We start from the raw sequence: 71,701 nt of genomic DNA, 5'->3' as shown, positions 1-71,701 counted from the left end.
GTGGCTAAGGATGGTCTGGGCCAACTCTGAACCACCTCTATCTTCTTCAGATCAACATGAATACCCTCATTGGACACCACGTGCCCTAGAAAGCCACTGAACTAAGCCAAAACTCACACTTAGAGAACTTTGCATAAAGCTTCTCCTCCCTCAATATCTGCAACACAACTCTCAAATGCTCCGCATGTTCCTCCTGACTATACGAGTACACCAGAATATCATCAATGAACACAATGACAAACAAGTCGAGATAAGGTCGAAACACGTTGTTCATTAAATGCATAAATGTTGTTAGGGCATTGGTCAGCCCAAAAAACATCACAAGGAACTCATAATGACCATACCGGATCCTGAAGGCTGTCTTAAGAATGTCTGAGTTCCTAATCTTCAACTAGTGATACCCTGAATGTAGATCAATCTTGGAGAACACCTTAGCTCCCTGAAGCTGGTCAAATAGATCATCATACGAGGCAAAGGATACTTGTTCTTGATTGTGACCTTGTTCAACTGCCTGTAATCAATGCACATCCTCATAGTGACATCCTTCTTCTTCACAAATAGAATAGATGCACCCCACGGCGACACTCTAGGCCAAATAAAGACCTTATCAAGGAGTTCCTGAAGTTGCTCCTTCAACTACGCCAGTTCCATACGATATGGTGGAATAGAAATGGGCTGAGTGCTCGACACCATATCAATACCTAAATCAATATCCCTGTTCAATGGCATGCCAGGCAAGTCTGTAGAAAACACATCCTGAAAGTACCTCACTACCGGGGCTAAATCAATGGTAGGAGTCTCTGTACTAACATCCTTCACGAAGGCCAGACAAGAAAGACAACCCTTTCCAACCATCCGTTGGGCCTTCAAAAATTAAATCACTCTACTGGGTACATAATCCGTCGAACCTCGCCACTCAATCCGTGGCAACCCCAACATAGCCAATGTCACTATCTTAGCATGACAGTCTAAAATAGCACGACACGGTGATAACCAATCCATGCACAATATCACGTCAAAATAAACCATACTAAGCAACAAGAGATCCACTCGGGTATTCAAACCCCCAATAATAACTACACACGACCGATATACTTGGTCCACAATAATAGTATCGCCCACCAGAGTAGATACATGAATAGATAAAATAAGAGACTCGCGGGGTGTATCCAAATAATGGACAAACTATGATGACACATATGAAAAAGTGGAACCTGGATCAAATAATACAGAGGCATCTCTATAGTAGCCTGAGATAATACCTGTAATCACGGCATCTGAAGCAATAGCATCTGGTCTGGCTGGGAGCGTATAGAAACTAGCCTGACCACCACCTGATCGACCTCCCCCTCTAGGGCAACCCCTAGCTGACTGACCTCCACCCCGAGCTGACTGAGCGGGTGGATAAGTAACTGGTGTTGAAGCCAAAGGCTAACTCTTCTGCTGGGATGAACCTCTCGTAATACGGGAATAGAAAAACTTTTAATATGACCCAAATATCCACACTCAAAGCAACCTCTCCCGGTAAATGGCGGTGGGGACTGAAGGGAGCCCCGCACACTGGGATGCCCGCTAGAAGAACCAGGCATAGATGAGCCCTGAACTGATGGTGCCTGAGTCAAACTCTGAGCTGGAAGGACACTGAGAGACGAGTGACCCTGATGTGAATTGGGAGAACCATGTCTAGATGACCCACCACGGTGACCTGAACGGGCTAGCTGAGCATGTCTTAATGGACGGTGTCTGTCGTGCTGAGACTGACCTCTCTAAGGAACACCACTAAAGCTACCAGATCCCCAAAACCTCTTGGCATCCCTCTCATCCCGCTCCTGGCGACAAACTGACTTTATCTCTCTAGCAATGTCAACCACCTCCTCAAAAGGAGCTCCAGATTCTTTCTCTCTGGTCAGAAAAATCCATAGCTGATAGTTGAGGCCATCAACGAACCACCTGATCCTCTCCCTATCCGTGGGAACTAGCTAGATAACATAACAAGCTAACTCGAAGAATCTCATCTCATACTCCGACACGGTCATATCCTCTTGACGCAGCTGCTCGAATTGCTTGCACAACTCATCTCTACGGAAATGCGGTACATACTTCTCAAGGAAGAGAATAGTGATCTGATGCCAGGTAAGGGGCGTTGCACCAATAGGCGTACGCCTCTTTTAATCCTCCCACCAAGTGAATACAGCTCCAGAAAACTGAAAAAAGTAGTAAATGAGACCCTACTAGTCTCCAGAATACCCGTTGTATGCAACATCCTCTAACATTTATCCAAGAAACCCTGGGCATCCTCGCCCTCTGCGCCATTGAAAGTCGGAGCTTGAAGTCTACCAAACCTCTCCAATCAATGCTGCTCGTCATCAGGCATAACTGGAACCACAAAATCCTGAGCAGGTGCATCCGGCTGGGCTGGTAGTACCTCCGGTATCTGCAGTCCCTGAACAACCTGCTCGGGTACACGGGCGGCGGGAGTCTGAGTGCCTCCCTTGGCCTGAAAAATAGCTGCTATGGTAGAAATTGCGACCGCCTAAGCAAGGCTAGTGCACACGGTCAAGATCTGAGCCAAGGTCTCCTGAAGACCCGAAATAACAATAGGCACAGTCGATGCCTGAGCTGGTACTGCTGGAGCATCCCACGCTAGAGCCTGATCATGAACTAGGGCGGCTGGTGGATCTACAAGTGCTGCCCTAGTTGTTGTATGGGCTACACCCCTGCCCCTACCACAGCCTCGACCGCGTCCTCGACCTCTGTGAGAGAATAGAATACAGAATTTTTATTACCAGAGTCAACAGACTCGCACGACAAGAATTTGAGAATGTAAAGTTTTTCCAAAAGGTTTTGCAGCCTCTTGAGGATAAGTACAAAAGTTTCTGTACCGATCCGTGAGACTCTACTAAACCCGCTCATGACTCATGAGAACTATGTAACCTAGGCTCTGATACCAACTTGTCACGACCCAAAAACTAACCCGGTCGTGATGGCACCTATCGTGAAACTAGGCCAGCCAACTTATTTCCAGATACTCTATATTTCATTTAAAACTTTAAGGAAAACAATATTTTAGCAAAAATCTGATAAAAGTAAAAGTAGAAAATCAAAACAAGCGGAAAGAAAGTACAAGACCAACCTGAGGTGTCACTAAGTCATGAGCAAAATACTACAACTGTTCGAAATAAACAAGACTACATAGTCTGAGAATATCCAACAAAAGTACTACGAGGAAGATAAGGAAGGAGAAGGCAGAACTGCAATCGCCCGACAGCAACCTCCCAATCTCCAAGGAAAAGTCTCCATCCAATATGATCAGCAACCGCTATCGTGACCCGAAATACCTGGATCTATACACAAGGTGCAAGGGGTAACGTGAGTACACCAACTCAGTAAGTAACAAGTCCAAACTATGGACTGACAAGTAGTGACGAACTAAACCTCAACAGATATACAAATAGCTGTACGGACAAGTAGAAATGCTTGCAGTTCAAGTAAAATCTCAGCAGTAAGTAGATACAATATGACTAGTACGGAGTATAAAGCTTAGAAAATCTCTAAGTACCAATGCACAAATAGCATGATCAATGTTCCGGGTGCCTCCACTCACAAGTGCTCAACCACTCGGTACTGTATATGGCAATCCGGCCAAGGGAAGATCCATCCCGGAATATACATACATCACTGACTATAGTCATCCAGTACCGAGGAAGGCCATTTCAGCCATATGGAGAAGATCCATCTCCAGGTATCAATACTTCGGTCAAGATCTATGTCCAGAGAAGATCCATCCCTCAATATCATCAACTGCGCTCATTGGGGTGTAAAGACTCCGGAGGGGCTTCTCTAAGCCCAAGCGCTATATCAAGCTAACGAAGTCATGTTCAATATCTCTTTGTGGCGTACATCCTGATCCCATACTGTCACTCAATATCAGGATCTCGGCCTCACTCAGTCATTACTCTTCGTCTCACATACACGGGCTCAAAAATATCATGATACTTGCCCGAACAATGATATGGTATGTCAAATAGCAATAATGTAGACTGAGGCATGATATAATATGCATGAACAGGATTGAGTACAGAATATGAATGAAGCTAATGACATGACAACAAGAAACGACCTCTCGGGTCTCAACAGTGTTGGCGTGAAGTCTTAATATGATAATTAGTATGATTTGCAGCTCATTAACTTAATCACATAATTACAACATAGATATTAGCAAGAAAGAGTCACTAAGCGGTGCCATAGAATGATCCAGGCCGCAATTCTCATGGTGCACTCCCACACGTCCGTCACTTAGCATTTGCGTCACCTCAATAGTAATCATAGAACACATAGTTCGGGGTTTCGAACCCTCAAAACCAAGTTTGGAAGCGTTACTTACCTCAAGCCAAGCCAAACTCTAACCCGCGACGCCCTTGCCTCTCGATTCGGCCTCCAAATGCCCTGAATCTAACCAAAATCAGTATATAACCATCAAAATACGCTAAAGGAGTGAAACCCATAAGTAAATTATCAATTTAACTCAAAAATCCTGAAATTGGCCAAACCCGACCCCCAAACCCACGTCTCGGATTCTGATAAAATTCACAACACTAAAATTCACAAAAATCAATTTCTTCTTGATTTCATGTTGTTCCTGTTTTTCATATTATTTCATATTATTTCTGTGGTGTTACTGATATTGTCTCCTTTTGTCTTCTTGAGCCAAGGGTCTTTCGGAAATAGCCTCTCTACTCCTTCAGGGTAGGGGTAAGGTCTACGTACACACTACCCTCCCCAGACCCCACTAGTAGGATTTTACTGGGTCGTTATTGTTGTAGAATCCTTACACTCTCACGAGTTCATACATATCAGATACACCAAAATCCGACCACAAACGACCCCTCAAATCCCTAAATCAAAGTCTCCAATTCCAAACCCTAACCCCCAATTTTTAACCACTAGATTCCATAAATTCCATGCCTAATCAGTAAAATATCACCATAAAAACAAGTTTTAGTTCCAAGGGATCTTACCTCCACGAAATTCCCTTGAATCCCCTCTTCAAATTGCTCTCACAAGCTCCAACCCGAATGAGAAATTGATGAAATAAGCCAAAAATTCACGAAGGCATCTATTTATATGTTCTGCCCAGTGATACCACACCTGCGACCTTTTTACTTGCACCTGCGGACCCGCACTTGCGGTCCCAGGTGCGCACCTGCGACATCGCAGGTGCGCTCAGCTCTCCGCATCTACGACTCCTGCCCCTATTAACCTTGGCCGCATCTACAGCCTTTTCTACGCTTCTACGGGCCCTCACCTACGATCCCAAATCCGCAGGTGAGGTTATGACAGGAACTCAGCTGCTTCAGCTGCAAACTCTAACTTTCAACTTCCCGATAACTATCTGAAATCATCCCGAGGCCCCCGGGACCTCAATCAAAAGTACAAACAAGTCATATACCACTATTCAAACTTATACCAATCTTCGAAACACTTAAAACAACATCGAATCATCAAAACATCCTCGGACGTCAAGATATGTTGCATATCCTTTGGCACTTATCACAACTTTTCCCTCAAGCATAGGCATCCTTGAACAGAGTTGTCCAATACAAACCCGATTCGAACACCTTAGCTGTTGTCTGAATCCCTCCAAAGTGTCCACCATATGGTGAAGCATGGCAAGCCTGCAAAACAGAAGGTAGATCTTTCTGGGGATACACCTCCAGATCATGTTATCTACACATATTTTAAAAAGTAGAGGTTCATCCCAATGATAAAACCAACAATCGAGAAAGAACTTTTTCTTTTGAATTAAAGAGAGTTCATAAGGTACAATACCGATTGCTAAATAATTAGCAATATCAGCATACCATGGTGTCTCCTCCATTGTCACTGCTAGTAACTGTTCATTCGGGAATATCTCTATTATATCTTCAACCTCTACCTTCTTTTCAGCTCCTTCCAACCTTGAGAGGTGGTCTGCTACTTGGTTCTCTGTCCCTTTTCTGTCACGGATCTCTAGATCGAATTCTTGTAGCAAAAGAACTCAGCGGATCAAGCGTGGCTTTGACTCCTTCTTTGCTATCAAGTACCTAATTGCTGCATGGTCAGTATAAACAATAACTTTTTAACCAATCAAGTATAACCTGATTTTGTTGAAGGCAAAAACTACAGTCAATATCTCCTTTTCCGTCATGGTGTAATTGAGTTGTGCACCGCTTAGCATTCTGCTTGCATAATAAATTGGGTGCATAAGCTTATCCTTTCGCTGCCCCAAGATTGCTCCTATAGCATAGTCACTTGCATCACACATGAGCTCGAACAGTTGCTTCCAGTTGGGTGCAACAATGATGGGTGTAGTCACCAATCTCTTCTTCAGCTCCTCAAATACCAACCTACAATCATTAGAAAACACAAAGCGCTGATCCTTTTCAAGGAGTTTACATAAAGGGTTAACAATCTTAGAGAAATCTTTATTAATTGCCTGTAGAACTTGGCGTGCCCAAGGAAACTTCTCACTACCTTGACCGAAGTGGGCAGTGGCAACTTCTCAATCACATCAACCTTAGCATGGTCAACCTCAATTCCTTTACTAGATACTCGATGCCTTAAGACTATCCCTTCTTGTACTATAAAATGGAACTTCTCCCAATTCAGCACTAAATTTGTCTCCACACATCTTCTGAGCACTCTTCTTAAATTGTGAAGACATTCCTTGAATGAATCCCCCACCACGGAGAAATCATCCATAAATACCTCCATAATATCTTCAACCATGTCCTTGAAAATGGCTAACATACACCACTAGAATGTAGTCGGTGCATTGCAAAGTCCAAAAGGCATTCTCCGAAAGGCAAAGTGCCATACGGACAGGTGAATGATGTTTTTTCTCTGTCTTCGGGGGCTATTGAGATCTGATTGTACCGCGAATAACCATCCAAGAAACAGAAGTGAGATCCAGCCATCCTATCCAACATTTGGTCAATAAATGGCAGGGGAAATGGTCCTTCCGGGTGGCTATGTTCAATTTATGATAATCCATGCAAATCCTTCATCCCGTGACAATACAAATTGATATCAACTCGTTATTCTCATTTTGTACGACCGTCATTCCTCCCTTCTTCGGCACACACTGAATAGGGCTGACCCGATTGTTGTCAGAGATGGGGAAGATGATACTCGCATCTAACCATTTGATCACTTCCTTCTTCACCACCTCTTTTATATTCGGGTTCAGCCTTTGTTGACGTTCTCTGGAAGGTTTATGTCCTTCTTCCAAAAGAATCTTGTACATACAAAAAGTTGGGCTGATACCATTTATGTTTGCCATGGTCCAACCAATAGCAGTCTTACATTCTTGTAACACCTGTATGAGTTGCTCTACCTGCACAGCTAGCAAACCAGATGATATAATAGCGGGTAAAGTAGAATTAGGCCTTAAGAAAGCATACCTGAGATGCGCTGGAAGCGGTTTCATATCCAACAATGGTGGCTCCTTTATCGATGTTTTCACAAGTGAGGTGTTGTTCTTTCTTCTAAGTGTAGTGGCTCGAACTCGGGTTCCCTTTTTCAGAACCCTTGACCTTCAAGAGCCATGACCCACTCTGCCAACTCCTCACCATCCACATTTTTCAGATTCATCAAGCAGGCTTCCAACAGATCCCTGACATTAATAGTCTCATCCTCCTATTGTAGTATTACATCTACAGCCTCAACTAGTGAGCAATTTCTAAATTCGTTGGGTCTCCTCATAGATTGTTGAACATTGAATATTATCTCTTCATTTTTCAACCTCATTTTTAGTTCTCTAGTATCACAATCAATCAATGCTCTCTAGGTGGCTAAAATTGGCCTGCCCAGAATGATTGGTATCTCTTTATCCACTTAACAGTCAAGAATGATGAAGTCTGCAGGGAATACAAATTTTCCCACTTGAACAAGCATATCATCAAGAATTGCTATCGGTCTTTTGACTGTGTGATCATCCAATTGCAGTAACATTGAGGTTGGTCTAGCTCTGACAATGCCCATTTTTGTATAGATTGCCAAGGGCATCAAGTCTATACTGGCTCCCAAGTCACACAATGCTTTAGCAAAACCATAACTCCCAATGGTGCATGGGATAGTGAAACTTCCTGGATCAGACACCTTTTGAACCATAGGCCTTGTCACTACCGTGTTGCAGGTCTGCATTAGAGTTACAGTGGACAGGTCCTGGAAGTCAAATTTTTGCGATATCAGGTCCTTCATCACTTTTGCATACCCTAGCATTTCCCTCAAAGCATCCATTAGTGGAATATTCAATTGAATTTGTTTGAGCATTTCCTTGAATTTCCTATATTGATCATCTTTCTTTTGCTTTACCAACCTCTGAGGGAATGGTGCAGGAATCAACCTCTACCTACTGCTTTGTGTCTTTTCTTTGCTGGAATCTTTTTCTACTACCTGTTCTAGGAGTTGTTCACCTTCCTTCTCCTTACCTTTGTCAACCTGTGCTTGCTCGATTACAACCTCGGTGAGCTCTGCTAACACATCTATCTCTAATGTAACTGGAGTAGCTGGAGTATTTGGCGTTATCTCTCTCCTAGATTGAGCAACTTCTTGCTCCTTGTCTAAATCTCTCCCATTCCTGAGACTCACTGCCATGAGCTGATTTAGGTTGTGCTCCTTTGGATTAATGTTTGTATCTGTAGGCAATGTTCCTTGTGGGCGATTGTTCAAGGCCATAGATAGCTGTCCCAATTGAGTTTAAATGCCTTTGATTGCTGAATCATGTGAAGCTAACTTCTCTTGCATCTTTCCATTTGTCCTAATGAGTTGTTGCAGCATACCCCTGATTTCGATCATGTTACTGTCCTGTTGTTGATGAGGTGGTTGGTAGGGAAATTGTTGCTGGTGTTGCTGATTATAGCCCTACTGCCTATGATAAGGCACGACTTGACCTTGTGGTCATGCTACTCCTGGATTGAGGTTGTGTTGTGGCTGGTTTGGTCTGTACTACTGGTTTGATGTTGGTCCCCATTGCTTCCCACCTTGCCTCTGACCTCCAAAATTCTTGACATAATTCATGTCTTCTTTGAAACCCTTGTTGTCATTCTCTTCCCTCCACGAGCACACATATAATTGGCTTATGCAAGGAGTGCATAAGCCTCCATTTGTGGTATCAACCGTGTGCACCTGTTTCGTACCCTTCTCATCGATTTTCTTTGTCAGCAAGCTCATCTAGGTCATAAGAGTGGCTATGTTTTATGCATTTGTGTTGTTTGGGTCAAGAGCTACAGAATGCACTATTGGGGTGAGTATTTTGTCTCTCGTCATCCAGCCTGAATTTTGAGACATCTTATCAAGAAGAATCTTACACTCTGTGAAGGTTTTCCTCAAGAATACACCCCCGGCAGAAGCATCTACATTGACCTTCAAATTGTCAGCCAAACCCATATAGAATCTCTGTCCCAGCATCTGATCCGGAATGCCATGGTAAGGATACTTCACCAACATACCCTTAAACCTCTCCAGGTTTCTTGCAAAGTCTTAGTCGGTTTCTGCCTGAATTGCAATATCTCATCAATTTGCCTCACAATTTTGTTGGGTGGATAAAACTTGTTTAAGAACTGCTTGACTAGTTCCTTCCAAGTAGAAATGGAGGTTATTGGGAGCAAATTCATCCAAGTTTGAGCCTCCCCAGTCACTGAGAATGGGAACAGTAATAATTTGATTGCCTCAGGAGTCACATTCGGCTGTCATTGAGTAACACATATTGATAGAAAGTTCTTCAGATGTTGTTGCAGGTCTTTGATGTATGACTCGAAGAACAACCCTTTATTCTGCAATAGGTGCAGCATGTTGTTGGTAATTTGGAATGTCTCCACTTGTATATAAGGAACCGTAATTTCTGTGGTCAGGTTATTAGAAGTTGGTTGCACCCAATCATAAAGAGCAGCTTCCGACACAAGAGGTTCTACCACTCTGACGTTTGGGTCATCTCGATCATTCCTGTTGTCTATGTCACCCATTTCAATTTCAATTTGTTCATTTTGTTCTAGTTGTTTGCTCTTTTTTTAGCCCAATTCAATGTCCAGAATGCTTTCTCGGGATCTGAGAGTCCTTCAAAGAGTTCACCGGTTCTCAAAGAGCTTCTAGGCATGCACCTGAGTCACAGAAGAGTTCAAACGTGAGAATTTCAATGGAAATATTTTTAACACCACAAAAAATTGATCTAAACTAATAATCCTAGTGATTCTTCCAAGTTGCAATAAATAACACCGTTAGTTCCCCCGGCAACGGTGCCAAAATTTGATCACGCCCAACTATGGCTTATAAAAAGGACTAAGCGGTCGCTGCAAATATATAATCTGGTTCAGTTTGAAGTCGAATCCCACAGGGAACTAACCTATTTACTACAACTTTTAACACTACTAATGATAAGCTCAAATAATTCCCGGATGCAAGATTTTTAATGGATAATGAGTAGAATTTAGTTAACTAAGGAAAAATGACAATAAAACTAACAATAATCAAGAATAGAGTTGAATTCAATGGTAAAATGGTCTAGGGCTATTGATTTCCCCAATTGTCGGATTAATTCCTGACATGTTAGCTATATTTTCGCTGTAACACTCTATAAGAAATATGAGTTTTGGGTTACCGCAATTATCTCTCGATCAATTATGATAATTTACTATAAGCATTCTCTCGACCTACTCTAGTTAACAATTTATGCAACTCAGAATTATCCCACCAAAGCTTTGTTATCTCTAACCCCTGCTTTTAAATTCAAGTAATTAATCTCTTAACTTACCCGAAAGTGGTGTTGTTCAACAACAATCTAACCAAGTATTCTTTCTCAAGCAACACAAGATAGCTAGAGACGATTAATCAAGGGCCCTTTCAATTAATCACAAGACAACACGTAGTTGAACAATCATACAGTAAAAACGGCTCAATTATATCAAAATATAGTCAAGACTTCATCCAATAATTGGTTCCATCAACCCTAGATGATGAGTTTAGCTACTCATACTAAGAGATAAAAATTCATTATATAAAGTCATAATCAACAATAGAATTAAAAAGAAGAAGATAAAAAGTCTAAGGAATTTCTCTGTCTTTCTTCCGTGTTCTTGCCTTCAAAATTCTCTCTAAAAACAGCTATTCTTCTCTTTTGGACGAATTAGGCTTCATATAGGTTTAGGTTAGTCACCCTGGAAATTACATAATTGACCCTGGGTTCTTGGCTCCCATCAGCCCATTCGCTGCCGCGGATCTGACCGGGGATTTGGCAATTGTTCTGTCCACGGCTGTGGAGCTGACCGCGGAACTGGAACTTGCTCTTATTTCTCCTTTTCGACTGTGCTATCCTCCGATTGGCCTTCCACGCTCCATATTGACTCCCAAACACTCTTTAGCTTCCTCCTAGCTCGGAGTGGCTTCTGCAAAACGTAAAACTCTTAATTAGAGTATTTTGTTATCTTTGACATTCAAACATTGATAAAGTGCGGACAAATTAGAGTGTAACTAGTATCTAAATTGCATAATTATCATCTACTATCATTTTTATTATTTATTTATGAGACTTTCCACTGTTGAACTTGTTAAATTATATTTTTAATTCAAATGCATAATTGTTATGTGATTGTCGGCTTGCCTAGTAATATGTTAAGCATTTAGGCTCCATCACAACAGGTTGGGATCTTGGATCATGACAAGTTGGTATCAGAGCACTAGGTTACTTAGGTCTCACGAGTCATGAGCAGGTTTAGTAGAGTCTTGTGGATCGGTATGGAGACGTTTGTACTTATCTTCAAGAGGCTATCAAACCATTAGGAAACTTCACTTTCTTGTATTCTTGTCGTGCGAATTTGTCGATTCTAGAAACTGAACTTCTATTCTTCTATTCTCTCACAGATAGTAAGGACACATGCGATCAGAGCAGGCGAACGAACACCAGTACCACCAGCTAGGTCCGCGAGAGGCCGGGGTCACGGTAGAGGTCGAGGTACAGCTTGTACTGCAGCTAGAGCAGAACCTGTGGAGCCACTAGTTGCTCCAACTCAGGAGCAGGTACCAGATGTGGTCGAGCCAATAGGACTAGCTCAGGCACCAACTATCCCCATTGTGATTCCAAGCCTTCAAGAGGCTTTGGACCAGATATTGACCGTATGCACTAGCCTTGCTTAGGCGATTTTTGTTCTGGTCGCACTAGCTGCTTCTCAGGCCAAGGGAGGTGCTCAGACTCCCACCGCCCGTACTCCAGAGTAGGTGGCTCAAGGACTCCAAACACTGGGTGTACTACCAGCCCAGCCAGTTGCATCTGCTCAGGCCCAGGTTGGCCTACCTATGAGTGATGAAGAGCAGAAGAGACTAGAGCGGTTTGGGAGGCTTAAGCCTCTAGAGTTTAGTGGGGCTGAGTTAGAGGATGCTTAGGATTTTATATACAGGTGCCAGCGGATCCTTTGCATGATAGGTATTTTAGAGACCAATGGAATTTCATTTATTACCTTTCAGCTGATGGGGAGAGCCTATAGATGGTGGGAGGCCTATAAGTTGAGCAGGCTAGTTGGCGCTGCACTCCTTGCGTGGCATGAGTTCTCAGTTCTCTTCTTAACGAAGTTTGTCCCACAGACTCACAAAGAGGAGTTGCATAGGCAATTTGAGTAGTTACGCCAGGAGGATATGTCAGTGACCCAGCATGAGATGAGATTTTTAGAGTTAGCTCGTCATGCGGTATGGTTAGTTTCCATTAAGAGGGAGAGGATTAGGAGGTTCATTGATGGCCTCAACTATGGGCTACGTTTCATCATGACTCGTGAGATTGTGATGGGTGCAAGGTTTGACGAGGTGGTTGATATTGCACGACGCCTAGAGTTAGTTCACAGTTAGGAGTGTGAGGAGAGAGAGAGAGACCAAGATGCCTCGTGGTTCAGGTGGTTTTAGCGATGCCTCATCTGGAGGACAGTCCCACCACAGCAGGGGTCATCCTTATGGGCCCGCTCAGATATCTCATCTGGTTCATCATAGTGCATCATCTAGATATAGTTCATACAGTGCTTGTCCATCTCAGCCATCTTTCGGTGCCCTCCCAGCTCAGAGTTCATCCTGTGCTCCATCAGTTCAGGGTTCATCTGTATTAGGTTCTTCTAGTGGTTATTCTGGTTCTCGAGGTCCGATCCAGTCCCTGCCACTATTGTCAGATTGAGTTTGCTTCGAGTGTGGAGAGCTGGGGCATGTGAGGAGATATTGTCCCCGTCTTATGCGATGTCCAATTTAGCATAAGAGTCAGTCTATTACTTTCACACCAGTTACTTCACCACCCCGCTCAGCCAACTTAGGGTGGGACTTAGGCAGCTCAAGGTCGACCTAGAGGGGGCTGCCGATTAGGTGGTAATTAGGCTTGATGCTATGCTTTTCCCGATAGGCCAGAGTCTGTTGCTTTAGACGCAGTGATTGCAATTATTGTTTCAGTGTGCCGCAGGGATGCTTCCATATTATTTGACACTGGTTCCACTTATTCTTATGTATCATCATATTTTGCTCATTATTTGGATATGCCCCGTGATTCCTTAGTTACACTTGTTCAAATATATATACCAGTGGGTAATTATATTATTTTATACCGAGTATATCGGTCGAGTGTGGTGACTATTGGGGTATTATAGATGAGAGTTGATCTTTTACTGCTTATCATGATTGATATTGACGTGATTCTAGGCATGTATTGGTTGTCCCTATGTCATGCTATTCTGGATTGTCACGCTAAGACCGTGACGTTGGCGATGTTGGGATTGTCTAGGTTTGAGTGGAGAGGTTCTTTGGACTATGTTCCTAGTAGAGTGATTTCATATTTGAAGGCCCAACGGATGTTGGAAATGGATGTTTGACATATTTAGCCTTTGTGAGGGATGTTGGTGCTGATACTCCTACCATTGATTCTGTTTCGGTAGTGCGAGACTTTCCAGATGTGTTTCCTTCATACCTGTCGGACATGCCACTCGACAAAGACATTGATTTTGGTATTGACTTGGTGTCAGGCACTCAACTCATTTCTAATCCTCCATATCGTATAGCACCAGCAGAGTTGAAGAAATTAAAAGAGCAGCTTCAGGAGCTTCTTGATAAGGGGTTCATTAGGCCTAATGTGTTGCCTTGGGGTTTACCAGTTCTATTTGTAAAGAAGAAGGATAGTACTATGCAGATGTGCATCGATTATAGGCAGTTGAAAAAAGTTACAACTAAGAACAAGCACCCATTGCCGCGCATTGATGACTTACTTGACCAGCTTTAGGGAGATAGAGTGTTCTCTAAGATTGATTTGAGGTATGGGTATCACCAGTTGAAGATTTGGGATTCTGATATCCTGAAGACAACATTCAGGACCCGCTATGGTCATGACGAGTTCCTTATGATGTCTTTCGGGCTGACTAACGCCCCAACATTATTTATTCATCTGATGAACAGTGTATTCCAACCATATTTTGATTCTTTTATTATAGTATTCATTGATAAAATACCAGTGTACTAATGTAGCCAGGAGGAACATGCGCAGCATCTCAGGACTGTACTATAGACGTTGAGGGAGAAGAAACTTTATGTTAAATTCTCCAAATGTGAGTTCTGGCTTGATTTTGTGGCGTTCTTGGGGCAGTGGTTTCCAGTGAGGGTATCAAGGTAGATCTGAAGAAGATTGAGGCAGTTTAGAGTTGACCCATACCATCTTCAGCTACTGAGATTCGGAGTTTTCTTGGCTTGGCTGGATATTATTGTCATTTTTGGGATGAATGTTGCAATTTTTTCGGCCAAAGACATGTTTGGAAACAAAGAAAGATTAAATATCAGAGTTTATAAGAATAAAAGATGTAATCAATATAGAAAGTAAAGGGTTGTACTGTGGTATTTTTCCCTCCATTTGGTAATGGCGGAGATCACCTTCTAGGTCTTTGACTGCATAATATAAGCGACTAAAATACTTTACCCAATCCTTGATATAGAAGATTTCTCCACTTATCTCTGGGATGAGCATAGTATAAAAGGTCCAGAGTTATAATCCAAAAAAAAGATAAGAATACGAAAATTCAGAAGGACACTTACGTCTAATATTCCATGTCTCCGAGAAAGGGTTCCTACTGGGCTAATCAAAGTGGGAGGGAATTATCTATGTTGATAAAATACAGATAAGATACATGGATGTAATAAGGAATGACACATGGCAAGAATCTCAGAGTTAGCACAAATATGGTCAATTTATTTAGGTTAGCACCCGAAAAATCATAAGAGGTGATATGTTTCTGACCAGCAACAATTAGAGATAAATAGTTAAAGCTCAGAGCAATCCACCTAGAGAATCTATAAGTACCCAGATACAACCATTTTCTGACGAACGGACTCTAACATACTTGGGATTCAATATTTAAATCCTGAGCGGTTATAAATCTACCAGGCATAACATATAGAACGTGTTGATAATGCTCGTAACGGGCAAACGAGATTATATGGAGTCGTTATGTTAGGTTTTAACTATAAATAGTCCCCTTACTACCTCGTTATAATCCATCTGAAAATTCCACAAATATCATTATTAGAAATTGGGTCTCATATTGATCTTGGAATTGGCTCAGTCAACTTTGATCATCTTCGTACAATCAATAAAAATCCTCTTTCTGTCTTGTATATTGCTTAATGTTTCATTTACTTTGTCTCATTCTTATTTAAATCATTCTTGGAAGGAAAAATACTTAGATTTGATTCAATTGCGTGAGACTTTCTATTACAAATTTAATTAATTTGACTTAAAACCAGATTTTAGGTTAAACAGAAATTACGTATATCATCAGTATAAAAAAATTTGCACAATCAGGTCATTCTATCAAGCCCTCCTTATTTGTTATAACAAGTAGCCTATTTTATTTGTAAGATTGCAAGTATCACATTTTAATAAGTTTCATCAACATTATTTTTTGAATGACATAACAATATACATTTATCTTCACTAACGATATATACAAATGTGTTTTGGGGTGGGGCAGAGAAAAATCGAAATGAGTGATAAGAAACTAGCCAGCTCATCGTGGCCAACCAGAAGCCAATAGCGGGCCACCTATTGATCACCTTTGGAAAATTTGAATACTCTTCCTTTAAATTTTACATGTGTTAAGATGCTAACCCAATTTCTATGGCTAGGAACCAAAGGTGACTTTTGTTGAACAAGGCAAAGCCGTAGGATTATATGCTTGTCGGAGATCACATATCATCCACTAGTTTTATTAGTGATTGTTGTAGATATTTTCTTTCAGCAAAACTATAAAATATTGCACATCCTGTACTACTAATAGTATTATATTATTATTCTTTTCACAAAGTCGTAGAGGCTGCTTTGAGGTCGGTTTATGTGGGTCATCCATCTTGCGTGATTTAATGAAGTTTAACACTTAACTATTTACTATGCATTTGGTTTACGAGTAATAGCCGGTTTGGTCAAGCTTCTTTTTGGTCAAAAATATTATTTATTTTTTTGCCAAAAGTATTTTTGGACAAAATTGAGGTATTTGACTAAGCTTTTAGAAGGAAAAAAAGTGTTTTTGAGGAGAAGTAGAAACAGTTTTGGAGAAGCAGAAAAAAGTAGCTTATCTCCAAAAGCACTTTTTCGAGAAGCACTTTTGAAAAATACACATAGAAGCAATTTTTTAAAGCTTGGCCAAACACTAATTGCTACTCAGAAGTACTTTTCAAATTAATTAGTCAAACACAAACTGCTTCTCACCAAAAGTACTTTTGAGAAAAGCACTTTTGAAAAAAAAAAACACTTCTCAAAATAAGCTGATTTTTGCAGTTTGGCCAAACGGGCTATAAGTCTTGCTGAAATTAAAGAGTGAGAATTATCATAGGTAGCTCTAGTATTTAAAATTTATGAGTTCATTTTTAACCTTTTAAAGTTACAATTTTTAATTAATAATTATACATATTAAATTTATTGTTTAAAATAAATTTTAAAGTTTGTACTAAAAATACTGGGTTCAGTCGAATTCATACTTCGGTCTGTAGTTCCGTCGCTAAGAATTACAACACGAACATTAAATATTAGCGGGAATATTATATATTTAATTTATTATTACCCAAATATAATATAAACTTTTTTTTTTTACACATTTAATGACTGATACCCATTTTAAAGTTCAACTAATACTTAATTAAATTAGTTAAATTTTTAGGATGAATGAGTAATTAATACTCTACTAAAATCAGGTTTAACTCTCAATTACATGTTCATAAGTTAAAACAACTTTAAAAAAGAGGTCAAATTACAAAGTTAAAATATTTCGGACCCTTATTAGTTAATTCTGGCCAAGTGAAATTTGTAGTGGTACCCACATAAACGTGGCAATGCCGATTACCCAATCAAAATATCTTCAATAGTTTGGTCCCAAAAACATAAAAAAATCTCTATTAGTAGGGTCCCACTTTAAAACTTGAGGAGCCTTGAAAACCACGATTTTAAAAGAAGATTCGGTGCAAAATCAAATTTGTGGACTAAAATAAAGCCAACTCATTTTTGCCAACCACTAAACCAATGACTACTCACCTTTAGATTTACACCAATTCCACGGCTAAAAACCATAGTAGCTGATTTTAAGAAAAAAGAATAATTTCTCTTTTGATCCCTCAATTATTAATAAAATATAATATTTGTCCTTATGATATTTAATTAAGATATTTAATCTTCAGTTAATTATAATATGCATTTTTAGTCCTTTTATATAGGAAATATGTTATTTATAAATTATTTTAATAACTAATTATCTCCAAATGCTAAAAAATAATATACTCAGAACTCTCTAAAATACTCATCCTTTATAACCAGGGGCAGACTTAGTGCATGGACTCTATATTTATATTAAAAAATTCATTAAATATTGGTAAATATCTGACTGTGAACCCAGTTATTATTGCATATTAATCAGAAATTATAGTAGGAACCTCATAAGCCTCAAATCCTGGATCTACCTCTGTTTATAACAATACTTTACCATGAAGGCCAAGTTCTTTTTGGAACTAATTTTTCATATTGTGTTATAGAAATATATATTCTCTATAAAAACACTTCACCATAGTAGCAAAAAAAAAAAATCAAAACAGATAGGGTTGCTGCAGAGAAGTTTGACTACTGTACAAATTTAACATAAAACACGAAAAATTACGTGATTTAATAATTAAGTAAAAATTCGTTATATTTGTAAAGATTTATGAGTAGAAGGATCAAAAGTGTACTTTGTAATTAATTGAAGATTAAATCTGCTGAATCCGATATTATAGGGATCCAAATTAGAGTTTATTCATAATTGAGGGATCCAAGTTAAATTTTCCCCTAAGAGAAAACCCCTTAAGATCTGTTTGATCGGACATAAGAATATTGTCCACTAGTTTTAGCGGGCAAGCCATAGATATTTTTCTTCAAGAAAACTTAAATAAAGAAAAGAAAAGGGGTTATCAGTTTTTTGTAGTACGTTTATTCTTTACACACAAAGTTGAGAGGATCTGTTGTTTTTGGAGTGGATTATCTGTGGACTTTTGGAAATCTAATTTTAAAGTGAATTATTTCTGTTTATGAAAAATGGGTGAAGCAGTGATGATGAGTGAAGGAGGAGGTGGAGGAGATGGTCAGTGTTTGAAGAAAATGGTGCTTAGAGTTTTATTGGTAGAAGCTGATGATGCTACTCGTCAAATTATTGCTGCTCTTCTTCGAAAATGTAGTTACAGAGGTTCGCCATCTTTATTCTTTCATTTTTCTCTTCTTTTTGGAGTTTAAACATTGATTTTATGTTTTATAAGGGTTTGAGCCGTGAAATTATACTTGTATAAGGCTAGGCTGTATGTATCATATCCTTAGGGTGCGGCCCATCTCAATGCTCCACGGATACTTTGTGCACTAGACTACCTTTTAGAGCACTTTTAGAATGGCTGACGAGTAAAAAGTATTTATATCTTCATGTCACTTATAAAGTAATTGTATGTAACTCTATTTAATAGGCTACCTTTTAGATTGACTGACAAGGTAAAAAGTATTTATATCTTCATGTCACTTAAAAAGTAATTGCGTGTAACTCTATTCAACAGTATCGACCGATAACTCACAATAATATATCTTAATAGGTTAAATTATACTGGTATAAAAAATTCATGCACGGTTAGTGTATATAACTTATGTCGTTTAATATTATTGCTTATTTTAAATCTTGAGTGAAACTGGCTAGGAGATGTTGCTGGTTTTAGTTTAAAGTCCTGATGCTTCTTTTACTTAGATCTATTTTCTCAAGTTTTCAATAGATCTCTTGAAGATGGTTTGAAGTATTGAAGAAAAATGAAAATTTTCCACCTTTGTAGAAAAATATTGGTGTTAAATTTTACTAAATGAGGAGGATATTGTCACTTTCAGTTTTGATTTTCAAACTGGAAGTTTATGTTAAGTTATGGGTGAAATTAAAAAACGAAATTTGAAGAAAATGAAGTGTAAGTTAAAGCGTGTTGATAGTTCTTCTTTTGAAGATTTAGAAGTGTTCTGTAAGTGGAAAAGAAGACACTTAAAAGTACTTCTTCATAAAGTATAGTTTATTGAGGAAAATATTTTGCTAAATTTCTTGACAATAGTTAACAAACCTCCCTTTTGTTTTTTTCTTTTAATAATAAATTCATTTTTGAATTTTTTGTGAAGATCTCTTCAAAAAAATTGTAGACAAGTGCCACCTTCGCTCTTGGGTGACTGCATCCATTACATTAAGGTTTTGGGTTGATATTAGGATTCTTTTTCTTTGCAATAGTTCACCGGTGAACTCCAAATCAGGTTAAGAATGGTGTTTGAGTTGTATGTAGAGTCCCTCATATAAAAAAGGTATTCAAAAATATTTACAGAAGTCAATAATCAAATAAAAAATATTTACGTTTAGTCTTGGATCGCGCTTACTGCCTTAAAGTTTTCGGTGGGATTATCTGCTCCTCTGCCAAATGTTTTTCGTTGGATGAACCAGCAAAAATGAGGGCGATGATATTGTGTCTTTGATATTAAGAAGAAAGAAATAGAATGGTTCCTTTATTTCCTTGTTTTGGGAATGAATACTTAGGATTTAGTTTAGGCATTTGGCCTGTCCGTGCCTGCTATAGTTTGTCGTCTGAATAAAACCATTTTCAGCATGAGCCTTTCAGTTATCAGTACTGAGAATACAATCCTTTGGTTTACTTGTCCTCTTTTCTCCAGGTAATAGCATGGAGGATATAATATCACGCTCATCCTGCACCCGGAGATTTCTAGTGGTATTATAACTCCATGTATTCTTCCTATTCTATGCTTCTGCATTCGCTGATGCTTCCCCTTACCACGCCACCCCTTAAGATAAAACGGAAAGGATACAATGTATCTGTAAAACTCCATCTTGCCTTGAATTTCAGCGACTGGTATCATAGTCCATCACATTTTACCAACCCGACATCCACCCCTCAATTTATTTGTTTCTTCAGGATTTTTCTGTGATATGTATTTGGTTGCCTGAGAGGCGCGTATTAACTCTATGTTTTAGCACATAGCATCTGCAGATCTTCTGCCCTTTGTTTTTTGGAACTAAAGAAATAATAATTTGTTTTCACCAAACAGTTGCTGCTGTTCCCGATGGTTTGAAGGCGTGGGAGATACTAAAGGAAAGGCGACATAACATAGACCTTGTATTGACTGAGGTTGAGCTGCCGTCAATATCAGGATATGCACTGCTTACTTTAATCGTGGAGCATGATATGTGCAAAAACATACCTGTTATAAGTATGTGATGTTTTCTTGATCTCAGCTCTTATTTTAATGTTCATTTTTCACAGGGAGTTATGAGTGCTTAATCTACCTATTTATTTATGCAGTGATGTCGTCCAAGGATTCCATTGGCACGGTCTTGAAATGTATGGTTAAAGGAGCTTCCGACTTTCTTATGAAGCCTGTTAGGAAAAATGAGCTGAGGAACCTGTGGCAGCATGTTTGGAGAAGAAAAACCGTATGTTTAAATCTCGACAAAGAAAAGAAAACATTTAAAATGGTTATCAAATTTAACCAACTGAATCTAACAAGAAGTTATTTTGTTTCACTTTGAATGGTCAGCAAAGTGCTGGAAGCCGTCCTCAAAATAAAGCTGTTGAAAACCAGAAAGTAGCTGTGTCTGAGAACGAAGCAGCAAGTAATTATTCTAGCGACAATCTGGCTTCTATTCAAAGAGGAAATGACAAATCTAGTGATGCACAAGTAAGTGATATCTTCTGTGTTCATGACCTCATTTAACTGAGATATATGAGCACCATCATCTTGTACTTAATAGATTTTGACGTAACATGATGATCTTATATGTAATTCTTGTGAGCCAACATTAAGCTAATTTTGTTAAAGTTCATTTTTTTTCCAACAAAAGAAATTGACTAAGTGAGATAATTGCTGACTTTTTGTTGCACTTCAAGCAGTCAAGCGCCGTTAGATTCTCTGCGGATAGTTTATTTTACATGATAAAGTTTGAAAATGAATATCATTTCCGAAATGTTTGATATAATGCATTACATGTAGATCATCTTGTACCATGCCTTTCTTTGAATCTGAAAGTGCGTGTATTGCAAATATGCAGGGCATTACAGATATAAGATGTATAGATGCTTCAAATATGCGCGATGATAAATGGCATGAAGAATGTGTTGAAATGGTCGAAAGATCATTTGTGCCAAAAAGTAAATTACTAGGTATGGAAAGCTACTCAGTTTCGTCTCTTCTCAAATTGTAGAGAAATATGACTAAGCTTTGTACTGACAAACAATCATCTCTAGCAAACATGACTAGCTCGGGAATAGGAACTTCTTCTTGCACTGGACCTTACAGCTCAGTTGCTATTAGTTCAGAGGAAGGCTCTCTTTGTGCTGAACCAAGGAGTCATAGTGAAAATACTTGTACTGTTGATGAAGTTGATTGCCAGTTGAATGAACTCTATTCTGCACCTTGTACTGAAGCCGTTGACTTGATTGGGAAATTTGAAAATTGCTTGGCTGATAACGGCCATTCTGATGAAAGAAAAGAGAAATCAAATGTTGCTTCCCGGTTGGGACTTTCTTTGAGAACATTTAATCCCAGTTTCTCAAACGATGACCGGTCCAGAGAGCAGAACATGATAAGTCATTCAAAAGTATCTGCCTTTGCTAAGTGAGTTTTGCCTTTCTGTTCATTGACATTCTAGTGTTGAAATTTCCTCTTCGCTTAGCGGATTCATCAAATATGAAGTAATATTGTAGGATTTATTATTTTATGTAACTCGTCCAGATTCTGTTCATGGGCCCGTTTTGGAATTCAACTTCTGCAAATTATCGTTTCTGCAAATCAAATTCAACTTCTGAGAATTCATTAAAGTTTTTCTTTTATGTCAGATATGAAAATAAGAAGACAATACAATATCTTTTCTCTGGATTGACTAGCAATTCTGGTCCATTCAAGGAAGGCTCTAGTGCGTCTACTTTGGAGCATGACGCTTCATTGACTGAGAGTGAGCAAAACGCAACAGCTCTGGTTATGCGCCAACCAGGAAATTGTAAAGCTGCAATATCGGACAACCAACTAGAATCAGGTTATCAACAATTACAGAGTCCTAAATCACAATCTCCACTTCCAACAAGTTCTTTGACTTATTCAACTTCCGAAGTACAAAATCTTGAGCACAGCAAGCAGCCATTTGATGATACTACAGTTCACTCTGAGGACAATGCGGAAGAAGCAGATAATGGAAAGTTAGTAACAGTTGAAAAGGCAAAATGTGATTCTGCAACTTGTGGATCTAATGATTTGGGAAGTGGCGTGACAAATAAGCTCAGTAGCCCTCGTTGCGGAAGTACTTCCAATGAAGCTATAGAAAGTTCCTCTGCAGTTGCAAGTCCGGGGAGAGATCCTGTTTCTGAAAGTGTGAACTACAACGACATCCTTCAACTTGATAGGACGAGAGGGGAGAGTCATAGTACCAGTCAAAGGGAAGCGGCACTCGTGAAGTTTCGGTTAAAACGGAAAGATAGATGCTTTGAGAAAAAGGTATCTATAAACTTAGTGCTAGTGTCATTATTCAACTTAATTAGATATATTGCATTAACTTTAAACAAGTGCATCTACGGGAACTAATCTCTATATTCTGTTTAACTAGCGGAATTTTTGCTAGCTAAGTTTTTGCCCTAAAGTGAGTCAGAAACAGATGGAAAGTTATTAGCTAAAGTTAAGGCTCCATATTATATGATTAACAGATCAGAAATGTATCTTGTTACATGTTGTAAAGCACCATCCTTTTGGTACTATGATAAGCAAAGCACCTTTCTCTCTCCTTAAAAAAGCAGATGATGTCGGTTTTTGGCCTTCCATATACTTGAATGATCAAATTGTGGACATACCGCAATGTTATTCAGAAGTGGCCAACATTTAGTTAGCATGTTCTTTTTGTCTTTCAGTATATTGATATTAGTTTTGCACAGGTTCGGTATCAAAGCAGGAAAAGACTTGCAGAGCAGCGACCTCGAGTGAAAGGACAGTTTGTTCGTCAGCTGCAAAACGAAGCTCAGCCTTGAAGGACAAAGACGAAACACGGGTAGTCTGTCAATCGGAAAGTTAAACTATTCTCACTAACGGTTTTAGGCAAATGTAGCATAAACATCTAGATATAGGTTTGTACTTTGTGTATGTCTTGTAAGCTTGGGTAGGGGATGGATGATAGTGCAACTCAGGATGTTTCAAGTTTATAACTTTATATACCTAATAGGTGAATTTGTCTTGCTTTGGAGAAAGTTTAAAACGGTGAAGTATGGAATTGTTTTTGTTGTTTGATATTCCAGAGATTGGGCTGGAAACTTGAGTATTCATTTGTGTATTATGTAAATAGTCGCAGAAGAAAATACTGAAGGAGATCTACTCATGGCTCTTATGATACTTATTAGACTTGTAACTCGAAACTTTCCTTATTGTTTCAAATATTATGTACAAACTTTTGTTTTCATCGATTATGTACTGTAACTGTTGAATCTAGAGTACGTTGACAATTTGCTTGTTGTGCCTTAGATTTATTTTCTTGTATTAATTAATTTAACCATGTATCATTGTTTGCATGAATTTAATTTTTAACAGCCACTTAATTTCTTTAAATTAAATCCTTATATCTTATACTCCAAAATGAAGCTTTCCTACGGACAACTGGCTTCAAGAAGCAAGATAGGCCAGCTGAACGTAGAGCTGCTTATCGGGTGGATTGAGCGGTTATTTACTCTTAACGGTTTGACTTATTGGTTATCGGTTTTTAAATGTATTAATTCGCTAGCCACCAATAATATATTGGGCGGATTGATATCAGTTTAGCTCTTATCGGGTGGTTATCGGGCGGCTTATCGGCCTAATTCAATCTATATTGCGTGCATTAATTGTTTTGTTGCAAATAGAAGAGGTTTAGCTTGAAACCAATCGCACACCGACTACGAGATGTTAGACTAAGCTGCGTTTCTTATATTGTTGGGATACAGACAATGAATTGGCACTTGGATCCGGGGAAAAGGAGCAGAGGAAAGGGCAAAAGGAAACAAAAAGTTAACCGATAAAAATATAAAAACAACAAAAAAGCAAAGTGAACACATTTAATTGTGCTGAAATTGGCCATTAACAAAAAAGTACATTAACCACTTAATTCGTTCTGATATACAAATCCACTGCAATTCGCATTTACTACTGCAAAATCTTCTTATTTCTGCAAGCTTAAAAAATATACTTCCGCAGAAATAGTCCCTACAAAGCTAGCCACTGGACGTCTTCATAGCTCTTTCCAGATTGCACTAGTTGGCCAAATCCATATATATATATATATATTCTTAACGGGTTAACGGATTATCCGTTAAGAAAATTGGATAATCCGCCCCCAAACTGATAAGTCGTTAATAAAAAAATTTCAATCCGTTCCCCGTCCGTTAAACCGTTAACCCGATACCAATAAGTCATTAAGCTTCGGTTTCGATTACCAATAAGCCATTAAGCTTCGGTTTCGGTTCGGTTTTGAACACCCCTAGCTGAACGGGTTCTAGTTTCTAATTTGAAAAGAAAGTCGGAACGGTAAAAGTTGACGAGGGAAACTAGATTCAAGATTTTTATTGGTTTCCGACCCGATGTCCGGTATTCGCATTGGAGTCTGACTGTATCCGGATTCGCGCCGCGTACGGCCCCGTTCGAAGAGAAGCGCTTTCTACCAAGGATTTTTCCATACCCAGGACTTGAAACCGAAACCTCTTGCTAAGAGAAGAACAACCTCTTCCGCTACACCACATCCTTTAGTGGTAGATTCAAGATGTTGCATAGCAAAGAATCATTTCTTGTAATAAAATTTTAAAAATACTTCATAACCCTATGGAGCCACTCCCCAGCCACCATGCTGTAGAACGAGAGCCCATGGGGAACCTTTAGTTTGTTCATTCTGCGGCCGACTCTATAGTTATGTATAGTAAGGCGTGTGCCTTAGGTCCCTAAATTCGAGGGGCCCCATTTTTTAAAATTAATAGATTTATAGATATTTAAAAAATAATATTAGTACTTTTAATATAAAAGTAGAGTTTTTAATATACAAGAATGAAAAAGCTCTTTAGATATATAAATAAAGTACTCCATATGTTTCATATTAAATGAGGTAGTTTGATTCGGCACGGAGTTTAAGGAAAAAGAAAAAGACTTTTGAAACTTGTGGTTTTAAAATCGTAAGGGGTAAAAAATTTGTGGGACCATGAAATTTTTGTGGCTATAAAAGCTTCTCATTAAGGGTAAATGGGTAAAATGAAAGAGTTTAAAGTTGAATTATTTCCATATTTAGAAATGTGTCATTTATTTTGGAACAGACTAAAAAGGAAAGTACCTCATTTAATATAAAACGGAGGGAGTAATAATTTCACTAATTACTTAAAAATAGGTTAATGAATAACTTTCCCAATGTTTCAATTGTTTACTACCTCTTCATTAGACAACATATCAGAATTTTACTCTTAATTTGTCCAAATCAATCTTTATATTTCACAATCCCCTACATATTTTATTTCTTTCTCTTTAATATTTTTAATCACCTTCTTTCTCCGAGATTTAATTACTCACCTTATTTCTCCAAGATTTGATTAATTCAAGTGTTCAACTACTTTTAAATTTCCAAATCTTATCTAAGATCAACAATATCTCAAGAAAGATTAATGCGTTCGCTATATTATCAACCGAAAAGGAATTATTTGAAAAAATCGATTATAAAAAAGATTATTAACAACTTTATATCACAAAAAGTTAGAAGAATAGACTTCAAATAAAAATATATATCTCATAACTTTCTTTTAAAATTTAGGCCTCATATTAAACTTTAACTTTAGGCCCCACATGTGCTTGAGTCGCCCCGGCATTCTGGTTGTTATTATTGAGACTCTTGTGTATGTTATGGTTGAGCCATGGGCTCTTTACAGTAAAATAACTGTTATTGTTTGGTTTTTTGGTAAGTTTTGATATCAGGCATTTGAGATGTGATTTGTGATATGTTGTGATATTGATACGCATGCGATAATATATGATTATGGGGTTGAAACACATATAATGAAATAAGGTGGGCTTGATACACGTTACTAGCAAGGGAACTATAAAAGTCACACGGTGTAACAACGATAAAACATAACAAAATACTATGGCTAATAAACTCATTCAAACATTGAAACAAAAGAAAAGAAAGAAAAACAACTCTTCTGGGACTGGACACAAGAAATGGTGACGGAAGTAGCCGCTCCATTTTCCAGGTGTCATCATATAACACAACGGTTACACACTCAGAAATTACACGTAGTCGGCAGAAGCCAAGAATCTTTGTAATCAATAGTCGTAAGCTAAAGTTAAAAAAAACAAAACAAAAGAATTGCACTGAAACAGCTAGCTAGCTAACTTCTCTTCTCTTATCACTAAGCAAAGAGAACCTAATTCTCCTCTTTTCCTTTCTTTTTCTTCCACTTGACACACAGATTCTTCTCTTTTTTCCACCTTTTTCTTATTGTTCTCTCACCACCATCACTCACTTAACAATTGAAGCTGTGCCTAACTCTCTCCTTTACTAAAGCTTCTTTGTTTTTTTTAAACCATCATTTTTTGTTCAAGAAATTGCTTGTGTAAAATATTGAGGTGAGTCTTAATTTTATAATATCTTCTTTTAGTTAGTGCTTATATAATAAGGATTTTTCTTCTTCTAACATCTCAATTATATACAGGTCAGCATCAACTTAAGAAAAATAGTTATAAGTAAGGTGCAGTTGGGAGCAATTTTAAGTTCAAGAAATTAATGTGCTTATGCAAAATATTGAGGTGAGTCTTAGCGGGTGTTTGGACATAAGAATTGTAAAATTCCAATTTTTTTTAAGTGAAGTTTATCTTTGAAAATTAGAGTTTTATTTGGACATAAATACAAGTTGGAGCTGTTTTTGAATTATTGTGAGTGATTTGAAGCGAAAATTTGGAAAAGTAGGTTTTTTTGAGTTTTTTTAAATTTTTAAAAAATTTGGAAAATCAGATTTTGGGAGAAAATTTGAAATTTTCATGGCCAAACATTGATTTTAAAAAAAAGTAAATATTTTCTGGAAAAAAGTAAAATATTTTTTATGGCTAAACGAGCCCTTAATTTTATAATACATTCTCTTCTTCTCTTACAATGCTTATATTATGAGCTAATATCTAACTTATATACAGGTCAAAGTGGTCAACATCGACTTAAGAGGCAGCACGAGAGGGAAAGTATAGCTACTTGTAAGGTGGGGGTTTGGAGCAAAAGTAGCAAATTAAGCCAATTAGGTCAAGATTTAGCTAGAAGAAATTCTAAAAATGAGTGATCAAGATCAACAAAAGATTCAAAATGAAGGTGGCTATACTCAAAGACCATCTCCATTATCATCTTCTAATGTTCAAAGGAAGTATTCATCATCATCTAAAAATCCTGCCAAAACTTTGTGCACTTTTCTACTAATTTTTTTCATATTAGCTGGTCTCACTTTGCTCATAGGGTGGCTAATTTATCGACCTCACAAGCCAAATTTCACTCTAGTAAATGCTGCAATTTACCAATTAAACATCACATCCCTTCCTTATATTTTCACCACCATGCAATTCACAGTGTTAGTAAGAAATCCAAACAGGAGAGTTTGCTTGTTTTATGACCAATTTTCAGCTCTTGTTTCTTACAAGGGTCAAGCAATTACACCTCCAGTGATGCTGCCACCTTTATTTCAGGTAAGAAAGGGTATCAAATGGACAGGTTGAGCTAAATTTTATGAGTTAAAACAAGTCGAACTAATAAGTAGGTCAGGTCATAACTTGTCTCGAATTTATTTGAGTCAAAATGAGCACGGCAGTTTGAGCTAACTAATAAGTAGGTCAGGTCATAACTTGTCTCGAATTTATTTGAGTCAAAATGAGCACGACAGTTTGAGCTAACCAATGTGTCATAACTCAAACTGATCAATTTAAAATCATTTTTCTTTGTTTTCTTTTTTCCATTTAGGGACTTTAATTACCAAGCAAATTAACAATTTTTAATACTATCAAAACTTCATCTAATCAACAAAACCTTTTTTTGTTTGTTTGTATTTTACATTTGGATACGTTTCTTTAATGGGCTAATTCGGGCGACGTGACTGAGCAAATTGATCCAAGCTTTCAGATGGTTAACTTGGGCTATGTCTAAGTTGACCCAAACGAATATGTGTCGGGGAAAGTGCACAAACAACTATTTTTAGGGCTGTTTTTTTGGAGATTAACTAGTACTTATTTTGTTCTGAAAATTTGAACTAAAAATTTTAATTTTAGTATAATTGAGGATATTTATATCCTGAAAAATTAAACTGAAAACTGAAATTCAGGACACATTAGCTAATTCCTAAATAACATTCCTTGTGGTTATCTAGTGTCAGTGCTACGTATTATATGTCCAATCCAACTCGTCAACTTGCACAGGATAGATGAGTTATATTTTTATCGGCTAAATTTGACATCCTTAACTTCAGGATACAAAAAGCACAGTGCCCTTGTCGCCGGTGATCGGAGGCGCGTCGGTGCCAGTATCGGTGGAAGTTGCAAATGGGTTGGTGGTGGATGAAACGTATGGGATGGTGGCTTTGAGACTGGTGTTTATGGGGAAATTGAGATATAAAGCTGCATTTGTAAAGACTAGACACTGTGGAGTTTATGTCAAGTGTGATATGTTGGTAGGGTACAAGAAGGGTTTTGTGGGTCAAGTACCTTTGCTTGGTTCTCCAGATTGTGAAGTTGATTCATGAATTTTCTTTTCCTTTGTGAATAAATGACAAAGTGTACTTAAAGATTATGAACTTCCAATTAGGAATTAAGTGATTAGAAGATGAATTAGAGACTTCTTAAAAAGTTACCATGTTAAAGTAAGTAAAGTTCACATTTTTTGTTTTGGTTTTCTATCTAGTGTATGCTTTTCTTGAATCGAGGGTCTCCGGAAAGAGCCTCTTTGCTTTCACAAGGTAGGGGTAACGTCTGCGTACATACTACCATCTCCAAACCCCACACTGTTGGAATACACTGGATATGTTGTTGTTGTTGTTGTTGTTGTTTTCTACATAGTGTTCGATACCTGTATTGGTTCCTCGACTAATCCGGATAACGTTCGTTAAAAGAGGAAGTGTTTCTTATCAACATTTTTTATTTTCAGAGTTCGAACCCAAAACATCTAATTAAAGGTGGAGGGATTCCCGTGGTGATTAAGTTCACTTCTTTAATCGAGTCTTTTTGCTTGAAATGTTGGAACTTTGACATGGTTAGACTAGTTATTTTTCAACAGTAATTATCTTAGATCTCTATGTTCAGGCTCTAATGCAAAAAATAGTAAATCAAAATTCTTGCTTTTGCGAGGTAAATGATAAATGGCTTCTTGTGGGTTTTACTTTTGCACCTTTTACTGTTTTAATAAGTACCAACAATTTGATATATTTTTACTCGAGCCTCGGTAAATTTTTTGTCTGGATTATTTAGTTATCATTACTAATGAACTTAAAACATTATTAGGTATATAGTTGTGATCCATTCATCCTGTTTTAGGTTGTAACAAACTTACATAGAGCTTCCTATCTAAAACGAAGTAAGATACAAAAATAAAATACCTTTTCCTTTTGGTTACAGTACTATATGATGAAGCTTATATGCCCATAATCTACTGAAAAAATTAAACCACCAGACCAACAACCCTCCGATCAAATTGATCCACCAGACATTAGCACCATGCAAATCGATGAAGTACAATCACCTTCAGCTTCAAGCTCTTTCCATCAGGAACTACTTTCTAGTTCCTCGGATGCTGTATTTTGCCCAACCACCCACACCAGTCAACAACTCTTAGACCTATCTGACGAAACCACTACCACCATAAATACAGAAGATTTTATTCCGCTATCTTCCACTAACAAGAGCATATTATACCTGCCCTGGCAATACTCGATTATTATTAAAGTATTTGGAAGGAAAGTAGGTCACCAATTACTTAAGCAAAAGCTCACCACTATGTGGCAACCTACAGAAGATCTACCATTAATTGATTTGGGACATGATTTTTTCCTGATTAAATTCCAAAAGGAGGAAAACATGATCCGTGCACTTCATGATGGACCTTGGTTTGTGCTTAATCATTTTCTCTCAGTGAGATGTTGGGAGCCCAAGTTCATTGCCTCCTCCGCTCAACTCACATACTCTGCTATATGGATCCACCTTCCTGATGAACTCCCAACTGAGTTATGATCTGGAAATCCTCCAAATAGTAGGAACAAAAGTGAATAAGCTGCTAAAAGTGGATGCCTGCACTTCCTCTACAACACGAGGACGTTATGCTCGAGTGTTTATAGAAGTACCACTTGAAAAACCACTCAAACACATGTGTATATTAGTTCCCATAAACTAACTATATTGTATGAGGGACTTAATCTCCTCTGTACAACTTGCGGCAGGATTGGCCATAATTTCAAGCTATGTACTTCTCTAACTGCCCCAATCACTTCAACGCCCCATTCTCCCTCTACTTCGAGCTCTACAAATACAGGCCAACACTCAATCACTCAAATGCAGCTGCCCCAATCCAGCGTACACGAATGGAAAACAGTTGTTTTCCCAACCAAACATTCTTGCAAAGGAAAAGGCATGCAACGGGCGCCAGACGACTTCGCCAATGTGAAACTCCACATGCAACCACCACTGGCCAAACCAGGTAAGGCAACCACCATCACAAGGCCCACAAGTACGTATGTTCTTTCCACTTCCCTAAACCCTAATTGCGATTATAATGCTAAATTGGACTCTAATGATGCGGGCTTTTTAACTCCCACAACATGTTTAATTGTTTAACTAATAATGAAGAACTAGTGGACCCCATCCCCTCGACATCATACCCCACTAGCCAGAGCATACATCCTAGTCGATCTATGCTTCTATTACTCCACTCTTGCAAAATTGCCACGCTGGTCCACAAATTTCCACCACCACCATCAGTACACCCACTCCAACCACGTCAAAACCTACTCCAGCCACATCCATTGTGGATCAAATAAAATCTTTCTTCCCCAATCAAAACATGGACTTTGCAAGCCCACCACCAGCCCAGTAGACTCCCAAACCCTACATCTTTACACTAAAGAGGCTGCCGCAGCCTAAATCTCATGTTCCCATACTACTCATGACATTCCCTCATGCTCCCCTAAGTCTGATAGCCCACATATCCCATCACCGCCCATTAAACCAATTTCCTCCTCCCAAACTACGTTACATACTACACAAGTAAACTATGAGACTCCAAATAATTCATTATCCTTCTCTATATCTAATGGCTCTTCCTCACAATAACTGTCCATACCCAGGCATTCACATACACCATACTCCTCATCCGCCATACCACTTCCTAAATCCTCTTACATACAAGATGCAGAACCCACACTATCCACTCCAATATCGACACATTTACACCTCAACGAGTCCTCAACCCCTTGCACCAGTCATGGCTTGATATGGGGCTACTAGGCCATGCACTGGCCTTCATGTTGGAGATCGACAACCAAGACGTTCTCATCATGATACAAAACCCCGTGGACATTGCCCAAAGAGTAACAGAGGGGATGAAACTAGGATGGGAGACCTATGCCCAGTACCAATCGTTTATGCACAAATCTTTGATGTTCAATCCCTACAATCCCATCTCCCCACAATACCAATATCCTTCAGTGAGCTCCTCTCCTTGGCAACTCGTACCAGCCACCCCAGTCCATATGGGGGAGATGCTATTTTATCCGTCGCTATTCCAGGAGACCCCTCACACTCTTTGGATACATCAACAAATAACTCTCCAACCATCCATGCAGACTGCATCATCCCTCCCCACCCCTACCTCGTCCCCAACTAGCCCTTTTGTCCTCCACCCTCCACAACAGAATCTAGTGGTGAAGGAGGGCATGATTCAACATGAAATATCAGCTCTAGCCGCGGAACTGCAGGAAACTCGAACAGAGTTAGTCGCACTCGACGGAATACAACTCTTCATCCAAAAGGAGAAGTATAAAAAAAATGTTGTATCTCAAGTGTCCTCCAAACCTCAGAAAATGCCAAATCAAATTTCGCCCCACAGTCAACCCTGTAGTGGGAAAATTTGCACTGGTGCTCATCCCCGCACTGCGTCCATCGGAGCAAGGAAATATGGAGAATCCCTCAGTGAACCCTCCGGTTCCAGTGTCACCCTCACTGCCCCCCAATAATCCAGAAATGAAGTTTATTATATGGAACTGTAGGGGTGCCCGCTCGCCGAATTTTCGTCGAAATATCCGCTCACTACTGGACTACCATCACCCAGTGATGGTTGTTCTTCTGGAAACTCACCTGCTGGATCACCTACCCTTGTTAGAAAATAATAATAAACAAAAATGGCTTTGAGGGGTGAAAATCTTAAAGAGTCATCGCCTGTATACTAATTTAGGGAAATTCAAAACGATTTTTTTCAGGATACAACAAAGCGTGAAATAATACTTGTGATTTTCTATCCTGCTTCGTTGAAAATTCTTGTGTATTTATAGGCAACCAACAGACCCTTTCAGAAAAGATGTCTTGTTTCACAAACATCATATTCAGTTGGACTCTTTCATAACAGACATAACTATTTATTCGAATTTTGAATTTAAAATTCAAATAAACAAGTCCAAGTCTTTGATTATAATATATAAATATATAGTGTATTTAATTGCACACACTTAAAAATATGTGTCCTAAATCAAAGACATAAAAGTGACAAGTGCTTAAAAGGCTTCAAAATTGCCTTCTCTCTTCCGATGTGGGATCAACCCACCTCCCAACTGGAATAACAAACTATCTTACAATCCCCCACTAATTTGTTATTTCACTCCATAACACTTGTGAATAATAGAAAGTATTTTATATAGATTTGAACTTTCCTTTAGTGTAAGTACTTTAAAGCTTTGACGAAGTTATTGGTATCTTAAGATTTGAACCACAACTCCTTATGCCAAAACTGAAAGTACCACACACACAGTGTTATCTAGTAGCTTAGAAAATCCAGTATTCGCTTTAGCACGTTTACGGCCATGTGCTCATCCTGAATTCATGAATATTTACAAGATCAACCCTTTAAATCTTGCTAGAAGCGGCGCCACTTCAATATTCATATAGGTGGAATTAGTTACTATATCCCTGTTACTCCAGACATTAACAATTCCATTAAGATTAAGCAACCTTTTCATGTAACAGTATGCACTTTAGAGTTTGTCTTTATGCCCCTGTTATAACAAGCATTTAACAACTCCTTAACTCCTCACATAACAATAAGTAGTACAATAGAATTAGGACTCCTAAAGAGGAGATCAGTGCTTAAACAATACGAGTAACTTGTTATTACCCATTGAACTTATATTGTTAGAGTGTATACTAACTCAAAGTGGGATTCCCATTCCTTGCATTTAATTTAAGGGTCTCAGCCTCATCCCTTTACAAGTTTGTTGTACTATAGCTCTACCTAATGGCTTTGTAAGTGGATTAGCAAAATTCTTATTTGATCTCACATATATTATAGCTATAGCTCCATTTGTAATTAATTCTCTTATATAAGCATGTATCAAGCTTATATGTCTCGATTTCCCATTGTATATTTTATTGTGAGCAACACACATTGTAGTCTCACTATCACAGAATATGGAAATGACTGGCATAGGTTGTGGCCACAACTTTATATCAAGTAACATATTCCTCAGCCATTCTACTTCTTTTCCAGCAGCTGCTAATGCAATGAATTCAGATTCCATAGTAGAATGGGAAATACATGTTTGTTTCTTGGATGCCCAACTAATGGCTCCACCACCTAGAGTAAATATCCATCATGATGTGGATTTATTATCATTAACACTTGTAATCCAACTTGCATCAGAATATCCCTCTAATACATTAGGGAAACTATTATAGCAAATGCCCAAGTGCTTTATATATTTTAAATATCCAAGTACTCTACTTATTGCTTTGCAATGATCATTACTTGGATTACTGGTAAACCTTGAAAGTTTACAAACAACAAATGTTATGTCAGGTCTAGTGTAATGCATTACATACATCATACTACCTATTGCACTTGTATACTTCAATTGTGCTACTGCTCTTCCAGTATTTGCAGATAGCTTAAGACTAGAATCATAAGGAGTATTATACTCCTTTATTCCTAAATGATTGAATTTAGTAAGGATTTTATCAATATAATGTGCTTGTGACAAAGTCATTCGCTTGTTATCTCTTTTGACCTTGATTCCCAAAATAGTATCAACTTCATTTAAATCTTTCATTTTAAAAACTGAAGTTAGATACTTCTTAGTCTCAGTAATTCCTCGCAGATTCGTACAAAAAATCAGCATGTCATCGACATATAAATAAATTATTGCTCCATATTCTTTTGTAAATTTAGAGTAAATGCACTTGTCTGCGCTATTATGTACGAACCCGTTTGATGGTATTACACTGTCAAACCTTTCATGCCACTGTTTAGGCGCTTGTTTGAGACCATAGAGAAACTTTATCAATTTACAAACTTTCTTCTCGTTTCCCGGAAGAATAAATCCTTTAGGTTGTTGCATATATATATTTCTTCACTAAGGTTTCCATTTAAAAGGGCCGTCTTAACATCCATTTGATGTACATAAAGATCATAAATGGAGGCCAAGGATAAAAGGACTCTAATGGATGTTATTCTTGCAACAAAAGCATATGTATCAAAATAGTCTATGCCTTCTTTTTGGGGTGAAACCTTTTGCAACCAATCTTGCTTTAAAGGTTTGGACAGAACCATCTATATTGTACTTTCTCCCAAAGACCCACTTACAACCTATAGGCTTTGATCCAAGAGGAAGATCAACTAAAACCCAAGTGTTGTTGGATATAATTGAGTCCATTTCATCATCAATGGCTTCTTTCCAAAAGGCAGCGTCACTAGAAGACATTGCTTCTTGAAACGTCTTTAGGTCTTATTCAACATTCAATACAATAGGAATTTGATTACAAACGTTTGTCCTATCTCCTTCAACAAGAAATACTATAGACTGTGAAGAAATAAAATCAGAACCAAGATGTTTTTCTTTTCTTATTCTTTGGCTTTTCCTTGGTTCTATTTGCATATCATCACTTCTTTCTTTATTTGTAACAATTTCATAAGGTGACAATCTATTAGCATCAATACGTTTTCCATTTACTTCAGTCATTTCATTAACATTGTCATTTATAAATCTATTTTCAATAAACTCAACATGTATAGATTCTATACTGACATTAGATTCTAGATCTAGCAGTATATGCTTTGGAGTGTTGTGCATATCCTACAAAAACACTTTTAATTCCTCTAGGACCTAATTTTGTTCTTTAATGGTCAGGTACTCTATAATAGGATATACACCCCCAAACTTTAAAATAATTTAAATTGATTTTCTACCATTCCAAAGCTCATAAGGCGAAATATGCATACTTTTTGAAGGCACTCTATTTAAAATATAACATGCAGTTAGTAGTGCTTCACCCCATAAATTATGTGGCAAATGTGCATTAAGTAACATAGCATTAACCATATCCACCAAAGTTCTATTTTTTCTTTCCGCTAACCCATTTTGTTGAGGAGTATAAGGGGCACTCATTTGATGTATTAGGCCATGCTCTTCACAGAACTTATTAAATTCGTTAGGAAAATATTCTCCGCCTCTATCACTTCGAATAATTTTAATTTTCCTACTCCTTTGATTTTCCACAACAGACTTGTATTCTTTAAACTTTTGAAAAGCTTCGTCCTTAGTTCTAAGTAGGTAAACATATGTAAATCTAGAGAAGTCGTCTATAAAAGTAATAAAATATCTTTTGCCTCCTCTAGTTAATTCTCCATTTAATTCACACAAGTCTGAATGTATTAAATCTAATAGTTCTGTAGATCTTTTAACTTTACGAAATGGTTTCTTTGTCATCTTTGCTTGTATGCAAATTTCACATTTTATATGTTGAGTTTTACATGAGATATAACCATTTTTGGACATATAATTCAAGGAGCCGAACTTTAAATGTCCTAGTCTAGCATGCCATAAACAAGAATCGGACTCAACGATATAAGCAGAAACATAATTTATTTCATTAATACTCAATTTGAACATGCCATTACAGTTATATCCTTTTCCAATAAAAACTCCATTCTTAGACACTATTACATGATCAGACTCAATAACTATCTTGAAACCTTTCTTTGATAGCAAAGCAGCAGACATTAAGTTTTTCTTCATATCAGGAACATGATACACATTCAGTAATGTCAACTTCTGGCCGGATGTGAAGTTAATTTCAATGCTTCCTTTTCCAGCAACATCTGCTGCAACATGGTTTCCCATCAAGACTTGTTCAGAATCCTGCACTTTCGCATATGTCTTGAACATCTTCTTGTCATAACAGATATGAATAGTAGCACCCGAATCTAGCCACTAGTCTTGAGTATTTGTAGCAGTAGTAGACATATTCAATTCGGTGACCATACCAATTTGCATTGCGGAAACCATGGAAACCAGTCCTTGGGCAGAATTTTCCACTATGTTTGTCTTTTCAGAATTTCCAGATTTTTCAATCTTTCCAGACTTCTCGGTATTGCCTGCATGAAATTTTTCCTGCATTTCTATATCTACAATCCTGAATCATATGACCTTTCTTTCCACAGTGATGACAACTAAAGTTATTTCTCTTTTTAAAAGAAGACTTTTGGAAACTTTTAGATTTTTGTTCCCACTTTCAGAACCATTCTGACTAACAAAATTGACTGCGGAACTCGAGGGCTGATTAAGAGCATCACGAGCACGAATCTCACTTTCAATTTGAATGTGAGTATGAAATTGTTCCACGGTCATTTTATCCATTGAATGTAGGATTTTCTTTCTATAGTCATTCCAGTAGGAAGGCAATTTCGAAAGAATAATACCTATTTGAAGTGCATCAGGAATTTTTACTTCAAGATCACTTAGTTTTTATACTAAGATTTGCAGTTCATGAATCTGATCCATTATAGGCCTAGTATCAAATATTTTAAATTCAAAATACTGCAGAGCAAGGAATTTGTCAATACCTCATTTTTCATTCTGGTATGCAGTTTGTAGAGTAGTCCAAATTTCCCTTGGCGACTTCAGATTGCATTAGAGATCATAGAGTCGATCTGTCAAGGTATTCAGAATATGACCGCGACATAACAGTTCATCATGTTCTCGGTTCTTCCTTTCTTCCTTGATTGCATCAGAATCTTCTGTTGTAGGCTCAAGCATCGTAGGCAAGGCAGAATCAAGAACACAGTAGATATTGAGAGCAGACAACAAGAATATCATCTTGTCTCTCCAGCGGGTAAAATTCATTCCATCAAAGCGATCAAGTTTGATGAACTCCTTCGGATTCTCAACAACATACATCAATTTCTCCATAGCAGAATAACTCTTTAAAATTGTTAGAAAATAATAATAAACAAAAATGGCTTTGAGGCGTGAAAATCGACTGTCCTTAAAGAGTTATAGCCTGTATACTAAATTAGGAAAATACAAAACGATTCTCTTCAGGATACAACAAAGCCTGAAATAATACTTGTGATTTTCTATCCTGCTTCGTTGGAAATTCTTGTATATTTATAGGCAACCAACAGACCCTTTCAGAAAAGATGTCTTGTTTCACAAACAATCATATTCGGTTGGACCCTTTCATAATAGGCATAACTATTTATTCGAATTTTGAATTTAAAATTTAAATAAATTTAATTTTTCTGTCACAAAATAAAATAATAATTTTAGGATCCGACCCGGCCCGCGCCCAAGCCCCAAGTCCAAGTCCAAGTCTTTGATTATAATATATAAATATATAGTGTACTTAATTGCACACACTTAAAAGTATGTGTCCTAAATCAAAGACATAAAAGGGACAAGTGCTCAAAAGACTTCAAAATTGCCTTCTCTCTTCCGATGTGGGATCAACCCACTTCCCAACTGGAATAACAAACTATCTTACAACCCCTACGTGATGATTTTAATTTTACTAGTATGGCTTCTATAGCGGATGAAGGAAACTCTGGTGGTATCTGATCGGCTCCAACCCTGCACTACTATATAATGGCGAGGAGTGGTCAATGCAGCTTTTACCCGAAAGGTCGGGATCGATTTCCATAGGGAGTTAATATTGGTTGGAGTTGGGTTTCTATCTAATCTAGTTGCGCATGTTGCTTTTAATTGCACTTCTAACCATGCTTGATTTGTTTCTATTCTACTTTTAATGCTATCGATTGCTGAAAATAATCTAAGTACAATATTTTTGTAAGAGTTTTCTCAATTGATAAAAAGGCACTAGGGAATTGACTTACACCTAGGTGAGTATCTAATGTGATCTAAAATTTAGGACAAGCTTGTTATATTTGGGTCGTGATATAACTTTTACACATAATTACTCACTCTATGCCTCTCGGTAGATTGAGGGACTTTGCCCTAATTGGCTTTCTCAAGCCTAATTGGGTGTTCAACAATGCAAGTAAAATTGGCTCAAGTCGGGTATTACTATCTCTAGGTTTAACCCTTTAATTGGGGCTATCAATCTCTTGAATGCACCCCAATTCCTTGTTAGGCTAATTTTCCTAGACTTAATCCCTCTTTCTCAAGAAGTGTCTAAGTCATAAAGGTATGAATCAGTATTTGCAACCATCAATCTATAATTAAAGCATGAATCAAGCTAAATATCACTTAACCCATAAACAATTAAGCTCTAAAATTGAAGACCCATTAAATAACCACACTAGGGTTGGACACAACCCTAGCTAATGAGTTTAGCTACTCATAATCAAGGTGGAAATCAAAGATGAAGATGAAATATAAGCCATAAAAGTTAATTACAAGAATAAAATCTAAGAATAATAGCTAAAGATGCTCTAAAATTACTCTAAATAGTAAAGTAAGGCTGCTCATGAGCTCCCTAATACAAAAGATAACCTAAAAAAAATGTGAAAAGATCTAATTATACACAGCTGAAATTACTGGACAAAAATTCCCTTACAGAGTTTCCACTGTCAGCGAAATAGTGGGTGCCTCAGCGCATGGACTTTCGCGACTGCGCAAAAGCAGGCGCGAACCGTGTTTCTTCTCTTTTGTGCTTGGTCTAGATTTAATTTTGCGGAGAGCGTTAAAGTTGCCACCTCAGCATTAGCATCAACCGCGGCCGCTCTTTTTGGATGCAGAATGCGCTCCTCAATTAGGCTCAGTTTGTAGGGTCTCTAAACCTTGGTTGACGCTCTCAGCAAAATTTGCACTGCGGCCGCGTCAAGTATTCCACTGCCGCACTATTTCATCGCAGTCAGTGGTCTCTGTTGTACCCAAAAATACCTTCTCTGAATCTCAATTCCATGGACAACGTAATTGTGGCCACTTCAGCGGTGGACCTTCCGTGGCCACTCTTTTCCATCGCGGTCAGCGCTTTTATCTCAGCTTTGATCTTGTGCAAATTTTACTCGTTCATGAGTTTGTTATGGCTTTCTTGCCTCATTTTGATCAAACCCTGCAAACAAGCACAATAAGTCGGTTTTCGGGAATACTTTTACACATTTTTTATCCAAAACCTAAGTAAAAGAGAGCATAAGATAGGCTATAATTCGATACAGAGACATACCAATTGGAGTCTTATAAGCAGTCCTATAAGCCCACAAAGCATCATCCAGTTTCCTTGACCAATCAGTCCTATTTACATTGACAGTTTTTGACAATATGCTATTTATCTCACTGTTGGAGACCTTAACTTGTCCACTAGCCTGAGGATGATAAGGGGTTGATACCTTGTGATTGACATCATACTTTGCAAGAAAAGTGTCAAATGCCCTATTGCAAAAATGAGAACCCCCATCACTGATGATTTCCTGAGGAGTGCCAAACCGCGTAAAGATATTTTTCTTGAGAAACGCCACCACACTCCGGGCTTCATTGTTGGGAAAAGCCACAACCTCAACCCACTTGGAAACATAATCAACGGCCACCAGAATATAAGTGTTGCCACATGAACTTACAAAAGGCCCCATGAAGTCTATGCCCCACACGTCAAAAATATCTACCTCAAGAATAGTGGTGAGAGGCATTTCATCCTTCTTGAAAATTCCAGCAGCTCTCTGACACTCATCACATCTCTTGACAAGATCACCAACATCTTTATATAGAGTAGGCTAATAAAAACCACAACTAAGAACCTTTAAAGTAGTTCTAGCCCCACCATGATGACCACCGTAGGGCGAGGAATGACAAGCATCAAGAATACTCATTTGCTCCTATTTCGGAACACATCTCCGGATCACACCATTATTACAAATCTTGAAAAGATAAGGCTTGTCCCAGTAATAATCCAAGTTGTCCCGTTTAAGCTTCTTCCTTTGGTTAGAAGAGAGCTCACTCAGAATAATGCCGGTCACAAGAAAATTAGCCACATCGACGAACCAAGGCATACTATTCAAAGACACCGAGAGGAGTTGTTCATCGGGGAATGCATCATTAATTTTGAGACCCTCTTTGGGTCTCCTCTCCTGTTCCAAGCGGGACAAGTGGTCCGCCACTTGATTTTCACTTCCTTTCCAATCAACAATCTCTAGGTCAAATTCTTGAAGCAACAAAACCCATCTCATCAATATAGCTTTAGAGTCCTTTTTGGTCATCAAGTAAGGGAGTGACGCGTATCAGTATGAACAATCACTTTGGCACCCATGAGATAAGGCCTAAAATTTTCCATTGCAAACACAATTGCTAGCAACTCTTTCTCCGTCACTATATAATTAACCTAGGCATCATTCATAGTTTTGCTTGCATAGTACACCAGATGAAACATCTTGTTCACCTTTTGCCCCAAGACTGCTCCTACCGCAACGTCACTAGCATCACACATGAGCTCAAATGGCAAGCTCCAATTAGGTGCGGTGATGATGGGAGTGGTAGTCAATCTATACTTGAGAAGCTCAAAAGCTTTCATGCACCACCTTGGAGAAGTCTTTGATAAACCTTCGGTAGAATGCCGCATGCCCAAGAAAGCTCCTCTCTCCTTTGACGGAAGTAGAAGGAGGGAGTTTTGAAATCACTCCAATCTTCGCTTTGTTTACTTCGATACCGTTCTTTGAGATCTTATGGCCAAGGACAATACCCTCCTCGACCATAAAGTGGCACTTTTTTCAATTAAGCACTAGATTTGTCTCTTCGCATCGGGCCAACACTTTTTCAATATTACCCAAATATTCTTCAAAAGAGTCACTCACAACACTAAAATCATCCATGAACACTTCCAAGAGGTCCTCCACCATGTTCGTAAATACAGCCATCATACACCACTGAAAGGTAGCCGGTGCATTACACAAACCAAATGGCATCTGTATGAATGAAAATGTGCCATATAGATATGTGAAGGTGGCTTTCTCCTGGTCCTCCGGTGCAATCAAAATCTGGTTGTAGCCTGAGTACCAATCCAAAAAGCAATAGTAGAAACGCCCAACAAGTCTATCGAGCATTTGGTCAAGAAAGGGAAATGGAAAATAATCTTTGTGAGTCACTTTGTTCAGCTTCTGGTAGTACATGCATACCCTCCATCAGGTGACAGTCCTAGTGGGGATCAACTCATTTTGCTCATTTGTGACCACAATCATACCCCCTTTTTTCGGCGCACATTATACCGGTGAAGTCCATGAACTATCCGATATGGGGTACACAACCCCTGCATCTAGCCACTTAATAACTTCTTTCTTAACGACCTCTTGCATAGCCTCGTTCAACCTCCTTTGATTTTCCACGGAGGGTTTGGCATCATCCTCAAGTATAATCTTGTGCATGCAAAAGATGGGCTTATCCCCCGGATATCAACTAGAGTCCATCCAATTGCCTTCTTCTTTCTTTGGAGCACCTCAAGGGTGGCATCTACCTGTACATTAGTAATGCAGGAAGAAACAATAGCAGGTAAAATTAAACATGGGCCCAAGAATTCATACCTGAGGTGTGGAGGCAAAGGATTCAACTCCAATACGGGAGGTTCCTCGATTGAGGGATTTGTTGGTGGAGTTTTTCTGTTCTCAAGATCCAAGGAAAGTTTACGAGGCTCATAGGAGTATGAACCCATTTCATGTAAGGCATTGGCCTACTCTACCAAGCCTTCATCCTCAGTCACATCATGGTTCAACAATACAGCTTCCAAAGGATCGTCTACATTGATCATAGCACTCGTGTCATCAACTATCACCTCCGTCACCAGATCCACAAAAGAAAACATCTCATTACTATTCGGCTGCCTCATTGATTTGTACACGTGGAAGACAACTTTTTCGTCGCCCACCCAAAAGGTGCGCTCCCCTACTTTCACATCAACCAATGCCTTCCCTGTTGCTAGGAAAGGACTTTCCAATATTATAGGTACCTCTTAGGGGACTTCGCAGTCGAGAATCACAAAATTCACAGGCAAAATAAACTTGTCAACTCGGATAAGAACATCATCAATAATACCAAGCGGCCTCTTCATTGTTCTATCCGCCATTTGCAATCTCATTGAAGTAGCTCTCGGTTGACCAATACCTAATGTTTTGAATATAGAGTAAGGCATCAAATTTATACTTTCTCCCAAATCACACAAGGCCTTTGCAAAATCCACACTCCCAATGGTACATGGAATGGTAAATGTACCGGGATCTTCAAGCTTTGAAGCCATTGATTGCACAATGGCCCTCACTTGATGAGTCATTTTGATGGTCTCACAATCCATAGATCTCTTTTTAGTTACCAAGTCTTTCATAAACTTGGCATATCCCGGCATTTGCTCAAGATCTTCCACCAAGGGCATATTGATCGACAAAATTTTTATCATCTCAATAAATTTCTTGAACTGGTTTTCATTCTTTTGCTTTGCAAGTCTTTGAGGGTAAGATGGCAGAGGCCTTGGCAAGAGAACCTTGGCTTTAAGCATTACCGTTTTTGGTATGTCCATCACGTGTTCTCTAGACGGGTTCACATCATTTTGAGTCTCCTCCCATTGTCATGAATATCAATTCTTACCTCATCTTCCAACTTCTTTTCACTCACTTGCTCATCAACTATTGGATCATTGTCATTTTACACTTCAATATCATCACTCACAACTTCCTTTTGCTTGGATGTACTTGCTTCACCACCTCTACCGCTCGTTGTGGTCACCGCCATGGCATGGTAGGTATTGTTCCCACCCTTTGGGTTTACTACTGTGTCACTAGGTAGTGCCCCCTTAGGGCGAGTGTTCAAAACTTGCAAAATCTGGCCAAGTTAGACCTCTAGGTTGTGGATAGAAGTATTATGGGACGCCAATTGGGCATCGGAGTCAGCGTTTTTCTTCATCATTTGCTCAAACATTGACTAAATCCGTCCCATCTCATTGTTGGACGAGTCAGGACCTTGGGACAGAAATGGAGGCGGATTGTTTGGTTGTTGAAACATTGGAGGACTTTGAAAACTCGGACCCCGATTACCTTGATTACCATTATGCCAACCCATTGGTTATTGTTGCCACCTCAATTGCTATTGTTACCCCAATTATGGTTGATGTTCCCTTAATTGTTAGAGTTGTTGTTATTGTTCCAATTTCCTTGGCCTTGGTTTCCCCAATTCTGATTATTCCCTTGCGATCTCCATTATTGATTTAAAGCATTACCCCATTGTCCTTGATAGTTGTTGGAATACAAAACCTCTTCACTTTGCTCACCGTACCCATCATCCTGGTTATAACCACTACTACCTTGCTCATATTGATCTTGATTGCCTTGCATTTGTTGCCCATGCTGTCTCCTCTTGTTTACTAATAGATTAACCCCTTCCATTGCATTTACTTGCTTTGGTCCCTGAATCTGCTGAAGTTGTGCTTTGGCTAACTAGTTCATGGTTATTGTCAACTCAGCTATGGCTTGTCCGTGGTCTTGAAGTTCCTTGTGAAGATTTATGAAATGAGGTCCCCCTGAGGAATATTTGCCCGACTCTGCCAGGCTAAGGAAGTGTCATCCATCTCATCAAGAATCTCAGAGGCCTCAGCATAAGGCAACTTCATAAAATTACCCCCTGCTAGCTGGTTTACCACACATTGATTGGTCGTGTTTATACCCCGATAAAATATCTGTGGGATCATTGCTTCAGTCATATCATTGTTGGGGCATTCCTAGACCATAGTTCTATATCTATTCCAGATTTCATGAAGGGGTTGATTTGGTTCCTATTTAAACGATAAGATCTCATCAATTAATGTAGCCATATATTGCGATGAGAAAAACTTGGCTATAAACTTGTCGGCCAACTCATCCCACGTAGTGATGGAATGGTTAGGGAGTCTTTCAAGCCAGTCCAAAGTTTTCCCTCTAAGTGAAAAAGGGAACAATCTCAATCTCAATACATTCCCCGACACATTTGTCTGTTTGCTTCCCCAGCATGTATCCACAAAGCCCTTTAGATGTTTATATGGATTCTGATGGGGAGCGCTTGTGAAGTACCCTCTTTGCTCCAATAAGGTCAATATGACATTTGTAATATGGAAATTGCCCGTCCGGATCCGAGGTGGGACAATTGCACTTGTGTAACCTTCATTTGGAAGCACTTGAGGAGCTACTGGTGGAGGAGTTGGGGGAGGGTCTGGAATGTTTTCATTGGCCTGGTGGTCTCTTCTTTGAGCTTGAGGTACTAGAGGCACCTCATCTTCAGCATTATCATCTACCTCCTCCCAGGAGAACATTTTCGATAGGATCATTATTTGCCATTTTGTACCTGAATCGATTTACTCACACAAGTTAGTAAAATAGAAGGAAAGAAAAACATGACACATAACTATTTAGATAGATAGCCTAAGCCGTTTAACCACCGGCAACGGCCCTAAAAGGTTATCAGCTCCAACCCTGCACCACTATATAGTGGCGAGGAGTGGTCGGTGCAGCTTTTACCCGAAAGGTCAAGATCGATTTCCACAGGGAGTTAATATTGGTTGGGAGTTGGGTTTCCATGTAATCTAGCCGCGCGTATTACTTTTAGTTGCACTTCTAACCATGCTTGGATTTGTTTCTATTCTACTTTTAATGCTATTGATTGCTTAAAATAATCTAAGTACAATATTTTTGTAAGAGTTTCTCAATTGATAAAAAGGCACTAGGGAAGTGACTTACACCTAGGTGAGTATCTAATGGGATTTAAAAATTTAAGACAAGCTTGTTATATTTGGGGTCGTGATATAACCTTTACACATAATTACTCACTCTATACCTCTCGGTAGTTTCAGTGACTTTACCCTGATTAGCTTTCTCAAGCCTAATTGAGTGTACAACAATGCAAGTAAAATTGGCTTAAGTTGGGTATTACTATCTCTAGGTTTAACCCTTTAATTAGGGCTGTCTATCTCTTGAATGCACCCCAATTCCTTGTTAGCCTAATTTTCCTAGACTTAGTCCCTCTTTCTCAAGAAGAGTATAAGTCATAAAGGCACGAATCAATATTTTGCAACCACCAATTCTACAATTAAACCATGAAACAAGCTAAATATCACTAACCCATAAACAATTAAGCCCTAAAATTGAAAACCCATTAAATACCCACACTAGGGTTAGGTCACAACCCTAGCTAATGGGTTTAGATACCCATAATCAAGGTGGAAATCAAAGATGAAGATGAAATATAAGCCATAAAAGATGATTACAAGGATAAAATCTAAGAATAATAGCTAAAACTGCTCTAAAATTAGTCTAAATAGTAAAGTACGACTGTTCACAAGCTCCCTGATAAAAAATATAACCTAAAAAATGTGAAAAGATATATTTATACACATCTGAAATTATTGGACAAAAATACCCATACGGCGGTTTCGCTGTCAGCGAAATACTGGGCGCTTCAGCGCATGGACTTTCGCGGCCGCGCAAAAGCAGGCGCGGACCACATTTCTTCTTTTTGTGCTTAATATGGACTTGATTTTGCAGGGAGCGTAAAAGTTGTTGCCTCAGCGTTAGCATCAATCATGGCCGCTCTTTTTGGATGCGGAACGCGCTACTCAGTTAGGCTCACTTTGCAGGGTATCTGAACCTTGGTCGATGCTCTCAGCAGAATTTGCACCGCAGCCGCGTCAGGTATTTCGCTGCCGCGCTATTTCATCGTGGTCAGCGGTCTCTGTTGTACCGAAAAATACCTTCTTTGAATCTCAATTTCGCAGACAGCGTAATTGTGGCTGCTTCAGCAGTGGACCTTCCGCGGCCGCTCTTTTCCTTCGCGGTCAGCGCTTTTATCTTAGCTTTGATCGTTTGCAAATTTAACTCCTTCATGAGTTGATTATGGCTTTCTTGCCTCATTTTGACCAAACCCTATAAACAAGCACAATAAGTCAGTTTTCGGGAATACTTTTATATATTTTTGATTCAAAACCTAAGCAAAAGAGAGCATAAGATAGGCTAGAATCCATAGATATCAGTATCGCCATCCTCTGGGACGAAAATCTTCTACTTTTGGAAGAGGTAACTATCACTAACCAAGAGATTCACTGCATGGTGGAGGTATTATCTCTTACTAAAAAGTTTTTATTTTCATCAATCTGTGATAGTTCTACGTTAGCAAATAGACAAATTCTTTGGCAAAATCTTCAATGCATCTCAGACCACTACCAAGGACCCTAGTTGGTGGGAGGAAATTTTAATTAAGTTACACATGCTTTCAAAATATTTGGGGGACGACATTTAAATAATTCTGGAGTTGATCGCTTTGTAAATTATCTTAATTACTGCCACTTAGTAGACCTTGGGTTTTGAAGGAAGCCAATTATGAATGAATTAATTTATTTCATACGCTCTTGTTAGTCGTCTTCCTCATACCTGTTGCACCCTATTTTGCACTAGTCAAGACAGGATTCAACTTGTGGTTCTTTTTTTTTTGATAAAAGAGAGTACCCACCTAATATTTAAAGGTATATTAGGGTACCCTGTTTGATTACTAAGTCGTATTCTTTATTAGTTCGCTAATCGGTGAGAATATGGGTAAAGATTCTTGTTCTTCTAAGGGAAAGGTGTTAAGCACCCCTTAAAACTTACCTGAGGTAGCTCCATAGGACTTAGACTAATTTTAGGGACTCATTTATTTATACTATGCTTTAATTAGTATTAAAGAGTGTGAGCACGTAATTTTTGCCCTACCAAAATACTCCCACAAAATCATAAAATAGATTTTTTGTAGTTTACTTTAGTTTTATAGAATTTCTAGGAATATTTTCTTAATTGTTTTCATTTTAGTTACATTTTGCATGTATTAAAAATACCCCAAAAATATATATTCGAGTTTCATGAATTGCATTCTTAGTTTGGTAGTCGCATTTTAGTTTAATTGTTAATTAATCGCGTCAACAAAACAAAAATAAAAAATATACATTGTTCTATTTTAGTTTTAGTTTAGTATTTTCTCTCATCAATTAATTATTTTAGTTTTAGAAATAGCTAATTAAGTCAATTTTATTATTAGGTCTTGTTTAGGATTTAATGAAGGTTCAATTAAATTTATTAGTGATTGGTAATTAGTATTAATATTAATTGGTATTAAATTTGAGTCAAATAAATAAAGAGGGGAGACTTTGTTTGGAACTCGAATAGGGCCAAAAACCAACCTCTAAGGCCCAAATCTGATCCCCAAACCGACCAAGCCCATCCCTTGTCCGGTCAAGTGCCCCCAGTCACCAAACGACATCTACAATCGTCTAAATCCCAACCATTGATCTTCAATGATCCAACGGCTGGGAACTAACCCCCCATTTCCCTTATTATTGTCTGAAACCCCCTCAAACCTAAGACCAAACTATCATTCTCTTATCTCCCTTACACCCTCTCCCAAACCCTAGCCACCCCAATTCTCCAGCCCTTCACCACCAGCCGCTGCCCTATCGGAAATCACCTCACGGCAGCGGCGACATCCCAAACCATCCCTATCGGAAGTCTGGTCTTGCATGTTCAAGGTTTTCTAGGATTTTATTATTTTGTTTGGTTTAAAGCTTACCCCAAATAGATTGTTCTTGACAAGAATAATCATTTGGGGTCAGTTTTGAGCCATCTCGAAGTCCAATCAGAGGTTCACCTCGGAATCTTCCTTATTTTCTCAATGGGTATATCTCTTGTCCTCCTTGCCTTATTTTAGTGTTCTTGTTCATTTTAAGAAAATTAAAAGAAGAAACAGTGTTTATTTTGTTTGTTTGATTTGTTCAATTGCTATTTGGATTAGATTTTTCTTTTTCTTTTGATTAATTAACCATCTAGTTTTTAGGTCATAACATTAGTTTAATTGTCTCTGAATCTCTTTGGTCATTTGATTGCTATGTTTGGGTTGCTTATTGGGATTGTGATGTTTCTGGTTTGGGCAGAAGAAGCCCATTCATTTGGGCCCGAGTAGTGGGGTCAGATGGCCCATATTTGGTTTAGTTTGGGAGGTAAATATAAGGGTGTCAGGGGTTATTTTGGGCATCTTTGGTCTAAGGAATATTTTCTGTTAGGGGAGAAGCTTCTAGAGGATAATAAGAGGCTTGTATGCCAAGAAATAAAGACAGATCAGTTGTTTTTCAGGGACTAGGAGGTGAAATAACTAAGTTTAAAGGGGTAGAAAGGGTAATTAGGAAATGAGGATAGGGCTGCCCTAAAAGTGCTTATATAAGGATCCGCTCCTCACTCATCGAGAGATATTCAGAACCCTAAAAAGCACTAAAAAGATTTAGCTACTATTCCATTGGTGGCTGGTTCTATTTTCCTTTGATTTTGAGCGAAAAACTTAGAAAAGTTTCCCTGAAATTTCTGGTTTGAGTGTGGATTAAGTTGAAGCTGTTACTGCTGTGGACTGACTATTATCTCCTATTCATTCCTTGATGAAGTTCTTATTTCATTGTTCTTTGCTGTATCCAGGTATTTTCATGAGCCTTGAAGTGATAAAATGGAATTGTAGCATGTTGGCTTGGAATATGACTCCGAATTTTTTCTTTGCTAGATATTTCTGTTGTTCTTCCATTTTTGGATTTGTAATTTCTTTTCAGTTTTTATTAAGTATTACTGACATTGATGTTCTACTCTATAGTGTAGTCATAATGTTTAGATGTTTAAAGGTTTGAGTTAGTTTAGTTGATCCGTGTGTGGTTTGACAGTTTACAATGCCTAATAGTTTTAATTTATTGGGACTTTGCTAAAAATTGTTGAATGTATATTGTATATATATGTGTTTGCATGGCTGATTATCCTCTGTTAAATCATTTCGAAGTTCAATGTTATTAGCTTGATTGTATGTTTAGGTCTAGGATAATGCATGAATGTGTTCAGGAATTGATTTTTTATTGTTGATATGCATAGCATGTTAATAAATTGATTCATAGTAGTTGATTAGTACTCTGAATTTCCAGTAATCCGGTATTGTATTTTGGTGTACAAATGAAGTTGTCACGCCCCCTTTTTCCTTCGCGGAATCGGGTTTTTGACATTTTGGTTGGGGCAACTCTTTCCTTTTGGGAAAGGGGGTTTGCATTTTGAAGAGTCGCCACCTAACGATTTAAGGTGGGTTAGGCACCTATAAGGTTCATCTATAACTACGTTTGGTAACCAGAGATAGGGTAAGGGTTTGAAATTATCCTAAAGGGAAGGTGTTAGGCACCCCTCAGGATCCACTAGTATAGTTCCCTGCCAAATAGTTTTTGTGAATATGTACAATTGGCAAATAAAGAAGTAGAGCTCAAATAATAGGGGATTTAAATACACAGGTGTTTGAAAAACAATTAGTGAAAAATGAAATTTTGAAAAGAATTACAATCTAAGCATGCTTATGAATGTAAAGAAGGGTGTCCTAGGTTTGTTTATAATATGGATCACATCAATGCAATACCCGGTATGACACTCCTCAAAGAGGGGCTACACATGGTATTAACGCATCGGTCATCATATCCATATCTACCCTTTCCCGCCCTATGAAGGTAACTACAGCGAGGGTTGGTTTCGACCCCTATTGCATGCTGTTACCCGTCCCTTCCTATTAGTCCCGAAAGAATTTAGGACTCCTATCCTATAAAAGGAGGTTCTAGGCAGACCCTAAAGTTTAAAGGAAAAATACTAAGGCGACATATAATTAACAAGTAGGACTTCAATTAAAGGGAACATGGAAGACAAACGAAAGGCTCAAATATACCTCCACATACAGAGCACATAAACAGCATGACTCATACACAAGTAGAGTCTGAATTCAGATCCTATGCATGGTATCTATTGATAACAGCAGAACCAGATTTATTAAATGACTCAGAAAAAAAGTCCGAATCAAGCTTGCCTACAGATTTTAACAGGCTGATAGTTAAACAAAGACAGTTCTGGTTTTATTAAAGCTGATTGCCTAAGGCTTGCCTAGGCATAAAATAACATGCAGCAGTTACCAGAGTTATTAAAAACAGTTTGGAAATTATTTTACCATAAGAACATGCTGTTCTAGTTGATACGAATGCAGAGATTATTACCAGTTTCCTTCAGAAAACATCACTATGTGAGATTATTTTTTATTACCTTTTCATGAATCAGTAATTAACTAGGCGTCTTAAACAAATGCAAACAGGATCCTAGAACATGATATCTAATATGTACATGCAAATGGCAGGATTGTTAAAAATAGAATCCCTAAGGCATGATTTCTAAATGCACACAAGAGTTGCAGAATTTTGAAGTTTGAATTCTGAGAGTACAAGAGTAACAACTTTATGCTAATGTTGTTATCGTCCTAGGAGAAGGATTTCTAAGTGATAGACATAAAACATGGATTAGTGACGGATGAGATGCTGAAGCAAGAAACGTGGGACCTAAGAGCATGATTTCTAATGTATGTATGAACCCTAAGCATGGTTTCTATTGTGCAATTAGGAATTTAAACCTAACAACATATTTTCTACCCTTAACAACTATAGCATGCATATTTACCCCATCCCTTTTCACTAGCCAACCCCAATACTTATTTATAACAGATTATTACAGACCAACATTGAAATGAATTACATAAGTAGCAATGAAAATAAGAAGTTACACTATAGAAAGCCTGATTAGGACTTCCTTTCTGAGTTATGTAATCAATCACCTCAACTGCCAAGATTGTTTCATAGCTTTTCCTCATATCTAGGTGTGTCAGAGTTCCCTACGGACCTCAAGGGATCCCAGGCAGTGCTCACACCCAGATTTAATAGCCAAGATAGAGTAAGTGCAGTGTGGAAAGGCCAAATTTCATGTGTCCAAGTTTAGAGGTAGCTCAAGAGTCCCAAGGCAAGGCTCACACAAAAGGGGAAGAACTTAGTGGTCTAAGAGTATAGTGAAAGTGCAGGACACATGTTTGAAAGGAGTTTGTTTTTTTAAAAAAACTGAACTGACATGTCCATTTTGAAAGCAATTAGTAACAGAGATGGTTGAAACAAGTTGTATTAGTAAGACAGAGTTCAAACACTTCAGGGTAAGACCACACACAACAAGTGAATTAATTCAGTAATCACACATGGGGTAAAAGGGTATTTGGGGATACATATATATTGACTATAGACACCTGACCTCAGCAGGTGTATTAGGACTGGTAGGGACATGCTCAGAGATAGTTGGACACTGTCATAATCACAAACCAGTCATGAACACATAGAAGAGGGACAGAGTATTTGGGATTCACAACATGGTAAGTGCACAGTAGGTAAAAGAATACAATCGCCCAGGAATGCTTGAATCACATGAATTTAAAGGGAGGGGAATCATATCAGCATGCTTAGATATAGACATACAACAAAACCACAAGTAAAAGCAGGCCAGAAATAAAAGAAACTGAAGAAAGAATAGAAATATATTGTTGTTAAGGCTTTAAATTAAACTAGGACATACCAGTGAAGATAGAGGTAAACAAAATGAAAGAACCAAGGTTTACAGATGATTGGCCTTGGCTTGCAGCCGACCAATAGTAGCAGAATAACACAGAATTGTTTTTAAGTAAGAGCGGGTTTTTTTGAAAGCCAAGTCTTGTGTCTTGTTAATGAAAGACTTAAGGTATTTATAGTTTTGAAAATAGGTAGAAAATAAGGTAACAAGTAAAGGTTTAGCACAATTATGGAAGTAATCACAATTAGAATCCAATTAATACAAGTACTCCCCTTTAATCAAGGAATTACTACTTAAACGGATACCAACAGAGATAACCAAAGAAAGAAAATCAGTTGAGAAGGACTAATTTTTACCATATAAGGGGTAGTAAAAGTATAGAGCACATGATTAAGTCTAAGTATAGAATACACTAATTTGAGGAAAGGATTCAGCAAGAATGAAGCACCACAGCAAGTAAGTAAATGGAATCAATCAACTTAAACAATAGAGTAAAATTTTTGGGGTTTATAAAAAAACCTTGCAATCAAACTGTAATTTAAGGAAATCAGGATCAATCAAGAGGGAGTCATGATTCTGTACTTCGACATATAAATAGAGAAGAATGAACATGCGTATCAGACATGCAAGGTTAGACAAATCGACAAAAGAAGCAAGAGATGAAAAAACAAGATGGACATAATCATACAGAGGTGACACGAGTAGGCCAAGGACTCAGTAGCAAAAAGAACCCATTCGAAGCACGGTAATCAACAGAAACTTAACAAAGTCAAGTAGTCATGAATAACACACAGAACCAGAGTGAAGAAACCAATCTAACACATAGAGACATGTAAAGAAGATCAGGCCAACATACAGAAACAAGTAAAGAAAATCTTTAAGACTCGCACTAACAAATGAAGAAAATCTTTAAGAAATTTGGGCTTTTAACAGAGTTGAGTTAAAAAGCAGTAAGAACTTAAAATTGGTCAACTTAAACAAAGAAAAAGGTTTAATCATAAAGAAATCAATCGAAACAGGTGTACATACAAATCAGGTAAGAAAAGACAGTTCCAAAACCCCAGATAAACCAAATAATTAGGGTTTTCAACATGATGAATAAGATAGAAGAAAAACATAAGTAAACCGTTTAAACATAGTAAAATCATATGATAATACTGAAAATCAGAGGAAAAGTTATTTAAAAAGGGGTTAAGAAACCCTAATCTTGAAGACGAAGAGTCACTTTGAAAAAAAGCCGGGAAAAACCTTTGAGAAAAACAGCAAAGCTCACAGATCTAAGATAGATCTAAAACAAAATCGGAAAATCTTTAGAGTTCGAGTTTCGGAGAACCCAGAGAAGGTGAGAAAACCTTAAAACGTTATCGGTTTTAGCCGGAAAAGTCATAGATCTTACTCGAATGGCCATGGATGGCCGAAAAATGGCATGAGAAACCATGGGAGGCGAGTGAACCGCCTCTGGTTCACTTGAAGGCCTCAAAACGATGACACACGTTCAAGAGGGAGCCATAAGGTTGGTAGGTGGTGAGACCACCATGGATTCTGGTAGGGAGATGGACGGAGAAGAGAGGAAATGGCCCAGCAGGTGGAGTGTTTCAGAGAGAGATGAGAGAGTTGAGAGATGAAACGACGGAGGGTGAATGAGTGAATGAGAGGGTTGGGGGGGGGTCGTTTAAGTTTAATTTAGAAAGGTGGGTCGTGGACCGTTGATCAAAATGATCAACGGTCAGGATTGGATGGGGGTATTGGGTCAGGTATGGTTTGGGTTTGGGCTTGGGTCCGGTGGGTTTTTAATTGGGTTGGGGGTCCGTTGGATTTAGGCTAGAATTGAAAGCCAATTTGGCTATAAGTTAAATAGCCACTTTTCCCTATTTAATTTATAAAACATAGTAAATAATTTTTGAAAATAATTTAAGATGCTAAAATGACTTATAATACATAATTAGCAATTTAAAAATATGGAATCCAATTTTATACATATAAAACATAATTAAATCTTAAAAGGGCTAATACTGCAATTATGTGTAATTTAGCTTAAATACTAAATGTAATTATAAAAAAATATATAAAAATTAACTTAGCCCTATTTTGGCATAAATATAGAAATCCAATAGATGAATTATCAAAACAATAATTTTGAAAATAATTATTGCGGATTTTATTGATAAAAGGGAGAAAATAAATCAATTTAAAACATTAAAATTATAGAAAAAATAATAAAACCCTTGGATATGCTATATAGAAAAAAATTGGGTATCAACAGAAGTCAGGCCTAATTAAGGTCCTGGCATTAAAGGCCCCTTTGGTTGAGGTAATTGGGCTTGGTGTTTGGCCCATGTGAGGCGGCCTGCTTAGAACCAGGCCCCAGGCCAACGCTCTTAAGGTTTTCTCACCTTTAGGCTTAATTTCAAGCCCAATCATTCTTAGTAATCTTCTGTCCTTTAATTTGCCTGTTAACGTAATAAAATGGCTCTATCTTGAAGCCCCTCCATTTAAAAGAACTGGGCCTAATATCAGCCCAGTTGAAGCATGCTAATGGCAAGCCAAGCCTGCATTTGCCTATATCCTTTCGCCGGTATTCTTTGGCTCATCTTTGAGCCCAGTTGACATTAATCCTTGTTTGTTAATAACATACTGGGCCTACTGTTGTCCCAGATTCCTTCAAGTAATTAATGTCTTGGTTTATCTTATAAAGCATGTTCATAATTAGTATCTCTTTGTATTACATTTTAATTTGGTTTAAAACGTAAACTTTCGTAGTTTGTTTTAGACGCGTTTTCAATAAAAATCATTATGACTATGGGTACGGTTCCCGTGACGTAGTTGTGATACATAATTTTCAAATTCGGGGGTACATTTTTGTGACCCGGCTATAACTTCTAATAATGCTAATAAATTAAACATGTTGTAGGTCGTGGGTACGGTCCCCGTGACACGATCCGCAATGTATACCAAACAAACAAGTGTACAACAATCGTAACTTGTTCCAGAATAATTTCATAAATAACTAAAAGCGGTCAAAGGTTAAAAATGCACAATAGGTATAAATATGTAATTAACCAGATGATTAGGCCAATAATAATAGTTGAGCGACCGTGCTAAAACCACGAAACCTGAGAATGCCTAACACCTTCTTTCTGGTAAACAAAATTCCTTACCTTGATTTTTCTATTTCGTAGACTGTAAACAGAGTCAAACTTCCTCGATTCGGCATTTTAAACCGGTGACTTGGGACACCATAAATTATCCCAAGTGGCGACTCTGAACTTAAATACATAATCCCGTTTTGATTATTGTCACTTTAATTGGAAAAACTCTCATATACCCCCTTTCGGGTAGAAAAAGGAGGTGTGACAGCTCTGACGACTCTGCTGGGGATCGAACCCAGAATCTCTAGTTCAGGGTTCAAGAATTCGAGCTTAGAATAATTGTTATATTTGGCTTTTATTTATTATCTGATTTTTATTACATGCTTGGGCCTAATGTGCTAAATGCCGCTTTTTGCCGCTTTGATATTATTTGAACTATATATAAACTACTACGAAACCCTTATCTTCTAATCTTCTCGGAAGTGCACACTGGCGTGACTTCTTTTTTGTTAGTGTCATACCCTAATTTAGAACGAGGATCGGATCAGTTACAAAGTCGGATGGCCTTTGGTTCCCCGTACGCTGCCCCCCGGCTCGAGTTGTCCGCTCGGGTAAGCCAGGTCTAGAACAATACACCTAGGTTTTAAACCTAGAATAACATAGCCTCATGCCGGATCCCTAGTAGGAACGTTTGTTTGCATCACGTGCATTTGACTTAGGGTGCTCAACATATGGGTTGGGTCCGTCTAGGACAGGTGTACCCAAAATGAAAAGACCATCATGATGCATCTTATGTGCTACATGTTCCATTCTTCAAAGCTAAAAAGGTCATTTGACGGACTAATGATGGTTGAGGGTAAATGAGAAAGAAAATAGGGTGAAGTGTAAAAATGAAGCAAGTAGGGCCAGTTATGTTTTTCTTTCACATTTTTTTTAAGAAACAAAACAAAAAAAAAACATGAAAAATCCAAAAAGATTTTGCACTTTCCCATCATTTTTCAAAAAAAAAATCAAACAAAAAAGGAAAAAGAAAATCCAAAAAGGGTTTACATGTTTCATCATTTTTCAAAAAAAGGACAAAAATATATTTTCTCTAAATTAGTTATTTTTTTTAATTCTCGCCCGTATCCAATCTTCCCGAACTACGCATGCCTGATTCTCGTCTTTCGAGGCGGGATACGTAGGCAGCCCACATAGGGTCTGGTCTTCTTAGTGAGTCTTAGGTTCTTAACTTTGAGAGTCGTAGCCAAATCTTGCATGTCTAGCCACTTTTGGCCACATCGGTCATTTTGCAAAATAGAGCTATTTTTGTAAAGTGGTTTGTTTAATTGTCTGGAGAGTCTTGAATCCACAATTAGGTGTCTCTTTACTTTAAGGCCCATCCTTGTCGAAGTTGCATGTCTCGCCGCCTTTCCACATCGGCTATTGTTGCAAAATGGGGTCATTTTGGCAAAAGTGGTTCAGTGACCCATGTCTTAGAGTTCTAAGTCCACAACAAGATGTTCTCTTTGTTTAAGGTCCATTCTGTTGAATTTGCAATGCTTAGCCATTTTCTGGCCACATAGGCCATTTCTACAAAATCATTCATTTCTGCAAAGTAATTTTCCATGTCTTAGAAGTCACCTTTGTTGAGTTTGCACTTCTAGCCGCCTTTTGGCCATGTAGGCTATTTTCCACAATCATGTCTTGCATGTGTCCAATGGGGAGTGTTATTATCTCACACAGTGTACTAAATCCTTAACTCTATTTGGTTTTAATTTTCTCACACAAGTGTGGATCTACTTACTGGAGTTTGAGCATGACAGACACCCCAGGACCATCCAGTTAGGATTGCTGCATTCAGGAGCTGGCTAAAGGAGACTTTTTATGTTTTGAGTCTGATTTTTTATGTTGTCTTGTACTTTATAGTCATGTTCAGCAGTACTAAATCTTTTAGTTGGTGTCAGAGTTTGTCGTAGTATAGTTGAGTTTGTCAAGTCTTCCGTTATCGTATTTCCTGTTTTATATTTAAAAATCGAAAAAAGGTGTAAATGAATAATCCAAAAAGATTTTATTTTTTTTAGTTACTTTTCCAGAACTACACTTGGTCTGATTCATGAGGGACATAATACGTAGGCAACCTACATAGAGTTCGATCGAATCATTTTTTTTAAAAAAATTAAAAGGGAAAAAAGAATAAAAGAATAAAAAAAGAAGTGAAATTATGGGTTGTGAGAAATGAGAGGAAATAAAAGAGCGATAATTAGAAAAAAGAGAAAGGAAAATGAGCAAGCCAATAAGTGCTAGCAAAGAAAAAGAAAAGAGAAGATTGAAATGAACAAATTGGGATGATGCCAAGTGGCCTTGTGACCCTCGAAGTCATTCTTGAACCGTTAATTATTACTAGGTGCATTGCACGAAATGTGATATTTTTAGCTATTAAATGCCCTAATGCTAACATGATGACTTCATTTTGTTCCTTGTTATTATCTTCATTATAGCAAAAGGGTAGTCGATTTCTGGTTCTTAAACTGGTAATTCTTCCATACAACACAAGGTCAAAGAGCAAGGTAGCCATGACTAGCAAAGACTTGGACACAGGGGCTATTGATCCGTCTAAGAGAATTGTTGAACTAGAATCTAAGTTGAAAGAAGAGGTCGTAGGGTTGAAAGGACAGATGGCCGAAATATACCAAGCCTGGATTAGTGGGCGTCCTCCACCATCAATTCCACTAACTACACTGAAAGCCTTGTCACCATTCCGCCACTGTCACAAGTCCAGGATATCTCCCCACAACCTTTTCACACTCCACCCCGCAGAACCATCTCATATGCCGCTCCTTTGACCACTCATGCTTTTGTAGCTCATCCACCAGCTACCTTTCCTCGATCCTCTAACGAGACTGTATTCAATGTCCCCGATGCCCAACACCATGCTCTAGAATCAACTTTCAAGGTCTTGAATCCATACTCTTACGCTCCTAATTTTGAGCCTCCCGGTGAAACTGAAAAGCATGCTAAGACGGTGAAGCAAGATGAGATATCTAGGAAAGTGAAAATCTTAGAGCAGTCTTTGAGAAACATGTAAGGATAGGGAGCCAGATGAGTGTGTCTTACAAAGACTTGTGCTTGTTTCCTGACGTCCAGTTGCCTGCTGGGTTTAGTATGCAAAAGTTTGATTTGTATGTTGGGCGTGGAGATCTAGTAGCCCATCTAAGGGGTTATTGTAGTGAAATGAGAAGTGTTTGCGGGAAAGATGAATTGTTGATGGCATATTTCAGTGAGAGTTTGAGTGCGGAAGCCTTGGAGTGGTTTACTTGTCAAGATGTTAGTAAGTGGCATACATGGGGTGACATGGCTCAAGATTTTGTTCGGGACTATCAGTAAAATGTAGATATTATCCCAAAACACTCTTCCTTATCTCAGATGGAAAAGAAACCTGAGGGAAGTTTTAAGGAGTTTTGGCTCAAATGGAACGAACAAGTTGCTCGGGTCAGTTCTCCGATCGATAAAAAAGATGTTACTGAGTCCCGCCAACGACAGGATTTAGTGGGCATTCCTACTAAATGCTTTCAGCCTCAATACCGACCCCATGAATATCATCGTATTCCAGATAATCCTTACCAGTGCTACTTTCCTCCACAAAATTCCCAAGGTCATACCTCACCTTCCCAGTGCTCTATCCACAATGCACCGCTATATGTTCCACACCCATAAGACCTGCAATGGCCTGCACCACATCCACAAATATCTTATCCGCCTCTACAAGCATATCAACCACCTGCTCGCAAGAGGTTCCAGTCGAGGCTAGAGTACAAAATGAAAAGGCAACAACAAAGAGAAAAGTCTTTCACTCCTATTGGTGAATCTGCCAGTTTGTTCCAAAGATTGAGGCAATTGGGCATGTTGAAGCTGATTTAGATAAAAATGCCGAACCCCCTTCCAAAGAATTTTGATTATTCTCAGAGGTGCTCATATTGCTCTAATGCACCAGGGCACAATATAGAAAAGTGTTGGCATCTGTAAAGAGTAGTCCAAAAGCTTATTGATGCAGGTGACATTACCGTGCAAAATCTAGATGCAGTAGATACTAGCCAAAGTTCATTACTTGTTCATAATGAGACGCATATGTTGGGCATGATTTGTGTTGAAAATGAATATGAGAACTCTCCTGAGATTCTGGGAGGGCCTCTTGTCGCAAAGTTTTCAGCGCTATCAGTCTTAGTTCCAAAAGTTGATCTTAAGAACAAGTTGGCAAAAGGGACCTAAAAGCTATTTGCTGAGGTCAATGTGATTGAAATTGATAATATTGATGTGGAACTCAATGGCTAAGATGTCACGCTTGGTAATTGGAAAGAATCTCCTTTCTTGGCTAGCTAGGGGAGTCCTGTTAGTTTATTTTGTTGTAATTTCTGTTGTCTGGGTTATTTCAGGATTGTAATCTGGATATTGTCTTGTGAGTCAAACCTTTCTATCCTTTTATTTTGCCTAGTTCGTTTAGTTGTAGTAACTCGTTTAGTGTTGTCTAGGTTTGTTCCAGGGTTGTAACTCAGTTTATTTTGCTTGTTTTGTTGTTCAAACCCTTTCACCGTCTGTCTAATGCAATTTTCTGTTTTCTGTTATTTCTAGTCATTTTTTTGTTTAGTTCTCTTCTCCTCTTATAGTTCTTTTCGTGCTGGCTCTAGTGACATGACATGCACGCATAATTCTAGGTATGGTCTTAAAAGTTAGTTTAATCATGAAGCAATGAAACAATTTTGAAGATGATAGGGACATTTGAGGGAAATAAGTATAGATTTGGACATTTTGAGATCATTTAAAGCCCGAACTATGTAAAATTGGGGAAGATAATTTGGGAAGTTAATAGGATGACAAGAATTCGTTAAAGGAGAGTGCATCCCGGACAATTTGAAGTAAGCAACTTTGAGTTCAAGTTCATCTCAAGTTACAAGATAATGCCAAGAAAGTTTTCTCCAAATTGATGGAGGATATCCATTGTGAAGAGGGAATCACCCAACGAGGGTTCTATACTTGACAAGGCACTAAAAAAAAGTGGAAGGCATATCAATGATATTGGTGCCGAAGCTGTAAAAGAAATGTTGTGCATGATCTTCCTTTTTCATTCTCAAGTTGGATGTGTTGTACTTGACATTTTCAGAGATTGGGAGGCCCTCTTTCATCTACCCAAACACTTTATATCATTCGGTACCCCTTTTGATCATGTGCTAATTTTCTTGACCTCCCTTATTTTGGAATCAAGTCAGAGTCATAAAAAGAAAAGAAAAAAAATTTCATGTCCTCATAGGTTTGCTTTAGAAAGTTCTTTCTAAAAGAAAAGTCAAAAAGGAAAAAATATCATCAAAAGAGAAAATAGAAAAAGAAAAAAGAAAAAGAAAAGGAAGAATAGCAATGAAAAGAAAGCACCCCTTTGAACTACGTTCGACCCGATTCTTGTCACCACAAGATATGTAGGTAGCCTTACGGTTCGGTCGCACCAAATAAAATATTTCATAATCCCACGAAGTCGAGAGTGGGGCAGTCTTTCTTAGAAATTTCATCTCAAAAAGAAAAAAAAGAGAATCAAATTCCATTATTTTAGAAATTGGGGCAAAGTTTTTATAATGAAATTCAAAAGTTGTAGATAAATTAACCATGCTGTCTTAGTTATTTTGAGCCTTTATGATATACCTTCTTCCTAACCCTGTCCAAAAGCCACATTACAGTCCAAAAGACCTCCCAGATAATCTTTAAGAGTGCTGAGTCAGACATGCTAGGAGCATATGATATTTCTATTGTGGTTAATGCCTTGTCATCTGCAGAATTAGAGGAAAAAAGAAGAAAATAAAAAAAATGAGAGAGTCTTATCGGTGAAAACCTTCACAGGCACCATAAGGCGACGATAAGTTGAGATAAAGAACAAAATGAGAGAGACTTGATGGTGAAATGTAACGACCCGACTTGTCGTTTTAAGAATTAACGCCTCGTTCAACGACTTAAGACCTCGACCAGCTTCGCAATATGTATTATGACTCGCATGTGAGGTCGAGTTTGGTTTTCGGAAGATTCAGAGTTAAATATAAAGAATATTTTAAGGCTTAAGTTGGAAAAAAGTCAACCGGATGTTGACTTATGTGTTAGAGGGTTCGGATGTGAGTTCTGATGGTTCCGTTAGCTTTGGGAGGTGATTTGTGACTTAGGAGAGTGATCGAAAGTGGTTTTGGAGGTACGATATAGAATTAGGCTTGAATTGGCGAAGTTAGTATTTTGGCAAATTCCGGTTGATAGGTGAGATTTTGATCCGAGGGTCGGAATGGAATTCCGAGAGTTTCTGTAGCTTCATTATGTCATTTTGGACTTGTCTGTAAAACTTGAGGTCATTCGGACTAGTTTTCATGTGTTTCGGCATCGGTTGTGAAATTTGAAAATTAAATAAGTTCTTAGGCTTGAATCCATGAATAATTGGTGATTTTGATGATATGTGATGTGATTTGAGGCCTCGACTAAGTCCGTGGTGTGTTTTCAGACTTGTTAGTGCTTTTGGTTGAGGTCCCGGGGGCCTCGGGTGTGTTTCGGGTGATTTTTGAGCGAGTACGGACACCCCGGAACTTAGAAAAATGGAGAGGGCAGCAGTGGCGGCGCGGACCGCGCTCCTTCTCGCGCTGGGCACGCGGCCGCGCAGGGGAAGAATCTGCAGGTCACTGGTCCTACTTCGGAAGCTCGTATCTTTTGATCCCCCAGAAATTTTGTGGTGATTCAAAAATGAAAGTTGTAGCCCTTCGTGTATTGTTTCCAGAAAGGTAAAGATATCGCAATTTGGATATCTGTAGAAAAAGTTATGGCCAAAATACTAAAGCATGTCCCTGCAGAGCAAGGCCTGCGCGACCGCGGACGTTTCTGCGCGGACCGCGGTCATTTTTGTGCGGCCAGCGGTGTCGGAATCCGAGGGGTACTCTATAAATACGAGGTTTTGGGTTTTTATTTGATATTTTGACCTAGAGAGCTCGGATTTTGGCGATATTTCGAAGGTTTTTCAAGAAATTGGTCGGGGTAAGTGATTCTAACTTAGATTTGGTTAGAGTACATGAATCTATCACTGAATTCATCATTTAATTCGTTATTTGAGATGGAATTTGGGAAGAAAATTGTGGAACCTTTCAAAAATGTAAAATGATGATATGAAGGACCAAATGATATCGGAATTGGATAATTTTAGTATGGTTGGACTCGTGGTTGAATGGGTGTTCATATGTTGCTACTTTTGTCGGATTCTGAGACGTGGGCCCCACGGGCAATTTTGAGTTAAATTTCGGATTTTAATGGAAAATGTATAAATTCATATGTAATTAATTCTTATAATTTTTATTGACTGGATTGAATTGTTTATGACTAGATTTGAGAATTTCGGACACGAATTCGCGAGGCAAAGGCTTGAGTTGGCCGTGGAAGTTCGAGGTAACTGTTTGTTCTAACTTTGGCTTGAGGGAATAGGATTAGGATGATATTTGCTACTTGCTAATGTGGAGTACGGTGTATAGGCATGGTGACGATTATCTATGCACCGGAGTCTAGCATGACCGTGAGTCTTGATTGCTTTTAATTCGAATAATGTAACACAAGCTCCTTGTTTATTTGATAAGTTTCATATAATGTGAATGGTTGAGGAAGAATGATTTAAAAGGAGAATATGTTGTGAACACTCCCTTGCCGGGATGTGTAGACTGATATATATATATATATATATTCTCCCTTGTCGGGATATTTTGGGTTGTTAGCTGTACCCTTGTCGGGTTAAAGGTATTGAGTTGTTATTCTTCCCTGAAGGGGTCTACTATATGAAGTCAGATATTATATATGATATTATGGGATCGTGTGGCGCGCCGTCCACTTATATATATGATATTATGGGATCGTGTGGCATGCCGTCCACTTGGTTATTGGCCTCTGTTGCCGGTGACATATTGTGCACTGTGATAAAGATGAATTGGGATCGTGTGGCACGCCGTCCACTTATATATGATATTATGGGATCGTGTGGCACGCCGTCCACTTATATATATGATATTATGGGATCGTGTGGCACGCCGCCCACTTGGTTATTGGCCTCTGTTGCCGGTGACATATTGTGCACTATGATAAAGATGAATTGGGATCGTGTGGCACGCCGTCCACTTATATATGATATTATGGGATTGTGTGGCACGCCGTCCACTTATATATGATATTATGGGATCGTGTGGAATGTCGTCCACTTAAATATGATATTATGGGATCGTGTGGCACGCCATCCACTTATATATGATATTATGGGATCGTGTGGCACGCCGTCCACTTATATATGATATTATGAGATCGTGTGGCACGCCGTACACTTATATATGATATTATGGGATCGTGTGGCACGCCGTCCACTTATATATGATATTATGGGATCGTGCACGAAGGGTGATGACGTGTACTTTCTGTTTGCTATGTTTACTTGTTATTGACAATTCAAGTGTATTAACTGTTTAGTTCACTTTACTGTTGTAATCCTTTGTGTTGGAATCCATAGTGTTTACAATACTTCGCCTTATTATTTTAATATGTTCAATACTTCAAATTTCAAGAATTGTTACATTCTTAGCTCAATTGATTTCTCGACTAAAGTTTCCTTAAACCGTTTGAGGTTGCACTTTACTTAAAAAGGAATTTCTACTATGTTTTGATTTATTAATTTTTTCGTATTAAAGGTAATGAATCCTTCGATATTGTACTTTAATTGAAAATGGTATTTTCTTTATCAAATGATTTCTAAATAAAACTTCATCTTTTCTTGTTGATTTCCTAATTGGGTTGGAAGTTGTTCTCTACTTTATGTTAAGTGAATAAGGCTCCTTGAACATTCTTAATTGTACTGGGTTATGGAACCTATGAGCTGAGTAACATGAGAATATTGTTGTGCAATGTGAGACAGAAATATGTGGGCACAAGGTGCTGGGGAAAATATTATGGTTTTATTTAATGGCACGTGAGCTGTCCGTGCGGTTGTGACATAAATGTGGGCACGAGGTGCTGTGAAATTTCGAAAGTGGGCTGAGACCTATATTATTTATGATTATGATATGAGGTGTCACAAGGTGACCTTTACTCGAAAGAATTATATTCGAAAGATGCTTATATGAAAGATATCTATTTGAAGGAAATATATTCAAAATATATTTATTGAAAAACATATTATCTTAGAGATTATTACTTGAAGGATTTATAGGCGAAAGATTTATATTTGAAGGACTTGATTAATTGATTGCACTTGTATTTATTATTGGTTGAGAAACATTTATGGTGTTCTTGTTGCCTGCTGTTTATCTCACTGATTGATCATTGTTGCCATCGTTGTTACTTGCTTCCTATTATTTTTGTACGCTATATGGCATAGGTTTATTCGGTAGTCTGGTCCTAGCCTCGTCACTACTTCGCTGAGGTTAGGCTAGGCACTTACCAACACATGGGGTCGGTTGTGCTGATACTACACTTCTGTACATTTTTGTGTACAGATCCAGGTATTTGATCAATAGTAGTTGTTCGTTGCAGTGGAGACTCGAGATAAACCTGTTGCAGCCTTCGCGGTCCTCGGAGTCACCTTCAATTGTACTTATTTGCATATATTCCTTTTATTCGGAACAGTGATGTACTTATTGTGTATAACTCTTAGAAAAAGCTTATGACTTGTACTACCGGTTTTGGGAATTGTATTTTGTTCAGAGTAATTTAATTTAAAGTTAGTGAATACCCCCATATTATTACAGTAAATGTTAGGCTTACCTAGTTTGGAAACTAGGTGCCATCACGACTTCTTTGGAGGGATTTTTGGGTCGTGACAAGTTGGTATCAGAGCTCTAGGTTCATAGGTGCTACAAGTCATAAGCGAGTTTAGTAGAGTCTTGCAGATCGGTACGGAGATGTCTGTACTTATCTTCGAGAGGCTACAGAACTAGTAGGAAAAAAATAAAATTTCCACTTCATTCATTCCTTATCGTGCAACATTTATTTAGCTTGAAGCATATATCTTATGTTCTTTTGCATCCACTCATGTATGGAATTGCGCGCTATGCCAATGGTTTGTGATACCGTAAAAGGTTATAAGAGAGCCAGGGCTACTCAACCATTGTTACCACGTGTCGTTCAGATTTGAAGATATGAAAGCGCAAAAAGATATTTCAGTTGTGCGCATGGGGGTGCATCAGATTCTGACATTTGGTTGATAAGTAATATCTTAAGAGGGCTTAATTAGTTGCCTAATCATCACAATCGTGGCATGGTCACGAGGTGGATATAGATCCGAAGATAGTTGGTGGTATTAGAGATAATGTGGTTTGTATGGGATTTCTATTTGGCGGAGGGTACATATTAGCAAGCCAAGAGGAAGCGAGTTTAATTGTCACGAGGATGACATGCGCCAAATAAATAGCTTGAGGTGTCTTATGACCGGTGTCGTACGAGCGATAAAGGTTAGTATTGCGAATCATCAGAATGTTTCATATGGCTTCGTGCTAAGTGAAGGGAGTCCACTATCAACGATTAAATTGTGGGGTCATGTGTCATATCAGTTTTGGCCTGAGATGTATTTATGTGGTATTCAAAGGTTCTCTGAAACTTGTATATGAGTAAGAGCTGAGATTTGTATAGGAAGATGCTGGGACTTTCGATATTCCTGTGTCCATAATAATTCTACATTTCGGTATTAGCAGGGACATGGAAACAATTTTAGAATACTCATAGTGCTCTAATTAATCAGGGCACTCTCATGGGACAGTCGTCTTTTAATGCACCATTGGCATATGATTCCTTCAATCGTTATCCTAGTTATCCGACACAGACTCAGAATGAGAAGCCGAACTGTAGATGAGTTGTTATGAATGTGGTGATACTAGGAACATCATGAGAAATTGTCCCAGACTTGGGAGAAACCTACTTTAGTAGAACAGTCAATCCACACACTCCATTATAGTTACTAATCTACATACACTACAAGTTAGAGATAGAGGACGAGCGGGTAGATGTCGCCTAAGAGGTGGAGGCCCGACCCATTGATATAATTGCTATGGTGTGGCTGAGGCCACTACACCAGATGGTGTCGTTACAGGTACGATTCCGATTGTTATAAAGAGGATATTTTTCCTTAATTTGATTTGGTTATAAAAATTGAGGCGAGTCCTCCTATTATGCTCCGCTTATGGGTGAGCTTCGTAATTTTGTGACCCACTTTTAAGTTTATCCCTGTTGGGAGATTTGATGATGTTGGCCCGTGTATATCATTTTATTTTGTACACTATTAAGGGCTATAAGTCCAAAAAAAAATTACTTTCTATTACTCACTGTGAGCACGTGATTTTTGCCTTACGAAAAACTGCTCCAAAATAAATCAAAATAAATCAAAATAAATTTCTTTTACTGTGTAATTTCCGAATTTGCGTGGTGTTAAATATTGGTTTATGTCCGTAAAATGTTTGTTTTGTTATAATTAAACAAAATAAAAATAAAAATACATGTTTCATGCATATCTAGGATTTAAGTATGCATTTAATTAAGTTAATTTAAATAAAATCATAAAAATATGCATTTTTGTTCTATTTTTAATGTTCCACTGTGTGATTAATGTTGTCTATGTGTTAATAGTTGTTAAAAGGGTAATTAATATCTTTGTAATGGTAATTTTGTTTTTATAATTTTAATTAAGATTTTTGTTAATTAATAATGAAATTAGAAAATAAAAAAAAATAAAAAAAAAATAACACAAGTTATACGAAATCGGACCTGGATTAAAATCCAGGCCCAAAGCATTAATTCCCTTCACAACCCAATCCCCTTTAGCCCAGGTCCGGTCCAGTCCGAAAGGAGTCAATACGACAGCGTTTAGTCATGGCTCAGCATGGACCGTTCGATCAAATCCAATCAACGGACGAGATCTTCTACCCTTACCCGAAACCCGTAACCCGACCCTTTGACCCAATACAGGCCGACCCTGAACTTAGACCAAACGACGTCGTTCGGATTAGTGGATTAATCCTGGCCCTTAATCTTACTTGATCGGACGGATAACATCAGTCCACCCCACCCCTATATAAGTCCCCAAGCCTTACCCGGCCCCTAACTAAACACCCCCCTCTCCTACACTGTTCATCATCGTCCCCCAAGCCCCACTCCTAACCCTAGCCGCCCTAGGATTCCACCGCCTGAAACCCGGCGGCATCAACGCCGCCGGTCACCAAAATAACACCATAGAATCCCCTGAGCCTCCTCTATCCAAATATGTTAGCCGTTGGGCTCGAATCCTCCTGAAGGTTCTCGAATCTTCATTTGAAGATTCGAGCCAAGTTCAGACCTAAACCAAATAACACCTAGTTAACACCATAGCTTCCCCTAGTCATCCTGAGTATGGATCTGTTGGTTGTTTGGCTCGAATCAGTCCCGAGCTTCTCGAATCTTCTTTTGAAGATTCGGACCAAACAAGGACGAACTCAGATCCGTTTCAAATTAACACCAAATAACCCCTAGGCTACCCTCACCATTGTGTCATGTTTGGTTCTTCTCGAATCTGACCAGAAATGGTTAAATCCCAAATCGAGTTTTTAAGAACCCTAAAAATACCAAACTTCCGGATTCTGTGCATATTAAATGAAGATTGAGGTTTAATCGACCTTAGTCGAAGTATTTTCAGTGGAAAATACTTCGACTAAGGTCAGTTTGATTTCAAACAAAAATCTGAAATCCAAGTTGAGTTCGAGTCGGAATAAAATTGAAGATTCAAAGGTATTTTTTCTATTTATTTTGTGTATTATATATGTATTTTTGTGTTTGTTTTAGTCTGTATAATTTTTCAATCTGTTATTATCATACTGTCTCCTACTCGTCTACCTAATTTTAAATGTGAATTGTTTCTGATTGATTGTGCTTAGTTACAATGTGTGTAATCGACTCGATTTAGTTCGTCGATTAGTTATATTATGAATTTTCATTCATAATAATACTGATTGAAACAACCTGTTTTCTATCATTATGTACTGTTTGTTGACAGATATTGTAGATAATCATCAGTTAAATCATCCTGGTTTATATGAATCTGTCAATAAGTGTTGTATATATGTTGTCTGAACATTAAAGTGTCAAGGGCATTGTCAGTATTGGCAATGATCCTGTATGTGTCTGATTTTGGTTCAATGTTAAATCCAGTCTGAATTGTTATGATAACTTCAGTAATGTTGTTATGATGTTAGTTCTGAATTCAGTATAATATTGCTGTAATGTCCAGTTTGAATTCAAGTTTGCAAAAGTTGGTCAAATGCAATTGTGTTAGGAGGTTAATAGGATTGGTTTTAGCTGTAAATCAGGGAGATAACTAAGTTTGTACAGATTTTAGAATCTGTTTTGCTATAGGTTCTGATTTTTCAGTAATAACATCAAGATTTCAGGGGCACTTCTGGGAATGAAACAGTAAAAAACAGGGTGTTAGTGCTAGTATATTATAATGTAATGTTAGTGGCTATTAGTTAATGATACTAATGGGGAACAAGGGATAATGGGCTGCTGAAAATCAGGGAAAAGGTTTTACATAATGGGATTTTCTGTTTTTAAAAAGAAGAAGGGGGTCCAAGAAGCACTTAAATTGCCTAGGACCAGCCCTGTATAAATACAGGAGCTGGACAGACAGTTAAAGGACAGAATTTTTGAGTGAGAAACAAACAGAATTTGGAGAGAAAAGAGAGAAACAGAATTTTCAGAGAGCTTTTTAACAGAGAGAGAATTTTTAAGAGAGAATTTTTAAGAGATTTCGAGGGCTGAGATTTTAAAGGAAGGAAATAGAAAATAGAACACTCACATACACACTCACATACAGATACAGCAGCAAAAACAGAAAATCAGAAACAAACTGAATTTGAAACTGAAGAAAAAACTGAAATCTGAAATGTTGTTCTTTTGTTGAATCTGTTCAACTTTATGTGATTCCACTGTTCAGTTAAAATCCGAAGTGTTTCTTAAAAGTACTTTACTGTGCATCTGGGCTCTTCGAATCCTATTCCTGTTCAGATTTACTGTGTTATCAGTATATTCTACTGAATTTGTTACTGCTGTAACTGCTGAAACTTACTTCTTCTACCTCCATTTTCAGGTATATGTCTTTTAAATTTTAAGTTGGAAAGAGATTTCAGCATGACCCATCAATGAAGTTTGAATTGAAATGCTATTTCCAATTATCCAAGTTCATTATTTTCATTTTTTTATGTTGATTAATTAGTAGTGAACTCAATTTGATAGCCATAGGTTAAATTGTCTTATTTTGAAGTTCATATAAAAACTTTGTAATAATGTTATCCATGTCAAACTTCATTAGTTTAAGTTATCTATGAGTTATGTAAATAAGAAGCATGGTAGAAAGTTGGTTTTATTTACACTTCATGGTGTTGTTAGATAGGTATAGCATAATATAGCATTATCAAAGAAAATATGCTATAAGTTTATCTTGTTAGTTAATTAGTTGTTGTTTAAAGCTATATGATGATTAGCTGCAATTTGCCATCTTTTGGCATAATATTGGTGGTGTTCATAATTTATAGTTGAAAGATGTATTAGTATAATCCGTATGTTCAAAAGTGTCAAATATAGTAAATAATATTGTATGCAATATCATTTTATTAAGTCAACAAGACTTATTCTCTTTCTTAGTAATAAAAGGCTTAGGAACTTATACAATGCGAAAATTAATAGTTAGTAATAATTCACATAGATTGAGAATCAAATTGGTTTGATTATATCTATATCTATCCTAACTCAATCATAGGCATAACTAAGTAAGTTAATTTCATCTATTAAGATTAAAACGAGTATGTGAGAATAAGTTGAGTTGTATATACACAAATGGCAACATTTTAAATCAATGGTAATTAAAAATAGAATTTGCATTAAGTAATCATGAAAATTCCAGGAAAATATTTCCTTCCTTTATGAATCATTTATTTTCGGTTTCAAATGCAATTTATTCTTTGGCATATATATATATATATGTCCCATTTGTTTTAAAGTTAGTATTAATCATATTTTTATTCTGTCCTTTGACTTTGAATAATTGGAATGAATATGATTTATATTCGGAAATTATAATCAATGGTCAATATTTAATAAATTGTGGTTTATTTTCCAAAAATTAAAGAATATCTTAAAACGAGATTTCTCGTGATATAACAAACATTTTTTTTTGGAAATTCCATAATATCATTACAAATATGTTGCACAATTAGGGATACGTTCGCGTACCCTGATTATACTTTTAAAAGCAAAATTTCGGATTATGCGTACGCGCAATTTCGAGCGAATATTTAATAAAAGGATTTTTCTAAAGGCGTTAAATCAATTTCATAAAAATCCGATATGTACGGTTCATTATTCAAGAAAAATAATTATTCTTGATTCAACGCAAATCTCGAAAAAATGTGCTTAATAAATATATTGTCAAAAGTAATTGTGTATACGTGCGCGTGACACAATTCCGCATCTTTTTAATTTATAACACGAATATACGTACGCGTAATTCGATTCAAAGAAGGTTTCTCAATCACAAAAAGTATAAGCGGTAGTAAAATCAGATAACATCAATATTTAATAAAATCAAGATGATTAAGCCAATAATAAAAACAGTTAAACGACCGTGCTAGAACCACGGAATTCGGAAATGCCTAACACCTTCTTCCGGATTAACAGAATTCCTTACTCAGGATTTCTGGTTCGCAGAAAAATAAACAGAGTCATATTCTCCTCGTTTCAGGGATTATAATTGGTGACTTGGGACGCCTCAAAATTCCCAGGTGGCGACTCTGAAACAAATAAACAAATCCCGTTTCGACTGTCCTTTAATTGGAGAAAACTCCCAACGCGCCTCGCGGGCGCGTAAAAAGGAGGTGCGACAGCTCTGGCGACTCTGCTGGGGACGATAATGTTATTGTAACCCAGAACCATTGGTTCAGGGTTTAAAGAATTCGAGCTTGAATATCTGTGTTAATTGGCTTTATTTATATATGATTTTCAACTGTTTATATGCTAATATGCTAAAAAAATTTTTACCGCTTTAATATTATTTGAATTGTGAATATATACAATTGCTACGAAACCCCCTTCTTTCTGAGTCTTCTGAATTTA

The 71,701-nt window shown here is 37.9% G+C and overlaps 5 protein-coding genes across 6 annotated transcripts; 2 read left to right on the top strand and 3 right to left on the bottom strand.

Moving 5' to 3' along the window:
• Positions 1–1,766: 1,766 nt before the first annotated feature.
• On the bottom strand, positions 1,767–7,468 carry LOC138874798 (uncharacterized). Its single transcript, XM_070153582.1, has 6 exons — positions 7,139–7,468; positions 6,476–6,795; positions 6,138–6,386; positions 5,830–5,996; positions 5,619–5,727; positions 1,767–1,902 (listed from the first exon to the last, which is right to left on the bottom strand). Exons 1-6 carry the CDS (start codon positions 7,466–7,468, stop codon positions 1,767–1,769), a joined length of 1,311 nt encoding a protein of 436 aa, XP_070009683.1.
• Positions 7,469–18,393: 10,925 nt separating this feature from the next.
• Positions 18,394–24,011, top strand: LOC104238463 (two-component response regulator-like APRR9). 2 transcript variants are annotated; one of them, XM_070153042.1, is made up of 9 exons: positions 18,637–18,740; positions 20,231–20,286; positions 20,624–20,785; positions 20,878–21,008; positions 21,113–21,253; positions 21,624–21,735; positions 21,820–22,189; positions 22,411–23,062; positions 23,494–24,011. In XM_070153042.1, the coding sequence occupies exons 3-9, from the start codon at positions 20,761–20,763 to the stop codon at positions 23,584–23,586; spliced, it is 1,524 nt and encodes a 507-aa protein (XP_070009143.1). In that variant the 5' UTR covers positions 18,637–18,740; positions 20,231–20,286; positions 20,624–20,760; the 3' UTR covers positions 23,587–24,011. The 2 variants fall into 2 exon arrangements, with proteins under 2 accessions (XP_009791121.2, XP_070009143.1); XM_009792819.2 differs by lacking the exon at positions 20,231–20,286 and having other exon boundaries at positions 18,394–18,740.
• A 3,058-nt stretch (positions 24,012–27,069) lies between these two features.
• Positions 27,070–29,619, top strand: LOC104238462 (NDR1/HIN1-like protein 1). Its single transcript, XM_009792818.2, has 4 exons — positions 27,070–27,184; positions 27,271–27,364; positions 27,746–28,282; positions 29,056–29,619. The coding sequence occupies exons 3-4, from the start codon at positions 27,878–27,880 to the stop codon at positions 29,326–29,328; spliced, it is 678 nt and encodes a 225-aa protein (XP_009791120.1). The 5' UTR covers positions 27,070–27,184; positions 27,271–27,364; positions 27,746–27,877; the 3' UTR covers positions 29,329–29,619.
• A 4,812-nt stretch (positions 29,620–34,431) lies between these two features.
• LOC138874796 (uncharacterized mitochondrial protein AtMg00820-like) lies at positions 34,432–35,538 on the bottom strand. Its single transcript, XM_070153581.1, has 2 exons — positions 35,346–35,538; positions 34,432–34,766 (listed from the first exon to the last, which is right to left on the bottom strand). Exons 1-2 carry the CDS (start codon positions 35,536–35,538, stop codon positions 34,432–34,434), a joined length of 528 nt encoding a protein of 175 aa, XP_070009682.1.
• Positions 35,539–41,389: 5,851 nt separating this feature from the next.
• On the bottom strand, positions 41,390–43,567 carry LOC138874795 (uncharacterized). The gene is made up of 6 exons (XM_070153580.1): positions 43,090–43,567; positions 42,737–42,972; positions 42,582–42,656; positions 42,370–42,514; positions 41,859–42,052; positions 41,390–41,647 (listed from the first exon to the last, which is right to left on the bottom strand). Exons 1-6 carry the CDS (start codon positions 43,565–43,567, stop codon positions 41,390–41,392), a joined length of 1,386 nt encoding a protein of 461 aa, XP_070009681.1.
• Positions 43,568–71,701: the final 28,134 nt, after the last annotated feature.

This window comes from Nicotiana sylvestris, chromosome 8, assembly GCF_000393655.2.
Source record: "Nicotiana sylvestris chromosome 8, ASM39365v2, whole genome shotgun sequence".
NCBI classification, from domain to species: domain Eukaryota; kingdom Viridiplantae; phylum Streptophyta; class Magnoliopsida; order Solanales; family Solanaceae; genus Nicotiana; species Nicotiana sylvestris.
Note: the sequence above shows the minus strand (reverse complement) of the source record. Positions and strands in the feature narration are given on the sequence as shown.

Excerpts from the sequence above, each read along its gene's own strand:
- LOC104238462 (XM_009792818.2), top strand. The coding sequence starts at position 27,878 with ATGAGTGATCAAGATCAACAAAAGATTCAAAATGAAGGTGGCTATACT. Across the intron at positions 28,283-29,055 it reads TGCTGCCACCTTTATTTCAG|GATACAAAAAGCACAGTGCC; the intron begins GTAAGAAAGGGT and ends CCTTAACTTCAG.
- LOC104238463 (XM_009792819.2), top strand. The coding sequence starts at position 18,593 with ATGGGTGAAGCAGTGATGATGAGTGAAGGAGGAGGTGGAGGAGATGGT. Across the intron at positions 20,786-20,877 it reads CAAAAACATACCTGTTATAA|TGATGTCGTCCAAGGATTCC; the intron begins GTATGTGATGTT and ends TTATTTATGCAG. Across the intron at positions 21,009-21,112 it reads ATGTTTGGAGAAGAAAAACC|CAAAGTGCTGGAAGCCGTCC; the intron begins GTATGTTTAAAT and ends TTGAATGGTCAG.
- LOC138874798 (XM_070153582.1), bottom strand. The coding sequence starts at position 7,468 with ATGAAACCGCTTCCAGCGCATCTCAGGTATGCTTTCTTAAGGCCTAAT. Across the intron at positions 6,387-6,475 it reads GGGCACGCCAAGTTCTACAG|GTTGGTATTTGAGGAGCTGA; the intron begins GCAATTAATAAA and ends TAATGATTGTAG. Across the intron at positions 5,997-6,137 it reads TTTGCCTTCAACAAAATCAG|AAAAGGGACAGAGAACCAAG; the intron begins GTTATACTTGAT and ends GATCCGTGACAG.
- LOC138874796 (XM_070153581.1), bottom strand. The coding sequence starts at position 35,538 with ATGTCTTCTAGTGACGCTGCCTTTTGGAAAGAAGCCATTGATGATGAA. Across the intron at positions 34,767-35,345 it reads AGCAAGATTGGTTGCAAAAG|GAATAAAGGAGTATAATACT; the intron begins GTTTCACCCCAA and ends TCAATCATTTAG.
- LOC138874795 (XM_070153580.1), bottom strand. The coding sequence starts at position 43,567 with ATGGACATACCAAAAACGGTAATGCTTAAAGCCAAGGTTCTCTTGCCA. Across the intron at positions 42,973-43,089 it reads AACAATGAAGAGGCCGCTTG|CAACAGGGAAGGCATTGGTT; the intron begins GTATTATTGATG and ends GTCCTTTCCTAG. Across the intron at positions 42,515-42,581 it reads CCTTTGCCTCCACACCTCAG|GTAGATGCCACCCTTGAGGT; the intron begins GTATGAATTCTT and ends ACTAATGTACAG.